Source organism: Xenopus laevis, chromosome 3L, assembly GCF_017654675.1.
Source record: "Xenopus laevis strain J_2021 chromosome 3L, Xenopus_laevis_v10.1, whole genome shotgun sequence".
NCBI classification, from domain to species: Eukaryota; Metazoa; Chordata; class Amphibia; order Anura; family Pipidae; genus Xenopus; species Xenopus laevis.
The window spans coordinates 65,658,161-65,718,827 of record NC_054375.1 but is presented as its reverse complement, the minus strand read 5'-3'; the positions used below and the strand labels follow the sequence as shown (position 1 = coordinate 65,718,827).

Here is a 60,667-nt window from a genome sequence, read left to right as displayed (position 1 = left end):
AAAAATGTGGTCTGTTTTAACATCCTCACACCATATTGGAGTTATGTGACCGTTTCCCTTTCCACCAGCCGTATGGTTGTTAATCCATATCATTTCATTGGTTTCATGATTCGTAACTATCCTGCTATAGCCAATTTTTTATGTACATAAATGTGATGTGAGGGGAAAGGGTACAAAAATGTGTTTTACAAATTAATAGCCATGGTCCTTTACCTTCAAGACTGCTAACCTTGCAATTGTAGTATGAACAACTATTGTAAATAACCTATTGCATTACCAGGTAAGTAGTGTCTCCTCAACTGTCAGCTGATTTTGATAGAATAAAATCTGCCCAGTGTTTTTGCTTAGCACCGGGGAACTGTATTGTTAATGTATATAAAATTTGGTTTTGTAATAAACATCTGTAAAAATGATCCCAATTGGTTGTGGCCAATACATACAGCCCAACATTCTCATCCCTTACAATAATCTCATTTAATGCATGATCATACTCCAGTTCTGCATAGAGAAATATAGACCGTTGCGTTCCTTCCTGCAGAATTTTATTTGCCAATATTAGCAAGCCTCTGCAGACAGAGCACCATTCGGTTGTGGCCAGAATACAAACTTTTTAAAACTAGTTGTACAAAAACAAAATCACTACATCTGTCTCCTGTGTAAATATTGCCTGCATGTGGGCAGATTCCACACATTACTATTTTTCCATACATGTAAATGTTAATTTGGTACCCTATTACTTATTGTGTGACCTGTAATGTGTAGTGTTCGAGTGTTGTTTTTAAATGCTTAGCTTGTTTGCTAGCTGTAACTTGTGAACCATTTTTTTTATAGGTAAGTCTTTGGGTGTTTGCAATGAAACTTTTTAAATGCTTGTTTTCCTAATTGTTCATCCTTCATTGAGCTGTTAATGTTTCTAAATAATAAAAACGTTTGCTAAAAACTATGAAAACATTTCTTGAGTTGGTTTTGCAGGCCAGACTGAACTACTTTTGCCCTTTTCATTTTATTGCACTGGCATTCAGGACTGTTTACAGAGCAACATTACAACATTCTCATAACTGGTGATTACTACTTTTCTCTTTTTAATCAAATGCCCACATTTATTTCTTTATAAAGTTATGTGAAGTAGTTCGTTATGATAGGGGGTTTGAAATCTACATTTATTTATTGTGCTGTGTAAAACATTGGAGAAAAACATCACTGGTGATGTTGCCCATAGCAACCAATCAGGGTTTTGGTTTCTGTTAGGTGACTGTTGAAATCTAATTGCTGATTGGTTGCTATGGGGAACATCACCGTTGGCATTTTCTCCAATCTTTACACAGCATGATAAATAGGCCCTTAAGTATCACCGCATGTGTTTTCAGAGATAAATGACAGACTTTATGGCCCTTTATCAGGCACATTTACTGTATGAGTGAAGAGTTTATCTTAGCATTATTGAAATTGTAAGCACTTAGCTAAGGTAGACCAAACCAGCAAACAAAATATTTCAATTAGGTTTACTAGGGGCACTGTTAGTCACTTTGGGAACAGATTGAACAGGTATATTAGGTTGGTATTTTAATTAACAAGTACATGGGATCCATTATCTGGAAACCCATTATCTAGAAAACTCGGAATTGAAGAAAGGCCATCTCCCATAGACTTCCGTTTTATCCAAATAATGCAAAATGATTTCATTTTCTTTGTCATAATAAAACATGGCCTTGTTTTTGAGCCAATCTTAATGTATATAGATTTTGCAGAAATATCCCTTATCCAGAAAGCCATAGGTCCTGAGCATTTTGTACAGTAGGTCCCATACCTGTATTTATAAAGGTTTGGTTTACAATGGTAGCAATTTACAATGGAATGTGGTCTCTTTAAAATAGTATCTTCATACCTTAAATTTACAAGGAGATTATTTAAACATTAAATAAACCCACTAGGCTGCTTTTGCTTCCAATAAGGATTAATTATATCTTAGTTTGGATCAAGTACAAGGTACTGTTTTATTATTACAGAGAAAAAGGAAATCATTTTTTGAAAATTGGGATAAAAATAGAGGGTATGTCCATAATTTGGAGCTCTCTGAATATCTGGTTTACGAATAACTGATTCCATACTTGTATTTATATTCATTTATATTGTATTCGAATTGGCTACCAGCTAGCTAAAGGGGCAATAAGAGACTTTCTATATATAATCACTTAACATTTGGTACTGTTTTTGAAATGCATTCCTCTTCTCCGCCCCCCTCTCAAAATTCCCTTCTTTCTTCATGAAAGAGTCTGATTTTGATTGACAATCTAATACATGCTTTGGTGAAGTTGCCCTCTTTGCTAGAAGATGTATTAGGGTGCACTCACTTTTAAAATATTTAGAAATCACTGTTTGCAGGATTTGTGCCAAAGGCAGTTATTTTCTTAAATTTAGTTAACTCTAATAGGTCTAATACATATTTTCAAAAGGTTCTTATTCTTAGCAGACTGAGATACTGACACCAGAACATAAACTTTTTTAATGTCTATCATAACATTATCTTTGAATGCTATTTATAATTTTGCCATAAAAGTATTTGCAGATTTGTTTACATTACCCATCAGATCCCCCATGTTCCTCTATGAGGGGGCTGCAATATCTGTGCAGCAGTTGTCTGTTCGCATTAGAAACTGTAACTGACAAGTTGAGAAGGGACAGTCAGGTTGGCAAAACTCAGGTTTAAGAACTTCAAGTAACAATTCCTTACAAAAGCAGAACTATCGGCGAAAAACGATCAACGTGAGCTATAGGTAACTTTTCATGTAGATTAATATTTTAACATAAAATGTTTAGTGTCAGTATCACTACCTCAGTCAAAATCTGGCCACCAACTTCTACCTGAATGGAGGGAGATAACAAAATAACTTGAATATTTCAGTAATGGTACAGAAATGTATTATACTTAGAAAGTTTCTTATTTCAGTGAGATGAAGCTTATGCTATAATTCCTCTTTAAAACTAAAACTATACCCCCAAAATAAATGCTTAAGCAACAGTTTATATCATATTAAGTGACATATCAAAGAATCTTACCAAACTGGTATATATACTTTAGTAAATATTGTCCTTTTACATCTCTTGCCTTGAGCCACCATTTTGTGATGGTCTGTGTGCTGCCTCAGAGATCACCTGACCAGAAATACTACAATTCTAACTGTAACAGGAAGAAGTGTGGAAAAGACAGAGATCTCTCTGTTAACTGGCTCATGTGACCTAACAAGTATAGTTTGTTTGTGTGCACAGTAAATCCTATGATCTCAGGGGGCTGCCCTTATTTTTCAAAATGGCAATTTTCTATTTATGATTACCCAATGGCACATACTACTAAAAAAGTATATTATTATGAAAATGGTTTATTTACATGAAGCAGGGTTTTATATATGAACTGTTTTATGCAATATCTTTTTATAGAGACCTACATTGTTTGAGTATAGTTTTCCTTTAAGGTTTACAATACTGCTGTTTTGGCATATGCATTGATATACGCGGATAGGCCCATGTCCACCATGAAATAAGCACACAGTATATCATTAATCTTATTTCAATTCTGTAAAAGCTGTAAAGTGCCTGCTAGTTGCTTCCATAAGAAGAACCAAGGGTATGCTGTATCATAAAAAGGTATTAATCACCAGTAAAGTGACTTGCATTGCTGTTAATCCTTGCTTATTTATTCATTCAGTCTACATTGTTACAGTACGCATGTGATTTACTGCCTCAAAAAATGAGTATACTTATTCTGGTTCTATTGTGTGCCACAATTTTTTTTTTTTTTTAAATTATTAGTGATAGTTCTAGATGATGACAGAATGCCTTTCATAGAAGTGCTGCTTTCTGTTGCTGCCCCGTACCTCTTGTTTGCAGCAGTAGCAAAGCAGAGACATAGGACATCTCTGCCATGTACTTGGCAATGTGAGAGTTATTTGATGTGCCATTAAATGGTTTATATGCCTTTTTTGGGCAGATTTGCAAATTTTTAATGTGGGCACAAATCTGTGCGTGTGATTTCCCTTAAAGTTTTGTATCTGCTGATCTGGAAACCCAATATCCAGTAACTAATATTTACAAGGTATGATCTAAATGACAGAAAAGCCCCTTATTCAGAAAACCAGTTTTGGATTGTAGATCCCATACCTGTACCATATTTAGAACAGTATAGATGTGTTCATTTAGACACTCGCCTTTTTGCATCTCCAAAAAAAACGTGAACATGTGACTGACCTGGGACAGGGATTTTTTTTTGTACAGTATGAAAGTTTTAGAGACTTAGGCTTGTCATGGATATATTTGTGTTCTATGCTCATTCAAAGTAAAAGAGATCAAAAACGAATAGGCACATAACAAAGAACTGTTGACCCAATTATGTAATGTTACCAGATAAAAGCGGATTTCTATTACTACCTACTCTTGTTTTTTTTTTATGTATATGCCTTTTGATGGTAACTGTTTATGCTTTTCAAATGCAAAATGAGAGCCTGTCGACTTGCTTACTTTGTAACGAATGATCTGACTGCAGGTAAATGGAGGTATATTTTTGGTTTGTCTACAGTTTTTGTGAAATAGATTTACTTTTGGCCTATTTCTATATTTAAACATTTTGTATAAAATGTTTGCAACCAGTTTATTTCAAATGCAGCCAACTTTTTTTTTTTAAATAAAATGCTGTTCTTTAAATTATCTCTTGTAGTGGTTTTCTCTTGAATATAAAAAAAGGGGTTGTGGGTGCACTCCTAAAGCGAAGTAAAAATGTATTAAAGTGCAATGGAAGTGCTACCGACTTGGCCAATTAATCAGTGCACATTCCCTGATCCCCTGTCTAAGTAATTCAGTATATATGCCTTTAAACTACTGCAAGAACGACACGTGGTAAGAACCTCTAAGAGCAAGTTGACCCCAGAAAACCATATATATTTAGAAAGTACGCATTCTGATGACTATACAAAAAGGGGGGTTGTGGGAGCACTCAAAAGGCGAGGTAAAAGTGTATTAAAGTACAATGGAAGTGCTACTGATTTGGCCAGTTAATCAATGCACATTCCCTGGTCCCCTGTCTAAGTAATTCAGTATGAATGCAAGTGCATGTGTTTACAAAAACAGGGGTTTTTAGTTAGAAAGTTATGATCATAAAGTTGATAAGCCTCCATATCAAGGTAAACCCCAGTCAGTGGTCCCTAACTTGTTTACCTCTGGTCATAGTGTAAAAAGTCTTTTACTTCTCTGCATAGTAGCATTACTTGTAACCCGTGTCTCCTGAACCTTGGTATCCGTCTGAGGGCTAGATCCTCCCCCGCCGCTATGTGGCTTTTAAGAGAAAGATTGCCCAAACCAACGCCCATTTTTTAAAAACATAGGACCAGCATTAGTTTAAAGCAGTGATCCCCAACCAGTAGCTCGTGAGCAACATGTTGCTCTCCAACCTCTTGGATGTTGCTCTCCATGTCCTCAAACCAGATGCTTATTTTTGAATTCTAGACTTGAAGGCAAGTTTTGGTTGTATAAAAACCAGGAGTACTACCAAACAGAGCCTCAATGTATGTTGATAATCCAAATAGGGGCTACTAAATGGCCAATCACAGCCCTTATTTGGCATCCCAGGAACATTTTTCATGCTAGTGTTGCTCCCCAACTCCTTTTACTTCTGAATGTTGCTCACAGGTTCTAAAGGTTGGAGATCCCTGGTTTAAAGGATGGGTATGGGGTGCTACAAACCACATGAAGCTCAGCCATAGCTTCTGTCTACAGCACAATATACAAAGGGGGGGCACTTAAAAGGCTAAGTTAAAGTGTATTTAAGTATAATGGAAGTGCTACTTGACGGGGTATGGTGGCTTATCAACTTTATGATCATAACTTAGTAACTAAAAACCCCAAGGGAACACGGAATGTGCATTGATTAATTGGCCAAATCAGTAGTAGCACTTCTATTATACTAAAAAACACTTTAACTTAGCCTTTTGATTGCTCTCACAACCCCTCTTTTTGTATTTCACATTCCGATGAACTAAAAATTAGTAAATACTGTATATGGCCAAAACTAACCACACTCCAGCCTGTCCAACGACCCATTACCAAAACACTTCCTTTGTTGCAGTAACAGGTTCTTCTCTTCTGAGGACACTTCCAACTCGATTTTGGAAATTGATTGATGTCATTTGTTTTCATTCAGCCACAAAATTGTTAGTAAGTTGGGCATGGACATTGGGCATAAGGACTAGTTTTATAGTTGCTGTTCCAATTCATCCCAATGTTCAGTTGGGTTGAAGGTAGGGCAGTCTGCAGTGGTGTAACTTCCTATTGGTAGATCCTGCTAGTGCATGGGGCTGAAATAGGACCTGCATTCCCCACAACCCTCTCTACAATCATGTTGTCAGATCAATTCACTTGTGAACACAGGAGGTAGGGGATCCTTAAATATTTTCTTACAGGAAGGTCAAGAAGCAATGCCAGCCAGGTTCTTCCACTCCCATATCCGCAAACCTATTTAGTATGGAACTTGCTTTGTCCATGGTGGCAACTCTTGTGCTTAGACAGGAAAGCACCTTTCCAAAAGTGTGTACAAGTTTCATTGATTCAGCAGAATCAGGGGCCCTAACCCAAACCATGGAAAACAATTATTAGTCATGCACCAAGTTTTACAGTTGGCATTATCCATTTAAGCAGGGAGTGGAGAAAAGTATTCAAGTTTTCTTTGATGTAATAACACAAATGTTACAAATGTGCGGTTCCTTTGATTCGGCCGAAAACGGACCTATTCCACCAAAAAACAAAAACTTTGACTTAATTTCAGTTGGTCTTTTTGAATTTCGAAGTTTTTTTAAATTCAACCCTTGATAAGTATGCCCCTTAGTGTGCTTAGATACACCCTTGTTCATGAACAGCTATGGGTACATTTTTTCTTGGCAAAACATGAATTGCCTTAAAGGGATACGGTCATGGGAAAAAAAAAAATTCAAAATGATTCCGTTAATAGTGCTGCTCCAGCAGAATTCTGCACTGAAATCCATTTCTCAAAAGAGCAAACAGGTTTTTTTTTTATATTCAATTTTGAAATCCGACATGGGGTAAAGGTGGCCATACACGGGACGATAAAAGTTGCCGACAGACCGAGTCGGCAGCTTATTGGCCCGTGTATGGGGGCCCCCGACGGGCTTCCCCGATCGAGATCTGGCCGAAAGTCGGCCAGATCTCGATCGGATGGGGTTAAAAATCCCGTCGGATCGCGGCCGCATCTGTTCGTTGATGCGGTCCCGCGATCCGACCGCCCGTTTGCGAACGTGAAGGATCCGATCGTTGGGCCCTAGGGCCCACGATCGGATCAGCCCGATGTTGCCCACCTCAAGGTGGGCATATCGGAGGGAGATCCGCTCGTTTGGATCTATCCGTGTATGGCCAGCTTTAGACAGTCAATTTCCCAGCTGCCCCAAGTCATGTGACTTGTGCTCTGAGTAACTTCAATCACTCATTACTGCAAGTTGGAGTGATATCACCCCCTCCCTTCCCCCCCAGCAGCCAAACAAAAGAACAATGGGAAGGTAACCAGATAACAGCTCCCTAACACAAGATAACAGCTGCCTGGTAGATCTAAGAACAACACTCAATAGTAAAAACCCATGTCCCACTGGGACACATTCAGTTACATTGAGAAGGAAAAACAGCAGCCTGCCAGAAAGCATTTCTCTCCTAAAGTGCAGGCACAAGTCACATGACCAGGGGCAGCTGGGAAACTGACAAAATGTCTAGCCCCATGTCAGATTTCAAAATTGAATATAAAAAAAATCTGTTTGCTCTTTTGAGAAATAGATTTCAGTGCAGAATTCTACTGGAGCAGCACTATTAACTGATGTGTTTTGAAAAAAAAAAAACATGTTTTCTGATGACAGGATCCCTTTAATCATGACTTTTAGCCACACAGAATCAAAGCAAATGTTGAAACAACCAGTCTTTATTTCTGTTGGGCTTTGCTTGGTGACGTTTTAAGGTTTTCCTACTGGTCAATTTACACCATAGCAACTGCCCCATACTAAATAAAAACAAGTGCTGAGGGCAAAATGTATTTATATACTAGAGCACAGCAACATTTATAAAGATATATACATATATTTACAGGACAAAATGGAGGAAACAGTACAAAGATAATACTATACAGAAAATCTAACAGCTAGGAAAAGAAAGACGCAGAGGTTGTCAAATGTCTTTAGTCGGATCATCTTCTTCAAGTTTCTTAATTTCATTTTTTAAACAGTTTATAGTTTCCCGGCTTGCTTTTAACCTCTCCTTCAAATCAGAGATTTCAAAGCTGGTTTTCTTCTTTGCGCCTTCCATCTTCTCTTTGGTCTTTGATTCGAACTCTGAAACTAATACAGGCAAGTATGAAAATCTCGCAATGAACACAACGTAATGATAAATCCAGTTTCTGTAGCTGCACCTGCCATACAAATCTAGTTGTTTTTTTTTGAGACCATGCACTTTCAGGTTTGTGTTGTTTTTGCAAAGGAGACATGGCTATTACTTACACTCTGTTTCATGCTTATATGCACCAAGTGTCAACTGCCGTGATGTTGTTAAAAGCTGCTGCATCATAGCTGTAGGATCCTGGAATATCTAGATGGGATGATAATAAATATATTAAAGCTGTGCTAACAGGGGAATTGATCAATTTGCTTATACTATGCCATTGTTGGAAAGCAATCAGACTTTGGCCAATATCATTGCACTGTTTACTTACAATATTCTTCACTACTTGCCGAGTGACCTCCCTTTGTTAAAAACACCCTGGGCTGGTTTATGAACACAGTTTTTAACGGCACCAGTGCAGTAACCCATATGAACTTATAAACTGTGTCTTTAAAGTTTCTACCTTCCAGTAGATTGTTCAAAGGTAACTTCTGTTTGGATGTTACTGGTAACTACTCTTGAGCAATTTTGCACTTATGTTAACAAATGAGTAGTCCCATATACATTCAGCTTTAATCTTTGGCTCTCCAACGATTGCTGCACCACTGACTGTACTGCTCAACTGTCTCCAAACTTGTTAGTAAATGAGGGCCTGGTTTACACACCGAGGTACAGTTTTCTTACCATTTCATCATAAAACTCAGACACCACGGTCTTCTTTCCTAACATTGCATTTGTATCAGACTGAAACAACTTTAACAAATGGTAGAGTGTAACCTGAAAGCAAAAAGAAAGATACAACATTCAGACCAAGTATGGAAACATAAAACAACACTATTGGACTACAAGTAGAAGTAGGGATTAACCAGACACTGATATGGGGATGGTGGGGTTGAAAAAGTAATTTTGCTACTAATCTACTAATTTAGGGAGTAATAGGGTTTTATGTTGAACTGCAAGGTCTGTAAATTCTCTCAACTGTCACAAAACAGCTGTATCCTCTAGGATATGAATTGGAGCATAACTCAGCAAAAAGCCATTAATTATATTCAGAATCCGGATATCCATTATGATTCTGATAAATAGTCAGCCATTTTGGATTAAAATAACTGTTTTCAAAATTAAAAAAACAGAGGGAGGAAATACTTACTGGTCTTTCATTTGGATCAATAAAAAATATTTTTATGATGATCTCAAATTCACCCCATCCTGTCTCCGTAATTTCATAAGGTGGCTTGGTAACAACTGAAAAGCAATCGGAACATACAAAGTGAGATCCAGAGCAAAGAGCTCGTATATAGCAATGTACACAAAAACCAGTGAAAGTTACCTCTTAAAGGATTTCCATAACTTTCATGCAACTTGAATTGGATTTTCTTCACATATGCAGACATGTCCTAAAAATGAAAAAAAAAAAATTCACACAGTACATCAACATATTTACATTGCTTAATTCACAAGCTGGGCTTATGAACACCTGTGAAAAAGCTACAACAGTCCTTTATAAAGGGAAAGCATTTTACTATATGATGGAGACTACAGAGCTCACAGACGACAGCTAGGTATCCACCAATACAAAACTCTGCCTCCAGTATCTATTGCAAAACTTGCAGAAGCTTACTAGAATTTTTGGAAAGAATGTTGCATTTCAGGAATAACTAATGGGCTGTGTTTTAGTAAAGATCTTGCTGGCTCGGATTGCTGCAGACTGCAGTGCTTAAAGGAACAGTTCAGTATAAAAATAAAAACTGGGTAAATAGGCTGTGCAAAATAAAAGATGTTTCTAATGTAGTTAGTTAAAAATGTACTGTATAAAGGCTGGATTGGGGAGATGTCTATCAGAAAAGAACACAACTTCCTGCTTTTCAGCTCTATAACTCCGAGTTAGTCAGCGACTTGAAGGGGGGCCACATGGTACATTTCTGTTCAGTGAGTTTGTAATTGATCCTCAGCATTCAGCTCAGATTCAAAAGCAACAGATATGACCCATGTGGCCTAGTAAGAGTTAGAAGGCTGCAAAGCAGGAAGTAGTGTTCTGGCTATTATGTTACACATCCAGTCACTCCAGCCTCCATTACATTTTGGCTAACTTAACTACATTAGATTTTTTTTATTTTGCACAGCCTATTTACCCAGTTTTTATACTTAATTCCTTTAATAAAGCTAAATCTCTATGTCCTTCTCCAGAAAAGACTTGCCTACCTAGTCTCCGTCAAGGTATAAGTAGTCTGCAAAGTTAAGCTGCAAATACACAAGCTCGTGTTTATCTGCACAGAAACTGTACCTCATTACGATATGGCTTCACGTAAACTGTCCACTGGTGGGTATGGCCGTCTTCTTCCCTCTTCTTGCCAAAGTAACGGGCCACATTTCCATACACTATCGGCTTCACAATAGTAACGCCCTTTAAAGATGAAAAAAAATGCTTAGCTGAGACACTACATCATACACGGATTGTAGAGGGAAAAAAAATATAGAAGAAAATAGACTGGAAAGACCAAGGCCATCAGCTATCTACTAGTGACCCCTCCCCTAACAACAAAATAGCATTTTCAATGGCCGGAGCCAGAATTGGACATTCCAGAACCATTAAAAAAAAAATGAAAACCAATTTTAAAAAAACAGGACATTTTATATAACTTGATTAAAGTGAACTTTTTGGGGCAGCAATGTGCAAATAAATAAATGCATAGCTAACTTCCAGTTACCTGAATGGGGACAGCGTCTCCCACTATATGTTAGTGCAGTTTTCACAAGAAATTGGGAGTCCTAATATAACAATCTAATGTTTATTTTGAAATAAGTTATCAAAGTATAGATAACTGATAAGTTATTGGATCCACTTTTTTTTTTTCAATTATGTTAAACGGACATTAATGTGATTACATTATAAAAAATAACTAACAAAGTGGTATAAAGGTGAAACCTTTACTGGCTAACTAATATAATTATAGCAAGCTTTCATGCTAGGATTACATTAGTTAGCCAATAAAGGTTTCACCTTTATACCACTTTGTTAGTTTAGTTTTTTATTGCCCTGTAACATTTTTCCTGGCTAACACGGTACAAGTAACTTTACCTGCAAGAACATGAAGCAAAAACACCGTAGTGTCAAAGCACATTGGTTCTATGTAAAGAGGTGCCTAATACCACGGAAATGACTTGATGATATGCTTCAACATGGAGAGAATTGCAGATTAGCTCCCTCCCACTTAAATGATCAAATTCTTTTGATAGAAATTCTCTCTAGTGAAGGGATCCCCAACCATTGGCTCGTGAGAAACATTTAGGGATGTTGCTCCCCGTGGCCTCAAAGCAGGAGCCGATTTATGAATTCCAGGCTTGCAGTTTTGGTTGTATAACACCAGGTGCACTGCCAAACAGAGACTCCTATAGGCTGCCAGTCCACATAGGGGCCACCAAATAGCCAATCACAACCCTTATTCGGCATAATGCTTGTGTTGCTCCCAAAACTTTTTATATGGGAATGTGCATCACAGATAACAAAAACAATAATAAGAAGCTTGGGCCCCCTGCTCTAATTTATCACGGAAACGCTCCTGTGGTAAAGACATCAATGGGCTCGTCCATACATATCCGGGGGGCGCGCACATAGGAAGTTCCACTGCAGATGATTATGCGGGTATAACCGCCGAACAATAGCTCACACAGCTCCAATAACACACCTGCACAAAGCAGAGCACTAGCCAGAGCCAGACACATAACCAGGACGCTTCCCTAGGCAACACAAAGCCTGCATTTGCTGTTTCCCTCACCTTCACTCTCCCTCCTGAGTCCGGACCGAATTCCGCCATCCTCTTGAACATATTGCTGCCGGAGGCGGCGGGGAGGGGCCGGGAAAGTCCACAGTCAAACACGTACAGTTCAGTGCAGAAAGCTAATAACTCACACTGAGGAGAAAACCCGCAACAATGCAAGACTAACTGCGATTTCACTGAAACAAGCCGTCCCCTAGCTCTCACAACAAACAACCCGCTATTAGCTGTCCCCTCCCGTAAGTTTGTACAAATGGTACAGTCCAAACAAAATACACTCCCCCTTTGTCACTACTGCCGCCTGTTTGCGAGCTCGTAGCGTATGGATGACGAACTTCCTACAAAGAGCTAAAAGGGTTTGTACTTAAAAACACGTCCGCCATTTTTGTAAGTGGTACTCGTTTAAAGCTACAAATACAGAATCAGAATGACATACGAATTATTCTTCCCAGTCTTTAATTTGAAAGCCATGGAGTGTATTGACTTGTCACACGTCCGCCAAGGCTGCATACAAGCAGAGAGTGTGAGAACTTTATTATTACATGATTATGTAGTATATACAGTTTGCTCCAATCTTTACAATATGATTATGAATTACATTTTGTTCAATTGAGTATATAGTGAATAAAGTACCCCCTATTGTAAAATATAAGGATATTATAAGTCATCAAGGAGTTCCATGACCATACAGCTGAAATGACATCAGAACTCACTGTTTATAACTCATGACATCAGAACTCACTGTTTATAAGGATATAATTTACAAGATATTCATTGTGTATTATAAGGATAGTATAAGTCACAGAGGAGTTCCATGACCATACGGCCGAGTGCTTTTACGGTCATGGAACTCCGAGGTTACTTCTAATTAGGGTTGCCACCTTTATTAAATTTTTTTACCAGCCAGTTGGGGGCGGGCACCAAAAGGGGGCGGAGCAGTGTGCTGCTAAAATGGGGCGGAGTCACTGATTACCCTATAAAAGTTTGGGGTATTTACTATACCTTAAGGGGCCAAAACAAGGGAAGGAATAATTAATAGACATTAGAAACCCATATAGCAATGTAAAATTAATGTAATTAGCACACCAGAATATTCCAGTGTTTCTGAAAGCTTTCACAGAATTGTTACATAGTCTCGTGTGTGCAACTGCAATGTTTTCTGTGTTTTTTTTTTTAAATATTTGCTGCCATAGATATTTATAGATATGGAAGCCAGTGCACCTGAGTAATAACATATTATCATCAAGCATTATTTATTTGTTATAATTAATTAATTTAGTACCACAATGTTTATCCAGTGCTTTACAGAGATTCTTGACAAGCCCCTGCACAAGTGAAGCTTACAATCTATGGTCCCCATTGTATTTTTACAATAGAGACAAAAAGGAACACCAAGAGCCCCAATAGTGTAATATGTTTTTACAGGGAGTAATGGTAGAGTAAACAAGTTAATACTCACAAACCAGGGTTACCGATAGGCAACCACTGTATAGGCAGGTGGGGAGATTATCCTGACCTCACTCAGGAATAAAACGTCACTCTCTGTAGAAGAAGAAAAAGGGGATGATACCCCTCCACTCGGGGTGGACTCGATATAGTAGTAAGACAAAACAGAGGCGCCAAAAGGATAAAAAATAGCTAAAAGCACTTAAAAACCCAATGGGTAATTCAGAGGAGGTAGTAATGAACTTACCTCCTCCAAGCAGACACCAATGAAAGTGGTAATTTTCAATAATAGTTTATTCACAAAACAAATTATTTTTCTTTATTTTCCTGCTGAGCTTGCAAAATGTGTCTATATCAAGTAGATGTTTGCTGCCTATCTGGCCACCCTTGACTGAGTTTACAGGTTAATAAGGCCTTGCATGGGCCCAGAACTATGCCAGTGGAGTTGCCATATCTGGGCAGGGATATGACAGTAAGTGATTGGGAAGATTTTTTCATAATGCTTAAACTGAACCAGCAGTGTTGAACCAGACAGTCGATTAAAAAACTCAGGCTGCCAAAACCTGACCCCTGTATCCTGTAGATGGAACCTTAGTTAGTATAAGCAATCTGGAGCTTCCTTTCCATAATTGTATGTATGTATATTTATATAGTGCTACTTGTACATGCAGCTCTGTAGAATAGTAGAATAATGCATTGATCAGTGCAATATATTAATACAAAGACAAAGTACATTTTCATTCTAGATTGTTGTGGGGCTTCCAGTCTAAACGAGTGGGTAATTTACAGACACATATAGGAGGATATTAAGTGCTGCAGTTAGCAGGGGTTGTCACTGCATCACAAACTCATAAGTGCCAGGACTGGGTAAAATGGTATGTAAGTGCTACAAGAGGTAGACTTTGGGTTTATCTGTCCGAGTGAGGGGGGATACTCTGGTGTTCAGGGATACCATGGAAGATTTAAAGGAGAATTTACCCCTCGCTGCAGATTCTTCCAGCGGAGTTCCACGCATCCATCTTCCACGTCCTCTGTAAGATGACTGGGAGATCAGTATTTTTGCGCATGCGCAGTTGGAGCATAATAGTTTGCTGGGACATCATTTTTTTGGAGCAAGTAAATGTAATAAATACCCTTCTTTTACACAAATAGCTGCTACACTGTTTTACAAGACCTTTTAGCAGCCTGGATGTTTTTTAAATCATGCTTTAAAAAAAATTAAGAATGCATAATTTAACTCCATTTGTAACCAAGGATTAAGCTTGATTTATTGTGGTAATGTTCTGTTTTATTTCCTACAAATTGTGGTAGTTATGTACGTGGTAGTTGTGTACTTTTGATCTGATTTAAAATGTAAGATGTAGGACAGCTCTGTTTATTCTATTTAATAAAACCAATTAAAATCATTGTGAACTGTTCACTGAGATTACTGCTCTTGAGGCTGAAATTGATGGGTGCCATTAATTGCTACAGTGCTCTATGACCTGATTTTCTGTCATTAGAATATACTGACCCAAATTCTGCTGTATGGAAATTGCCTGAACAGCACTTTGAAAGTCGCAGGTGCTTTCATAAAACAATGGTTAAATGAACATAAGTTAAGCAGAAGGGAGGTTAACACACATAAATACAAATATTCTGGTAAATAATGGAGGCGGTCCATAATAACCTATGCCAAGTAGTAATAAAAATGGAATTGTACTCTTGCCCCACAGTTAATAAAAAGCAGAAGGAGCAATATATTTAATAGAGTTTCACCATTCTTCAGTAGACCAAGCAGACCCTGCTACTTAATCTCAACAAGAGATAGGATGCCAATAGAAGATAATTCATCACCTGTATATAACTCCAAGCAAGTTACATGCCATGGTAAGGTGACATGACTACTTTTTTCTGGTGCAACACCTCCCCAGCAACCTTCTACCATATGATGCGGTCCTCCAATAACAAGGTTTTGGATCAAACTTCTCAGGGTACTAGCTGAGCATTTATACTTCCCAGCAATTGTCTCTCCTCTTGCATGCCTCCCTGGAGTTCTAGATGATATTGTAATGTCCCAAAATGCTAGAAACAATGGCATATTGTAGTATTTCTAGGTGGTGTTTTGAGATGGGTTTTACTAGGGTTTTGTACCAATCAGCAGGGAGACCATCAGGTGCAGGGGTTTTGTTTGATGGCAGGTCCTTTACTGCCGGTTTTACTTTGTCAGTGGATATTGGGTAGTCAAGTAGTGCTCGGGTATCTGGCAACAGTGTAGGAATAGGTATTGTGTCCAAGTAGCACAATAAGTGACTAGGACTATATGTTGCTTTGGAGCTATACAGTGCACTGTAGCATGCAGCAAACCATTGAGCTATGAGTGCCGGGTCCGTGGTGTAGATACCCATTGGAGTTTGGTTGCGAGCACTGCTATAGAAGTGACTTGTGCTTTAGTTAGGAAAGCCAACAATTTAGAATTGAAGTTTTAATGTAAATCTATGAACAATGTCCTTTGTCAGTGCAACACTTTCTAACAATATGTTCTGGTAAAAGTAGAGTTTAATCACAGAACATTTGCTTATAACAGACAACACCTTTTACACATTTGTTGTGGGCAGAACCAGTCAGTCAGTTGGAGCTCCTGAAACAGGGAATTACAGTCAGACAATCATAAGACCAATTTGCAAAGAGAAGGAACATGATTTTATTTGGGTCTGTGTATAAGCAGAGTTCAGACTTAAGAATGAATGAGAGAAAATAGAAAACATAATGCTAAGTAGTCTGTGCTGAGTTTGTTGATAAAATACCCCTGTGGAACATTAAACAGTAGTCAAAGAAAGGCCCAATATGAAATTTTAGGTCTTCATCTTTCAGTATATTTTCTGGACAAAAAAAAGCAAGAGATAAGAGAAACAGTAAGTGACTTTTAATGCACAAGGTGAAAACACAGCGCTTGCAGAGAAATCTCTCCCCAGTCTCAGATCTAACTCTAATGTTTAATAGTTCTTACCAAAATCTTCTGGATCTGCTACATCTAAATCTCATAAAAAAAACTGATGTGCATGTAAAACGTACAAAACATTTGATATCGTGAATAAGTTTAGAGCTGCCACCTTTATAGGTACAGAATCCCAGCCAGAGGGGGGCGGTGATGTTACGTGGGAAGAAAGGTGATGCCATGGGCTGGGGACTGGGAGATGGACAGGCTTAAAAGAATAGATTTGTGTTAACTGCTCAGTGAGGGGAAGGCAATTACAAATGTACTGGCCTTGGCCTTAGCTGATGATTTACTAACTGGGCTTGTGAAATCCTGGCTGGGTGGGAACCCTACACGTGCTCCAAGATTGACTGGCACTAAAGCATGAGGAAACTGGCCTGTAGTAAACCATAGATAGAAGGTTCATTAGACATTTTCAACTGTGAGACAGCACTATCTGGAAAATCAAAAATGAACTTCATTTCATGGAAATAAACGTTTAAATATAATCAATTGAAAATGCTGTACGTTTTCTTAAATAATGAAGTTACTTCTTTGTGTCCCCCTTTAAGCAATCTGTCTCTCTTCAGTCTCAGTTCATGCTAAATCAGTCAAGAGTTTGACTGGCAGCTCTAACACATAATTGGTGCCTAGATAATGTCAATCAAAATCTGATTTGACTCCTGCATGAAGAGAGACAGAGGGTATATTTAAGATTACCTTGATTGTTTCAGAGACAATACAGAGTTTTTGATTATATTTAGAAAGTTCCTAATTTCCATGAGATGAAGCTGAAATTAAATTTTTAGGGAAAGATAACTCATAGAAGAATGGAACTTGATAACATTAGCATAAAACAAATTCTAGAGCTCAGCCAATCTGATGCCTTCCTAAAGATTTATTTTGACATGTTTAAATGAATGACTAGGCATTGGCAATCACTTATGTAGGAGTTGATACAATATTTTTTTTAGCGGAGACCTGCGGCTCCCTGCAGTAGTAGAACTCAGTCCTAAAATGTTATGGCCCCTTTATGTTGCTCAGATCAACATTTAAGGGAATGTAAAAAGACTAAATAGAAAATTAACTGTAAAAAGGCAAACAGATTTCGTTTTCGGTGGTTACTGACTTCAACTGTAAATGACTCCTTTACTAGAATGGAAAATATTTTTTAGAACAGTTTATCTTTGATTCATTTCCCATGAAACCCTCAAATGCACATAAATCTTATGCTAGAAGTGATAATGAAAATTTGGTCATGTCATTTGCACATGCCCAACAAATTACCACTGCCTTTTTAAAGTGCGAATAAAGAAGCGTGGGACTCCTCCGCATAGCTAAGCAGTTCAACAGACCAACAATTAGTGCCGACTTTAAAGCGTGTACATTCCTTTTCTGCATACATGGATTTGTACATTTAAGTAGAACAAAATAATCAGAAATGGAATGTTCTGTTGAACTAAACTGTCCATGTAAGAAAAATCAACTCATCTCTACTTATGAAACGGGGCGTAATATCCAAGCAACTATTGTTATTGGCACACATATAGGGGTCTCTTCAAATCAACATACTAGTCATAGAGGAACCAATAGTGGTAGTTGAGAACTGCAAGTGCAAACCTTAATGCATGTGCCCAAATAAAGTCTACCAAGAGCTTTTAAAATACTAGGCAAAGTTTTATAATGGAAGTTAATTATAATGCGAGCACTCGCATGACAATCCAAATTTATTGAACTGATGCTACATTATACAAAATTGCACCACTTTATTTAAGGCTTTTAAAGTTTACATTTGGCCACCTCCAAGCAGTTGTAGCATTAGGTTGGTCAGCTGAATTTCTGTGGTTCCCTGTTGGATATATACACAATCTTTACACCCAAACATTAATGCATACAAAGCAACAAGGCATTGATAAATAAATGAGCAGAAAGGTTAATTACCGCAACTCAGGTATGGTGACCAATTAACACGTGATTTAAAATTACTTCCCACATTCACATTCACTGAACGCTTCCACCATTTAACATCTCAACCAAAACAATACACGAGAAACAAGCACTGACAGGAAAATGTACTAAATCTGTATATTTGGTATTGCAAACACATGTATGCATCAGCAAGCAAAGAGAAGGCTAGGGGGACACAGTGAGAATCTACAGCTGCAGAAGCCTGAAAATGATTTACAAAATAATCATAAATCATTAAAAAAAAAAGCATCTTAAAATATACACTTCTTGTTGTAGACCCCCACTGTATACATATCTATAAACATTATTCCCTATGTAAACAAACCGTCGAGCGGGGGAAATCAAATCTGTAATTAATTAAAGAGCAGAAACCGAGGAGTGTCCTTTTGAAAGGATAATGAAAGGCAAAGTGTTGACAAAGACAAGGAACAAAAATGAATGAATGACCCCATTCAGTGCCAGAAGGGGACAACACTACTCTCCACTGGACTCCCTAAAAACTAATAAAGGAAAAGAAATCATTGTTATATTTATGAGAAGCATTGTGTACAATACAATGGATGTTGCTCTTGTACTTCTTTAAAAGAAAGGAAAAATAGTTACAAGGAGCTACAAATACCAAAGATGCAAGATCATCAGGAGTAGTCTTTACAGAAGCTCTTTGGACATTCTCGTTTAGTAAGCTAAAATAGTGGTGCTTTTCATTGTACACTCCTGTAGAGAGGAGGGGCTCGTGAAAGAACACAGTGCACGTTTTCAGACGTGCAAAAAACATTGCTGGGTGAACAATGTCTCTGTTAGCAGTAATACTGGATGCTGGCTCTGCTGTTCCCGGTTGCATACGTGAAGAACATTTCGAAGCAGGCATCTTTCTTGTGATTTTGGGCAGGGTTTTTGATGGTGCACAATCTGAGCTTGCAACTTTCATCCATTTCGTAAAGGGTACCACCACAGGAAAGTCCATTGAAATCGTTGACAGGGTTAATAGAGTTGGAATGCTGGCACTGTTGTCAGACAACAGTTCTTCAGACCTATAAATATTCAGATTAAAAAGAAAAAAAAGACAAATATGAAATGTAATAATGCTGGAAAGTCTACACATAGTTCCACTTAACCATGCAAGAGGTAGTGTGCCATACTGGAGAAACATATAACTGAGGCTTTCTGGGTGTCTAAGTAGAACAGATGAAATTCTTGTCAGCCATGATGTTTTAAACCAAACAGATTTTTGAAACAATGGCCAATTAATCTGAATGGCCTGATCACGTGTCTACGACCTGCATTCTGAAGCAGTGCTGTGCAAAAGGATTCAGACCTTCAACCAATTCTCTAATTGTACTAAATACATTGAATACTGGCAATGTTCTGTTTCAACCCACTGTCCTTAGTGATAGTTCCCTTATATCTGGGCCAGGACCTTTACAGGACACAAATCACTGTTATTAGCAGATCTCCACCGACAGCTGAACTCAACTGGACTGACACAAGTATTTAGATCTTGCTGAATTTTATTGCAAAACTGATGAAAATCTCCAAACATAGATCAGACCAGTAGGTCAGAGAATATTTTCTAACCAGGGTTGAATAGTCGGTTAAAGAGAACCTAAAATGGCTGCTAACTGTAACTGGGAACAGTTTAAGAGGGCAGGAGGTTAAAGGTCACAGCATCTTCCTGGACTAGAGGGGGAAGTGAAGGACAAGTAGAGAAAGATGCAGCACACAACAATAACAATAATAAAAAGACAAGTTGTGTTTAACATAACAGGCAATGATATTTTCTTTTCAGAATACTAAAAATCTAATAATTTTTTTTAAAATAGGTATTCAGTTCCTTCCCAGTAATATTTTCTAAAGCCACCTTTTCAACAACTACAGCTTTAAGCCTTCTGGAGTAAGTATGTCCCAGTTTTGCAGACTGTTTGGATTTGATCTTGGCTCTTATTTAAGGCAGATGTTCTTGATTTTTTTTTTTAGGTTAGTTGGAAGAAGCATGTGCAGCTCAGTTTTCATTTCATGCCACAGACTCTGATAAGCTTTGAGACCAGGGCTTTGGCTCAATTTAAAAGAGGAATATTATCCTCCTGTCACTGCTCACACAGAGTGGATTTCGGCCCAAAAATGCCCCACATGAATAATGTTTTTCTAATAATGTTTTTCTACACTTATTTTCCCACACAGCAGAGACATTAACCTTTGACTAGGCAGGGCATGGGTCCAGATTCAGGCATCAGAGTTCCATGCAGCCATCTTCCGGGTCTTCGGTAAGCTGAGGCTGAGACGGAGACTTTTGAAGCAGCGCATGTGCAGGTGTGGGCTAATAGAGCCCGCATTCCGGTTGGGGATAACAGTAGGTTTTTTTAAAAAAAATTCCCCCCGCCAGCACTAGGCTACCCGCACCGGAAGGGAGCTCCCGGTGCGAGCAGCCATGTCCGGTCACTCGCATGTGCATAATGAAAAGCTGCCCCGAATTGCAAATGTGCGTGACACAACAAGGCTGCTTGCACCTGGAGCTACCTCCTGGTGTGGGTAGCCTAGTGCAAGCGGGGGGGCATTTTTTTAAAAAAAAAACTATTGTAATCCCCAACTGGAATGCGGGCTCTATTAGCCCGCACCTTTGGTTGGGGATAACATTTTTACCCAACAAGTGCCCTTTAAGCCACCATGATGTTTATATTGGAATTGTGTTTGGAATCATTATCCTGCTAGAAGATGAACTTTTGACAAAGCATCAGATTTTAAGCAGACTGATACAGACTGGGCAGATGCCTAGTTACTGCTGATGAAGAATGACCCTCTACAGGGTGTTTATCACCAACATACTTCACTAAATCGGTCCCTCTGTAGAACAATGCCATTTATAGCAGCAAAAAGGAAGCATTTCCTTGAGTTTGCCACAAAAACTAAATTCAAATCAATATTTCTATGAAGGTTTTCATACACCCATTATGATAAACTATATTTAGTAGTGCTCAGCATAAAGCAGCCATTCAAGTTATAAAAAGAAAACACACAGGTTACATAGCAGATAAACTCTGTAGAATACTATGGGTTTAGACTCCTGTGTAATAACTAACCCACTGTATTCCTGCTGTCATTTAGCCATATTACAACTTCAATGTCTACACAGCAGCTTATTTATATAAACTTTCTTTTTGTTGACATTCATTTTTAGTATGGCGTTGCAAATATGCTTCTAGTTTGATTGATATTTATTTATTGGTTTTGATATTTAGCAAAATGGTAATTTTAAAAGGGTTAGCTATATTTTAAACACTAGTGCTCCTAACAGAATGAATGCCTAATGGATGCCACCTAGTTAAATGGTAATAGCAAATAATGAGAAATCGTCCTTTCATTATTATTAATGCACCGAATCCAGAACAGATTCCAAATTTGAAATTTGCATATACAAATTAGGGGCGAGGAGGGAAATCAGAAAACAAGGAAATCAAAATGTTTTCCCCTTCCCACCCCTAATTTGCATATGCAAATTTAGATTTGGTATTCCGCCGAATCTCTCGAGAAGGATTCTGGGATTTGGCCGAATCCAAAATAGTGGATTTGGTGCTTTCCTAATTATTACTATGCAGCCCAAGTTTAAACAAATCACTTCCCCCTCCCCCCACAAGGAGAAACAGATGACATGGTACTACACACAAATGTGAACCTGTACAGAAACAAAGAGGTTGTTACCTGGCTCAGAGCTACAGCACATCTGTGTATTAAAGCAGATGACATGTTGACTTTTTGCGTGCCTTGCCTGGTACAGGAGTTTTTCTGTTAATCTGTCGCACAAGGTCATAAAATATCTGTAGATACAATCAAATGAAAAAATTGAAGGAAAAATTAAAGAAGACACCCCCAGACTATACAATAGAAATGTAGGTGCTATTTATAATACAATCTGTGGCTGACAGTTCTAAAGGTATTGAAGGCAAATTAAGCAATGGGGTCTTAATTCAAGAAAGAATTTAACGCTTTTTCCAGTCAAGCGCAGATCCTACAACGTTGACAAGGAGGTTAGTAAACTACCAACACAGAATCTAGGTTTTTGCATTTTATTCTGGGCTGTTTTTGTAGGCAAGACTAGTCTGATATAGAATTAACATAAATGACAGAATTTTAATATTTAATTAGTGGAAGAGCACTAGAATTTATCAGTAAAATAAAAAATAACAACAATAATATGACCTTTTAATAATGACTGGTGTCTCCAGTGTAACAAAGACCAATAGCTTGTAGGTTGAACAGTTAAATTCATTTTTTTGTGTCCCCCCAGGGTCTCTACCACAGACAAAGCTGATGATCCAGAACACATTTCATAGTTTCGTATACATTCTACATTGCCAACAAGGTGGTCATAGAGCAAAGTATAATTGTAATTACTTCATTTAAATTCTGCACTAAGCAAATGGCTGGAGAAAAGGCAGAATTTGTCACCGCAGTGGTAACATTTTACATTTTTAAAGAACCCACTAGCTAAAATATCTGCCTCTCAATGAAACATATTCCTACAGGAGATCGTTATAGGAGTCCTTTGGTCCTCCTTAGTTATTAATGTACACAGAGGGGAAATAAATGACAACACAAAAGAAACCATACCTCATTGACATTTATCTTCGATTTAGCTGAAGACTCCAAAAACGCACAGTTATTCCACTGTCTTGCTAGATTCTGACCTTGTTCTTTTCCCACCACTCTTTCATCTTCCAAGTCACACTTGTTGCCAACCAGAATCATTGGCACCTTCACAATTTAATGGGAGGAAAAAACAAACATCATAAAAGCAAAAAATATTACCAGCTACCACAAACGTCTATTGTTTTCATACCCCGTCTAATGACAAAAACATTTATAAATTACAGGTATAGGATCCGTTATCCAGAAACCCGTTATCTAGAAAGCTCCAAATTACGGAAATGCCATCTCCCATAGTCTCCTTTTTATCCAAATCTAAATTTTTTAAAAATAATTTCATTTTTCTCTGTAATAATAAAACAGTACCTTGTTCTTTATCCCAACTAAGATATAATTAATCCTTATTGGAAGCAGAACCAGCCTATTGGGTTTATTTAATGTTTACATGATTTTCTAGTAGACTTAAGGTATAAAGATCCAAATTACGGAAAACCCCAGGTCCCAAGCATTCTGGATAACAGGTCCCATACCTGTATAACCGTTATACAATGTATTTTTTATAGAAAAGAAAAAGCCAAATATTATTAGCAGCCACAAGGGCTATACAGTAACAGATATATGATAAAAAAGGATGAATTAATAACATTTAAGCAGCAATGCAGTTTATAGAAAACGCAAAGCCAAATTAACCAAAAAATGAATTTAGTTGCCCTGTGAGCAGGATACTGAGTTTGTACTTGGAATATGGACAGTAGTGATGGGCAAATTTGTCCTGCTTCGCTTTGCCGAAAAGTCAGCAAATTTCCCGCAAAATTTGCGAAACAGCGGAAAAATTTGCAAAACACATTGAAGTCAATGGGCGTCAATTATTTTGAAGCGCGTCAATTTAGGCACCCGCGACAATTTTTATACGCGTGCCTATTGTGTACAAGTGCATTAAAGCCAATGGGCGTCCAAATAATTTTGATACACAACTTTTTTTTATGTGAGCGACTATTCTGGCAAATTTTTTTGACGAGGTGGATTTTTCGCCAGCAAATTTTCTCTGCAGTTTCCTAAATGTATTCGTCGTCGGAAGTTCGCAGCGAATTCGCTCCTGGGGAATTCATTTGCCCAACACTATTGGACAGCGTAAGATTACACATACACTGGTAGGTCATAACTATGCATAATTCACTATGAATCTAGAGTGAGCAAAAAGAGGACATGGATAATGAAAAGAAGCAGCTTTCCTGGATCTCAGCCATATATTCCCTCTCACATGACCATAAAGAGGAAATAATGTGCAACGACACAGAGGAAAGTTTCTGCCTGACCTAACTGTCATTTTATTTATATATATATTTTTTTTTTAAACAACTGCTCATGCTTAAAAATTGTTCATGCAACACTTAGGGCAGGGGCACACGGGCAGATTCGGGGAGATTTAGTCGCCTGGCGACTAATCGCCTCATCTGTGGGGCGACTTATCTCCCCGAACTGCCTTCCCCCTGCCATAATGAGAAAACGCCTGCGCCAATGAACATGCGGCGCTTCGATTTCTGAAGTCGCCCAAAGTTTCCTCGTGAGGCGACTTCAGAAATCGAAGCACTGCAAGTGCCATTGCACTGGCGTTTTCTTATTATAGCAGGTGGAAGGCAGTTCGGGGAGATTGTCGCCCTGCAGAAGAGGCGATTAGTCGCCAGGCTGCTAAATCTCCCCAAATCTGCCCGTGTGCCCCTGCCCTTAAAAGAAGTAGTAGTAGTAAAGCAAGCCACAAAACAAAGAGATTTGTTTGAACAAGCCGTTCATTTCTGATGATTTATGTGATTACTGTTCTACATGTAGGTTGTAAAACGAGTGGACTGGCTGAATGAGATTTGTTTTTACTGGACCAGCAATGGTAAAAACAGAAAAGCAACACCACAATGACCAACCTCTGCTTGTGTGTAGAGTTCACAGGCCGACTATAAACAGTCTACCAATCACTGACTTGCTTTTACTATCCTGCCTGTTGTCCATTGTTGACAGATCAAAGTACGTAATTATAATTTACAGAAACATGCCAGTTCTGTCTGAAACATGTTGCAACCATGTTTCTGGCAGGTCAGGATTCCAGGTGAACTGTTACAATTTTGCAACATTTAGTTGATACATTTCTCAGCAGCATCTCTGGAGTATTAGCAACTATTAACTCAATTCTAACAGCTGCCTTTAAAGGGGCGTTCACCTTTAAGTAAAATTTTAGTATGTTATAGAATGGCCAATTCTAAGTAACTAGTCAATTGGTTTTCATTATTTATTTTTGATAAAAAATGTAGTTTTTATAATTATTTGCCTTTTTTCTTCTGACTCTTTCCAGCTTTCGGATTGGGGTCACTGACCCCATCTAAAAAGTAAATGCTCTGTAAGGCTACACACATCATTATTGCTACTTTTTATTGCTCATCTTTCTAGTAAGGCCCTGTCCTATTAATATTGCAGTCTCTTATTCAAATCAATGCATGGTCGCTAGGGTAATTTGGACCCTAGTAACCAGATTGTTTATAACGCAAATTGAAGAGCTGCCCCCATTGCTACACAGCACCATATTTATATAAACATCCATTTTACCAGTGCAGGGCAACAGTGCTAACTTTGGTTTTTACTTTAAAAAAAAATTTTTTTCATGTTACTGTTCCATTAAGTGGTCTACCCCAACACCAAATGATACAGTTACATTGCTACATTGGCTGAGGGGCTGGTGCATCTGGACCACACTTTTCATTTGGGGAGTTTCAACTTTGTGAATATACTTGTGTGCTTAACATATGCTCTTGATTTATCTGTTCATTCGGCCCAAGGGGCAGTCCGTTGTATACCCTACCTTTGCATGGCCACCTTAAAGTGGTTGTTTACCTTTAACTTTTAGTATGACAGACATTGATAATTTGAGACAATTTGCAACTGGTTTCCTTTTTTGTGGTTTTTCAGTTATTTAGCTTTTTCTTCAGCAGGTTTTCAGTTTGGAATTTCAGCATATATCTGTTGCTAGGGTCTCATTTACCTCAGCAACCAGGTAGTGGTTTTAATGAGAGACTGGATTAATAAGAGATGAGTGATTAGACCGAGAAGTAATAAAAAGTAATAAACAATACAATTGTTAGCCTCACAGAACAACCTTTTTTTGGCTGTGGGGTCAGTGACCCCCATTTGAAAGCTGGAAAGATGCAAAAGAGGAAGCAAATAATTCAACAACTATAAAACATAATAATGAGCAATCTTTTAATATACTCCATGAAATACTTACATCATCAGTGTCTTTTACTCTGAGAATCTGTTCTCTGAGGTCCTGCAAGTCATTGAAAGTGGACTGTGCTGTTATAGAGTACACTAATGCAAAGCCCTGTCCATTTTTCATATACAGATCCCGCATTGCTGTGAATTGTTCCTGTAATAAGAAATCAAAAACAGAACAGTATAAATGCCTCATCTGTTAGGAAATGTATGCTACCTGCAGAGCAAAACTGTCTCCATAACAAAGTGTGCTTTGATTTAGTAAGTTGCTCACATGGTGATGCAGCTAAATTCAGTCATCTCCAAGGCAAAACTACAGTTGTGTCCAAATAGTTTTAAGATAAAGCTGGCAAGATGCACATCAAGCCAACATTGGGTCTCTTGAAGCATTGAAACCTTTAAATGAATGTTCTTACGCTCTGCTTGTGATTTCCAGTGTAAAGTGCATCAATCCTCATTCAGGGCACCGCTTCGCCTTAGGCAAATCTTTAAACAGTTGGTTCAAGGAGAGCACTTCAATGCAAGATGCTGTGAAAAAGTATTTATTCGCTGACTACCATTACATTCCCAGGGATCCCATGATTTTTTATGAATCTCCAGTATTCGTTAATAAAGCAGAAATATAGGACATTGAGTGTATATGATCCACTCTGGATTTCACTTGGGTCATTGACAGAGTTGGTGATAACCAATTGAAAGCCACTGTCCGTCTGGTTAGAATATATGTGAAAGAAGCTTTTTCTGAAGCTTAGGGAGTTTCATAGAGGGAAGAAAAAGTAAGGCCATTTCTGGGTCTGGAGATTGTTGAATATCTGAAAGGCTAATTGAAACGTTTCTGTCCAGATTTTTGTCACAATCGGCCAACTCCACCAAGAATAGATGTTAGAGCAGCTTCTGAAGCATGTGGAAGGGAGGTATATACTTTTGTTTTTGTACTGGACTAGTGTACCATCTCATGACTAGTTTATATGTGGTTTCCTTAATGCTGACGTTAGGCGATATAGATAGGATTGCTCTCCAAATCTTTTTCCATTGCTCAGGTGTTATCCGACAAGGGAGGTCTTTGTCCCATAATTGTGTGTAAGGAGGATTACACACAATTCGGTTATTTGAGAATATATTTAAGAAATTGCTTTGGTTTTAAATTCCAGACTTTTACATCTTGTGGATGGCCTATGTGTTTCTTGTTGGTTGTAGAACGCACTTATTGGTTATAACGGTAAAATTCCGAGGTTGGGACATTACAGAATTCTTGCAGAAGTATTTGTGATATTATATCTCTGGGGGGTTATCAAGCCAACATTTTTAACCAATTACCTGCCATAGATAAGCAAAACATGTATTTATACCGTGGCTGTGAAGCCAAATGCAATAAAATCGTCTGTTAAGGATCAGGATTCATATTAGCGAGGTTTCTAGAAAATTTGAGGACGGGTCAAAATGTCCCTTGTATACCAAACCTGTTGTCCCAGTTTCATAAAGACAGGCAATGCTGAGTGAAAAAACACTGCTACTTTAAGCACAATGGCTACATAAATGTTCACTACAACATACCGTTCCTGCTGTGTCCAAGATCTCCAACATGCATTGTTGCCCATCAACTTCAACTTGCTGCACAAAGTCAAAGAGAGAATGTTAAACGATTCTAAGAAAACAGGAACCCTTACGGCTATAGATAATTTGGTTGTTCGTTTAATATTCTTGAACGTTCACATTTTACTGCTCTAAAAATACAGGTATGGGGACCTGCTATCCAGACTGCTTGGGACATGGGGTTTCCAGATAATGGACCTTTCTGTAGTTTGGATCACAATAATATAAGTCTACTAGAAAATCATTTTAACATTTCATAAACCCAACAGGCTATATAATGGATAAGATATATCTTAGTTTGGATCTAGTACAAGGTACTGTTTCATTATTACAGAGAAAAAGGAAATCAGTTTTAAAATGTGGATTATTTGGATAAAACGGAGTCTATGGAAGGTAGCCTTTCCATAATAAGCAGCTTTCTGGATAATGAATCCCACACCTGTACAACATGCAACCTAAATGTCCAGCACGACCAAATACTGATGTTTATTCAGAGACCTTTTAGAAATGTCACTTTTAATCAGCCAGATGTGCAGGCAATGTCCTGTTTTATAGAGCTTATTACAGCTTTATACCATTCTAGAACTTGAAACAGAACCGCTAATTGTGAAGTTTGCTATTTATATATTTCCTCTGAAATGAGTCCAATGGTACTACAATAATATACAAAAAATTTCAATTTGCAGATGCGTTAATTGCAAATGAAAAAGAGGTGTGTCCACTGGAAAAAACCACAACTACCAGGAATACAGATGTTAATCACAAAAGTGAAATGGATCAGAGCAATGGAGTCAGAGACCACCTACTGGAGCGGAGCTATGAAGGAGAGCTGGAGTGGCTTCCATGGACCCATTATTTGGAAAACACTCAGCAGAGACCTATTAACCTCCCTTAGGGCGACCAGTATAACGAATCTATTTCTCTCAGTTTTAGTAGTCATTATGGAACCTGTAGTAAAACTCATACCCCAACCCTTATCTCTCCTTTCTTCCTAAACTCACCCGCTTCCCCTACTGGTTTGACGAAAGAGCTACACTGTAGCACACTATGTTGCCATTGTGCGCATTACTGAATCATATACTGTACATCTCAATGTCTAAATGCACACCAATGTTTAATTGGGACAGACAAAGTGACATTGTGCTACTTTTATTTGTACTGTGTTTTCAGTATTATGACTGTTTAACCTATCATTCTTTGAAAATCAATAAAACGTTCAAATGAAAAAAAAAAAAGAAAAAGTGGTGTGTCCACAATTTGACTATGTGGAACATACAAAACTAATCCTTTGCATCACTATACGACTTACTCAGCAACTGGCAATACTGACTGAAATGAACACCAAGCCAAGTGTCACAATTGCTATTCATTCTTGTGGTCACCAGAATAGGTTTATCAGAACATGCTCTATACATGCACCGAGAAGAAGCATCAGCAGAATGGATTTTCTGTCTGGGCAGGTGATTGTGCTCCAGCAAGCCAGCACCACTGTCTATACATTCTGCCTCCCAAGAAGTTTGGGCAATAAGAAGAAAAGTTTGGGCAATAAGAAGAAAATCAAATAAATTTGCCTGACGATATCAGTACATATCTGCTACTTTTAATGTCTCCTCTAAAATGAGAATTTACATTTTACGTCCTGAAATTGCTATAAATGGCAGACGATTCTGCCTATTCCTGCATAATCAGCAGGAATCACCAGGTAACAATTTTGGGTTGCTTCAATCGAAGGATTTAATTAGAATGATAAACTTGTTTAATAAGGACAGTAAGGATTAACTAAAAGTCAAAACTCATTACAGAACACAAACCTTTCTGTATGAATCTTCTATTGTTGGGTCATATTTTTCAACAAAAATTCCTTGGACAAACTGGACTGTCTGCAAAGAAGAAGATAAAAAGGTGATGAAACTAGAATACGTAAATTCAGATATACTTACTGCCTTTAAGACTCCAAGGTATGAAAATGAAATGTTCATTTGAGACACCCACCTGCAGCACTTTTTAGTCCAGCTGTTTAGAACTGATCAAACTGTGCCATGCCCAAGACCAGGTTGAAACTATCCATCTAGGGGTTTTTTACAGTGAGAGCTGTGAAGATTCTCTCCCTGAATCAGTCGTACAGGCTGATACATTAGATAGCTTTTAGAAGGGGTTTAGAAGGGGTTGGATGGCTATTTAGCAAGTGAGGGAATACAGGGTTATGGGAGATAGCTCATAGTACAAGTTGATCCAGGGACTAATCCGATTTAGGAGTCAGGAAGGAATTTTTTTCCCCCTCTGAGGCCAACTGGAGAGGCTTCAGATGTTTTTTTTTTTTTTTTGCCTTCCTCTGGATCAACTGATCAACTGGCAGTAAAGCTGGCCATAGACGCAAAGATCCGATCGTACGAATCGTGGATTCGTACGATTTTCGGACCACGTGTGGAGAGTCCCGACATTTTTCGTCCGTCGGAGATAGGTCGTTTGGTCGATCGGACAGGTTAGAAAATTTCTGTCGCCTGCCGATAATATCTCTGCGTGTATTGCCGATCGTACGATTTTCAGAGGGAGACTGTCACTAGTGTTGTCAGACATAAGTATCGTACGATTGCTGTCAGGGGCGGAACATTGGCTGATCTGTTCTTTTTGATCGGAATGGTAAAGACTTTGATCTGAATGGTTAGTGGAGGGTCGGGAGATGGGAAAGTCCGATCGTACGTTGATTCGTACGATCGGATCTTTGCGTCTATGGCCAGCTTTAGGCAGGTTATATACATAGACTTAAAGGGATCCTGTCATGGGAAAACATGTTTTTTTCAAAACACATCAGTTAATAGTGCTACTCCAGCAGAATTCTGCACTGAAATCCATTTCTCAAAAGAGCAAACAGATTTTTTTATATGCAATTTTGAAATCTGACATGGGGCTAGACATTTTGTCAATCTCCCAGCTGCCCCAGATCATGTGACTTGTGCCTGCACTTTAGGGGAGAAATGCTTTCTGGCAGGCTGCTGTTTTTCCTTCTCAATGTAACTGAATGTGTCAGTGAGACATGGGTTTTTACTATTGAGTGTTGTTCTTAGATCTACCAGGCAGCTGTTATCTTGTGTTAGGGAGCTGCTATCTGGTTACCTTCCCATTGTTCTTTTGTTTGGCTGCTGGGGGGAAAAGGGAGGGGGTGATATCACTCCATCTTGCAGTACAGCAGTAAAGAGTGAATGAAGTTTATCAGAGCACAAGTCACATGACTTGGGGCAGCTGGGAAATTGACAATATGTCTAGCCCCATGTCAGATTTCAAAATTAAATATAAAAAAAGGTTAAAGCATCCCTTTAAAAGGTTGAACTTGATGGACGTGTGTCCTTTTTCAATCAAACTTACTATGTTACTAAAGAGCACACTGCACCAGGTTATGGTGGTTGGCAATTCGCAGAGACAGTACTTAAATCTTTTATTCATGCAAGTAAATGTGTTTCACAGACAAAGCATCATTCTGGTTAGATATTACTCTTTCCACATAAGAGGAACACAAGATACTGTGCAAGTTCTCGTGACAGACTGCAATATGGGAAAGATGGGAATTGACTGTCACAGGGTTCCTACATAGGGAGCAAAGGCACACAACTGACATAGCTAATTGGCCAATATTCATCTAGTCAGTAACCTACTACTCTCAGAAATGCTTCTGTATCTCTCCGTGGGAAGCAGTGACAGGCATACTGGTTTTTTTAAGGGCTAATGTTTTCCACTTCACCTTTAAACCGACATCTGAAAATTGTTTATGCAGGGTCCCTCTTGCAAATTAGGTTTACTGGCATTTAAACCTTGCAAAGCCTCGTGTCACTTTTTATATTACGAAGAATAGCAACTTCACTAAGCACACAACAGCTCTATGTGCTGCATAGTGTTCCTCGTATACACAAAGTGTACTGCAGGGAAAAAAAACCTTCTGCAGCATCTGTCCAATTACATTAGTAGAACAGAGGTTAATGACAGCTGATATCTTTATTGACTTACCTGGGCAAACAGGCTCATGAAAGGACAGAGATATTATTCAGAGTCCAGCTACTGTTAGTGTGCTGAAAGCAATCACAGCTAGATATAGATTTTAAATTAATAACTAATAGTAATAAGTAGGACAAGAAGCTATTATTACTATGAGGCAAGTGTTATGTATAACATTCTTCTGTGGAGAACAACGCAATAAAAATGTGTCGCTTCTACAACACATGACAGCCAATGTCACGTCCAAAGACGGAACTAAGCCAAGTCTAAGGTAACTGGGTTCCTGTCTGTTCTCCAACCTTCAGCCACTAATAGCAGTTCTGCATCCCCGGGGGAGTGGAAGCATACAGTCTTTTAAACTCTGCTATTATGAGAACCAGAATGAACAGCTGCGACCTCTTGCTGTAGCTCATCATTTTGCCGTATTTATAATATTATTAAAGTGAATTTTAAAACAATACACACATCAGGGGAGACCATGATTAAATTATTAGATATAGTGAAAGTTGCTTGGGTGTTTACAAATATTTGGTAAGGTATAAGCAAGTGAGGAGGGGGCGTCCCCCAAGGTGTATGTGTTCAATCAACCTCTTTGCAAGAGCATTCGACTGGAACTCGCAATGCAGCAATAAATATTAAACAAAAAAACAAGTGCATTTAATAGCATGTATCATACAATATATCTGTATATATTGTATGATACATACTGATTGGTGGGTTTGTAGTATTTGTTTGTATGTGCTGACCAATTCTGTGTTTATCCTGACAATGGTTCAAAAGGAACCGAAACGCGTTGATGTGGGGGAATATGTGATAAACTTAATAAATTCATCAATATTTAGAGTGCCTCCACTTTATACAAATATTGAAATACATTTGGAGATGCACCTGGGACTCGGCTGGATTTTGGGTGAGTGCAGATACTAGGAATTTATTCAAGTTTTCACAAATGATGTGGGGGATTTTGTGAAAACTTGAAAGTCATTTGAAGCTATATCCATGAGTGCTCCTAAATACAGCTATAGTCAGGTGATCCCACTGGTGTCTAATAAAAGGGCAGCCAAGTTTGGGAGTTTTACTTTGAAAGCAGCAAGTAAGTTGCAGGTAAAACTTAGTCCCTTTGTAAAATGTATAATGAAACAATAGAATTCTTAATGAATCAGATGAAAATTGAGCGTAGGACTGGCCAGATATGGGATGACTTTGACGTAGTTGGCCAGCTTAAATATATTGCAATATATGGACAAACAATCCCTGTGTTGTTTAAAGGGTAAGGCATTTTTTAGTAGCAGTATGCACAAAATGTCTCGGTCTTAAATATATTGATAATGGGTTGAGTGCAGAGGAATCTTGTATTTGACTATATGTATTTTGTGGTCACAACCTCATTGCACCCCCCGCCTAATGGTTTTAAAAATTAGTGGTGAGCACAACTTTCCCTTGTTTTCCACAAAACCCTGTGTATTTATAGTTATTTATTATAATTCTTGACCTCCAAGTTGGTAATTTTCTATTTAGTAAAATTGTACTACAATCCCAGTAGCAGTATATTAAGTCAAACATACATTATTAATACAATTGATCTATCACTGACAGATATTAAACATCATTTACAGCAGTTTAAAAATTCCTTATAAGTAGGGATCAGCAGAGCAATTTCATGTGGAGTGAACCCCTGCTTGGTTTATTTAGCAAAAAGCAAAATTTTCAGGGGGAAACCCCTTCATCAGGCATACAAGAACAAACTCCTTGCCCGGCTGGAATCAAACCAAGGGCTCTAAGAGCTACAATGCTAACCACTGCACCGCCCCCTATATGAGGTTATGATATGCTAAAACAAGTTTGCAGGTACTGTACCTGAAACAAGTAGAAACAAAATTTATAAAAAAATCTACAATTGATGTTTAATATCTGTCAGTGATATTTCCCCTTCCCACCCCTAATTTGCATATGCAAATAAGGATCCTGAGTCAGTTCAGTATTCGGACAAATGCAAATTAGGATTCGGTTTGGTATGCGGCCGAATCTTTCGACAAGGATTCAGGGGTTCGGCCGAATCCAAAATAGTGGATTCTGTGCATCCTTATAAGATTCTTTAATATGCCATTTAATTTGATATAAACTATCTGTGCTCAAGTATTCATTTTGGGGGATTAGTTTTCCTTTAACACTGGAAATCAAATTCTTACTCTCCTAATGTTTACAATTGTGCTTTATGTCCTGGCCCTTTAAATGCCCCCATCATCCCCTTTTGACCCTAGATGTCAGATCTGCCTGCACAGTTTAACCAAATGCCCAACAAGAGTGCAGATAGTCCATGTGATTCACATAGCCCAGTCAAGACTGGTGGGCAAACATATGGCACTATGGTCAATGAGACTGAAAGGACAAAGTCACTATATACAAATGAGGTAGCGACACACTGTTTCTGCATTACCACTTCAAAAGAAACTACTGAACAGCAGGTAAGTGCAGCTGAAAGCCAAAGCATATAGATACCTGGCACGAATTCAAGGAAGCAGAAACATAATAAACAGAAGTCTTTATAGCTATTAACCTGAAGTCACACAGATAAAGCTTTCATTGGAAAGATTGATTCTAGAAAAAAAAAAATAGCTCATGGAATTTTCATACTGCCCCAGCTTAGATGGTCAGTTTTAGAATTTTCTGAAAGCCGATTAAACCCGATTACAGAAACTGTAAATCCAATAAATATAACTACAGACAGGTAAGCAAGCCTCACACCAAACTGATTCAACTCCCGGCCGCCACGCAGTTCATATGGTGGTGTTATATGGGGATATATATATCAGTGTCTTTATAAAAGCACTTAGCATGTGGAATTGTTGTCACAGAACTCCAAAGTAAAATTACAGAAGGCCATAGGAAAATTATCGAAAATAAATATACACACACTCCTGCAGCCGTGACAATTTAACATGATGGAATAAAGCTACTACTTTTAACCTCAATTGTCACGGCTGCAGGAGTGCGTGTATATTTATTTTCGAGGATTGGTTTCGCCTAAAGCTACGGGTTCGGGGCACGGCACCCGGGCCACTTGACAAATCTGGTGAGTGACAAGCATTGCTGAATTTCTACCGTTTTTGAAATAGAATTGTTCCTCTTCAAGTGAAGGGCCTGGGGTTTGGACACCCAGGTCACCCCTTTCCACTCGGTGAGAATTACCTAGTGGTTGCCTGCTTTTTTGTTGGTGTTTTTTTGTTTATTAGCTTTATGCCCGTTTTATTTGAAGTGTTTAAATATCCAACAATTTAAAAGCAAGTTTATAAGGGAGGTCGTTAATTACTTGGTCCATTTAGAGATTGGAGCCAGCTATCCATTTTTGTGTATGCATAGGAAAATTATACATTAAACAACAAAAGCTAAAAATTAGGCTAAACATGTTACACTTTAAAGGGATTCTGTCATGATTTTAATGGTGTAGTTTTTATTCCTACATTGCACTGTATACACTGCAAAGAATTCACTCTGCCATATAAATTTCATTCCTAATCCAACAAGTGTATTTTTTTTTTAGTTTTAATATTGGTGTGTAGGCAGCCATTTTAGGTCATTTTGACTAATCGTGCTTTCAGAAAGAGCCAGCACTTTAGGATGGAACTGCTTACTGATAGGACATTATTTCTCCTACTCAATGTAACTGAATGTGTCACAGTGGAACCTGGATTTTTATTATTGAGTGCTGTTCTGATATGTACCAGGGAGCCGTAATCTGGTTACCTTCCCATTGTGCTGTTGTTAGGCTGCTGGGGGGGGGGGGGTAGGGAGGTGAGAAGACTCCAAATTGAAGTTCAGCAGTAAAGAGTGACTGAAGTTTATCAGAGCACAAGTCACATAACTGGGGGCACCCGGGATACTTACAACATGTCAGATTTCAAAATTAAATATAAAAAAATTAGTTTGCTCTTTTGAAAAACGGATTTCAGGGCAGAAGGAGCACTATTAACTGATGCATTTTAAAAAACACATGTTTTCCCATGACACTATCCCTTTAAGTTGTGAATTTTTATACCAGCCTAAGTTCACCAGAACTCTGTATCAGTGAGTATATGTACCTCCAAAGATACCTTCAGTGGCATATCATCTTTGCTGTTGATTCACTGCACATGTTCTGGGCTGCTGCCAGTTACTGAAGATTAGTGACAGACGGAAAACGTACAGTATAAATTTTACATTACAGGGCTCATTAGTAGTTTTCCATATTCAAAATACCCATGGCAAAGAAATCATTGCTTTCTTCATCAGAACTGATTAATAACCAGTCCTGTAGCATCCGCTTCTATAACCCATCAGCTTCTATAAGCCCACTGTCTGCTTATGTATTGATTCCAGACAACTCCTAAGCTTAGCTTTTTAACAGCAGCCCAAGACTACAATATTTGAAGTGTCCCTGACGTTCAAAAATTCAGATGATCCGGTGCTCCAATGGATAACTACAAAGGGACAGATCATTACTATTAAAGGGCCCCATAACCTCTGAGCATGTATATTATCACATATATATATATATATATATATATATATATATATATATATATATATATATATATGTATTTTTAATCAGACTTATTTTTAGGCTTTAGTTTTTCTAAAAGTACAAAAGAAAACCCAAAGGTTTTACTTTTAATATGGGTATGGCTTTAAGACAAAGGCAATACACCCATCCTTTAAACAGCCAGTAGTCTGAACTCCTCAGATAGCAACCTCTGCTTTAACGTTTTAATGTTCCAGTGTTAAAGGGACCCTTAGTATCAAGTTTTCTAGGCGGCAGGTGTCCCAGCAGACAGACACTACACAGAGAGCTATTTAGTTAAAGCTCATAAATAGCTTTTATCAGTTTTAGCTCATACAAACATTTTACATTTAATGGTATTTCATCAAGCAAAGTAAACCGGTACCTGTCTTGTAATATTTTTGCTTGCCAGTGTATGCTGGATTATAACATATTATAAGTAGACTTCCACTAACACAATAAAGCTTGTAAGAAGTTACAGTAGAAAACACTTACCAGGGCAGATTTTCCAACACCACCCGACCCAAGGACTACTAGCTTGTATTCACGCATGATGCAGCCTTTTACTTAACACCTCCAAACCTAAAAGGTACAATTGAATATTCGTTAACAAAGCAATCATGAATACAATTTACATAAATTATAACCGCCTACATTGCACTATGGTCTGTCAACTGCCCCCATACCCGGATGTGACATATATGCTCAGATATCAGGAAGCATGGACTAAACCAGCCAAAGCAAAGTTTACTTAAAGCTTGGACAACTTGGACAATTTTGAACCTGGGCAGTCACCCAGAGCAACCAATAAGTGATTAGCTTTATTAAGCCAACTGCAGGTAAAACAATGCAAGCCAACATCTGATTGGTTGAAACCAGTGTCGATGCATGAATCCCGACCCCCCCGGGGTGTCAAAATCACCAGGCACTGCCAACAATGAGAATCACTTTAAATCACCTATGCTTGTGAGATTTATTTGCCTAGAAGCGAGATGTATCAGGGAGAAATGTTTCCTGCATTTGCTTGTGTATTCAAATGTGCCCACAGTTCTCTCGTGGAGCCTTTTAAATTCCTCAGAACACGTTGTTGCAGTGATACTACATCTTTAAAATCCAAAGGTGCGTTTGCCATAAGCAGGCTCATTGCACAGAGATAAAAAAAAGTGACTGTTCAGCAAGTCGGTGGCGCAAGGTGATATGAAGGGATGGCTTTGAGCCTGCATGATGACTCAGCTCATCAGTACTTCATATATTCTCCTACAACTGATTTCAACACCCCACCTCTCTCTCTCTCTCTCTCTCTCATGATAGCAGCACTTGCATGCAGGACAGGATTCCTCAGAAAACTTTAAAATCATAATTACAAAAGGGATGCATACTGAATAATGGCAACCATCAGCCACATCACAATTTACCAAATAATAAATCAACAGCCCTAAAATAAATAAAACATGAGATGCAAGAAAAGTCACACTTAACTACAAGAATGGCAAATATGAATAAATGCACCGCTTTTCCTAGTTTTTTTTAATAAGAAATGAAAAGATACTCCAGTCAAGCACAGCCTACCTGCCTCGGGGGCCTCCAAAGGGCTTCATCTCACCCGATCAACAATTGTGTCAGTCAGTCAAAAAACCCCACACAGTGCAATATAAAAGCTGCAACCCTGCAATAAAATCATTCACTAAAGCTTACTGTTCAATTTATATGTCCCTTGTATGAGCTCTTAGGTTAAAAAAAAGTTTTTATTCTGTTCCGTGTGAAAAGTATGAAATAATTGCTTTCCTTTAAATATTAAAGATTTCAGGTTCAGGTGACTGACTCGTTCCAAAAACTAACCCAAAACAGATGTCTTACAAAGTTTCCACTACAAAGCTGTATAAAAGTGGCAGTGTGACTGAGGCCTTTGTGTTTTTGTTTTATATTTTACAGCAGGGATCCCCAATCTTTTTTTTACCCGTGAGCCACATTCAAATGTAAAAAGAGTTGGGGAGCAACACAAGCATGAAAATGCCCCTTGGGGTGCCAAATAAGCACTGTGATTGGCTAGTGGTAGCCCCATGTGGACTCACAGCCTACAGGAGGTTCTGTTTGGCAGTACATCTGTTTTTTATGCACTTAAAACTTGCCTCCAAGCCTGGAATTCAGAACTCGGTGGCCAGCTTTGAGGCCACCGAGAGCAACATCCAAGGGGTTATACAGGTTTGGAAATTGCAAAAAGGATCTGAGGCATGTACAAGTCCTTTCATCATACATCTACTGAGTTAACCAAATGTGAGAAAACCCACTGAACAGAAGGAAAACCACATATATGAGAAAGTGCCCTAGACCTCAAATAAAAGTAGTAACATTTCTATTTAAACTGCTATAAACAACCAAAAACAATACTTTTTAGGGTCTGGCCACACAAGCAGATTCAGGGAGATTAGTTGTCCGAGCGACAAATCTCCTCTTCTTCAGGTAGATAATCTCCCCAAACTGCCTTCCACCGGGTAAAATGAAAATCGCCTGCGACAATGCACACGCGGGGCTTCGATTTCTGAAGTCGCCTCATGAGGAAACCGGAAATTAAAGCTCTGCAAATGCATTGCCGCAGGCAATTTTCATTTTAGCCAGCGGAGGGCAGGAGGAAGTCAATTCGGGGAGATTGTCAACACGTAGAAGAGATTTGTTGATGGGGCGACTAATCTCCCCTTATCTGCACGTGTGGCCAGACCCTTATGAGAATAAAACAAAACAATACAGACGTACAATATAAAGTTTTAGCTTGATTAGTGAGAGCTCACTTTTGGAAATGTGGGGTTCAGGTAAACATGCAATAGATTTACTAAACTAACTAACCATATATACAGTGCACATGCAGATTGATTGTATTCAAATCAATGGAGCCGGGGCAGGGAGCAGATCCGCTTCTCTCAGCCGGCAAAAATACATAAGAGCCTTGAGCTTGTATGCCCATAACCTTATAGTTGTATATGGCATGGCATCTGTTATCCAGAATTTTATCTCTATACTTTAACTGTATTACAGGTAAGAGTAAATACCTGTACTATAATATATCCATTTTTATGGCTGCAGAACACCATTTAATAAGTCAGTAACAAAAAACTATTTTGTGTTTATAAGTGCCCTGTGTTTATTCCAAGTATGTAAAATCTACATGGAAGGGAAAAGGGCATTTCATAAGCAGCAATGATTGCTGATAGAATTGTGAGTAAATTGTAGGCATCTGGTAGCAAACACTCACTTTCCCCTGACCCAATCACAAGTCTCATGATAATGCTCTACGGATGTAATGCAAGGGATTCCTTACTGCAGAATTTCCTTGTAAATAATGGCTTGCTGTACATGCTAAAGAAATACCGAGAGATCAAAATATAATTTACACTCCGGCTATTAAAATTGATGTTATGTGAAATTCTGAAAATTCACATCTGTTTATGGCAATTTATACATTAACTAACAAAATGGTGCTCTGAACAGATCCAAACAAATCAAGCATGAATATATGCTTGCCTGATTTCATCCCAATCACAGATGATCACAAAATTGAGGACCTAAGCATAATATAATTGTTGAAACTAAGATGGACTTACTGTACTAAGCATGCTTAGTATATTTATTATTTAAAGGAACAGTAACATAAAAAATTTAATTGTTTTAAAGTAATAAAAATACAACACAGTGTTGCCCTGCACTAGTAAAACTGTTGTGTTTGCTTCAGAAACACTACTATTATTTATATAAATAAGCTGTTGTGTAGCCATTGGGGCAGCTATTCAAAGGCTCAGGTTACACAGCAGATAAGCTCTGTAGAACATAATGTTATCTGTTATCCACTATTTATCCTGTGCCGTATAGCCTTTTTTCAATTTCCGCCATTGCTACACAGCAGCTTGTTTATATTAAAGGGAAACATATTTTTTTCAAAATGAATCAGTTAGTGCTGCTCCAGCAGAATTCTGCACTGATACCCATTTTTCAAAAGAGCAAACAGATTTTGTTATATTCAATTTTGAAATCGAACATCAGGCTAGACAAATTTCCCAGCTGCCTCCAGTCATGTGACTTGTGCTCGGATAAACTTCAATCACACTTTACTGCTGTACTGAAAGTTGGAGTGATATAACCCCCTCCCTTTCCAACCCCCCCCCCCCAGCAGCCAAACAACAGAACAATGGGAAGGTAACGAGATAGCAGTTCCCTAACACAAGATAACAGCTCACAGGAAGATCTAAGAATAGCATTAAGGGCTAGTCCACACGGGGAGATCGGCAGGCGTTTGCGGTCGCGGCGACAAAGCGCCGCGCCAGTCGCCGCGACCGGCGCAGGCGACAGTTTTGTATGGGCGCCTATGTAAAAACGCCTGTGCTAACCACACCAGGCGATGCGCTTTTCAAAAGTCGCCTGAAAAAGCCTGGCGAGGCATTTTCAGGCGACTGTTGAAAAGCGCATCGCCTCGTGTGGTTAGCACAGGCGTTTTTACATAGGCGCCCATACAAAACTGTCGCCTGCGCCGGTCGCGGCGACTGGCGCTGCGCTTTGTCGCCGCGACCGCAAACGCCTGCCGATCTCCCCGTGTGGAATAGCCCTAAAGGGACCCTGTCAACGGAAAACATGTTTTTTTCAAAATGAATCAGTTAATAGTGCTACACCAGCAGAATTCTGCACTGAAATCCATTTCTCAAAAGAGTAAACAGATTTTTTTATATTCAATTTTGAAATCTGACAGTGCAGGCACAAGTCACATGACTGGGGCAGCTTGGAAACTGACAAAATGTCTAGCCCCATGTCAGATTTCAAAATTGAATATAAAAAAAATCTGTTTGCTCTTTTGAGAAATGGATTTCAGTGCTGAATTCTGCTGGAGCATCACTATTAACTGATGGGTTTTGGGAAAATACATGTTTTTCCATGACAGTATCCCTTTAACTATAGTAGTGTTTCTGAAGCAAACAGATCACTTTTACCAGTTAAGGGCAACAGAACATTATATTTTCATTAAAACACTTTCATTTTTAGGTGTTACTGTTACTTTATGCAACTGAGATTTTTATGGCTGTAAACCAATGAAAGGCCATCTGCAAATTCTATGTAAGGAATGCTAGCAGTTTATTTATCAGAACACATCTGGACAGTTGCATACAGTGCATGTTGGACAGCATCATATTTGAGGTGGAAAGAACTTATGTCACACACAGCAGATCCTCCAATACCGCTTTTCAGAATTGCCTGAGAATTAGTCCTTGTTATTTACCATTCACTCTATGGCAACCACCTAACCATGCGTACAAGGGACTATTGAGTAATATCCAATCAATCATACACTGAGAAAAATGTAACCAATATAAACTTCTGCATAAAGGACCAAATGAAAGCTATCCAATCCATCAGACGATGGTGTATTACTTAGATATGTTGGCAGAAGAAGGCACTACAATTTCTTTAATAGAGTCACTGGTTAGTCCTGAACACCCCAAAACAAATTGTGTATTTCTGCTACATACAAAAATATAACTTAAGTGCAAATGAATGGATATGCAGTTTTTTTTTTAATCAGAATCTACAGCGGTTTTTCAATCTGTAACGGTCTCAATTACCAACCAGTTTGGCCAGATGAACATGTTAACAAATAACACCGTCGAACTGTACAAAGATAACAAGCAAAAGCTGTGTAAAGAGCAAGAAGAAATCAATATACCAGAAGCTGAATTTATTTTGAAGCACATCAAAATTTTACCATAAAATCACCCATAAACAAACCCCTTAAATTGAACAGATAACTCACAAGTCTGGCTTTTTTATACAACACTCATTACAACAAACCAATATCCTTACTTTACAATTGTTTATGTGGGATTGCAATTTAAGGAATCTTTTGATTGATGCAGTTCATATTTGTAATTTCTTGTCATGGACAAATGGCTATGTTCCCAGAATAGAGCAAGGCTCAGGCTCAGAAGTGCCTAAAATGTTTGCTATAAATACAGTACAGGTATGGGATCCATTATCCGGAATGCGGTTATCCTGAAAGTACCAAATTACGGAAAGGCCGTTTCCCATAGACTCCATTACAATCAAATAATCCAAATTTTTCTAAGTAATAATAAAACAGTACCTTGTACTTGATGCAAACTAAGATATAATTAATCCTTGTTGGAAGCAAAACTAGCCTATTGGGTTTATTTAATGTTTATATGATTTTATAAAAGTGAAGATCCAAAATTATGGTATCCGGAAAGCCTCAGGTCCCAAGCATTTTGTATAATAGGTCCCATACCTGTACAACATTGCTTGATATTAACTAAAGCAAGATATTACTGTAGTGAATACAAGCACATTAATAATTTAAATACTAATGAATATGCAAAAACTACATTTGGCCTCAAACCACCGCACGGTGCACGGTGCACAGACCCAGTACTGCAGGAAATAGCTTAAGATTAAGAAAAAAGAATCTATATTTATACATGGTTCATACCTATACTTCTGTTTTTTGAGAAACTATAATATGGACACTGTGCATCATCCACAGTTATAATTATTGGAGGGGGGGGAGAAAAAAAAACTAATTAAGCTGAGAAATAAGTTTTATGAACCAAAAAATTGGTTTACAATTATAAATGCTCTTGGTTTCAATAACAATTTTCCATTGAGGCATCACGGCATCATAGGTGCCACCCCAACCCCATAATTACACATAATTCACATAATTCACATAATTCACATAATTCACATACTCTGATGTAAAATACAGAATACAAAAAAATGCTTCTTTTCTTTAAAAAGGTTTAATTTACAAAAATTTAACTAAGTTGCAAAAAGACTCAGGGGAGCCATTTCCTCATACTTTTTATTTAATTCCCCTTTAATATACATTGCAATATTTGTTCTTATGGATTGCTACTTAGAAGCCAAGAGCTATTATCAACTATAATAAGCAGAATCCTAACACTGATGACTAAGGAGGCCAGGAGATGTAATTCACAACAGCTGGAGAATACAAGTTTGACATCTCTGCTATAAAAACATGAATAATTTCTTTTTCTGCATTCGGTTTCCTACTGTGCTGTAAACGCCCTTTTTTCATGCATTCCTTCCCCCCCCCCCCCCCCCATGTATTTTAACTTGAAGTGGTAAGGATACCACAAGCCAAAACCTTGAATAGATTCTGTAACTCTTGGGAACTAACTTGGAGAGATGTTACTCTTTTTCTGTGAGAATTTCCATCAGTTTAATTAAAAGAATAAAGCATAAGCATTTGCCCAGGATCTCATATCTGAAGTTCTGTGAACACGTGTCCTGAGGACGTAATTGCTCATGATACTTCTGCTCCCATGTGACATCTATTTCTCCTTTGTTACACAATTATAAGCAGTTTGTCTCTGTTTAAGTGGGATTTCCTGACTCAATCTTTTTCCTAAATAATTATGTTCTCAAAATCTATAGGATTACTTACTTGCAAATTGGAAAGCATCTAGCATCCTAATTGGCACAATTTCGTTCCAATGAGACACACTTGCGTTCCATACGTTATCTCTCATGATACTTCCACTCCACGTGTAAAATGGGAAGCGGATATGACGTCACGCCACCGATTTACAGAGGACCCGCATACTTGACCCTTGTAATGTAGGTATATAAACATGCACTAAAATCTTTGTATTCTAAAAGTGCGTCCTATTCTCCTATCTCATGTCCAATGGCTGCCCCTTGACGAAACAGCGGTTCATGCTTGATTTTGGTGCTTAAATATAATTTATATAAATGAAGTTTGCAACATCAAAAGTCAAACTTAAATTATACGTAAATGCATAAAAAAAAAGAAATTGTCTCAGAATGGAATGGCCAATTGCAAGCAACTCCTCAGTTTTTGAATTATTTGCATTCTTCTTCTGTCTCTTTCCAGTTTTCAAATGGGGTCACTGACCCCATCTAAAAAACATATGCTCTGTAAGGCTACACATTTATTGTTATTGCTACTCATCTTTCTATTCAGGCCTCCCCTATTCATATTCCAGTCTGTTATTCAAATGAATGCATGGTTGATAGGATATAAAGCTATTTCAAAAACTGCAGCACAGCCGGGCACAGCCTTTAGGCCCGGTACAGTTGTACCCAGTGTGCCCCACTGATGGCGGCCCTGCATATAACACTTACACACGCAATGGGCAACTTTATCAGAAGCCAATCAACCTTTATTATAAATGGGACATATTTAACTTTGCAGGGTGCTTAAATAATTCAGTTTTAACATTTACTCCATACCCACACATTTTCAGACTTCAAGTGGTAAGTTACCACACAAAAAATGTTGTCTTCATTAAAGACCAATTATGAATAAAAATGTATATCTGCCTTAGGCTTCTGATTATGCATTGAAGTGGGACCAAACTGAAGATGAATATGCATTGTGCCTACGAGTCACTTTCCACTTAGGAGCCATGGCAGTGCACAGATAATCCCCTTAAAAGGGATACGGTCATGGGAAAACTTGTTTTTTATCAAAATTCATCAGTTAATAGTGCTGTACAACAATTCCAGCAGAATTCTGCACTGAAATCAATTTTTCAAAAGAGCAAACAGATTTTTTTTTATATTCAATTTTGAAATCTGACATGGGGCTAGACATTTTGTCAGTTTCCCAGCTGCCTCCAGTCATGTGACTTGTGCTCTGATAAACTTCAGTCATCACCCCCCTCCCTTCCACCCCCCAGTAGCCTAACAAAAGAACAATGGGAAGGTAACCAGATAACAGCTCCCTAACACAAGATAACAGCTGCCTGGTAGATATAAAAACAACACTCAATAGTAAAAACCAAGTCCCACTGAGACTGATTCAGTTACATTAAGCCTGCCAGAAAGTAGTTCCATCCTAAAGTGCAGGCACAAGTCACATGACTGGGGCAGCTGGGAAACTGACAATATGTCTAGCCCCATGTCAGATTTCAAAATTGAATATAAAAAAATCAGTTTGCTCTTTTGAGAAATGGATTTCAGTGCAGAAGTCTGCTGGAGCAGCACTATTAACGGATGCGTTTTGAAAAAGAAAAAAAAAACATGTTTTCCCATGACAATATCCCTTTAAATAACGGACTTATGCTCACAAAACAGTCACAACCAAAGGAGAAGAGAAGGAGTTGTTTACCGGTAATCTAATTATCTACCTCACACGTACCAAACATGGAATAGTTTCAGTTTCCCTGTTTAGCTCAGGAAATAACACACACCATAGCTTTTCTTGATTAACACAATAGGCAATAAGTGTCCCCCTTTAATGTTATGCACAGCCTGAAAAGTAACACTATTGAAAACTATTTATTAGCATTAACGCCAGTAGAAGAGATTCTACTACAGGCAGGTGCCTCAGCTAGAAATAAAAGTTCATAAAATGTTAAATGTTGCTCCAGCTCTCAGAAGGTTAAGGAGCAGCGTGAATTTGGAATGATTCTGCCTTATTTGGTCATGCACTGCAAACTTCTGAGTTCCTACTCTATAGAGACCTCACAAGCACACGTATTAGCAAGCTAAATTTGTACGAGTTTCAAAACAACAGTAGACTTTTATCATTTTTACAACTTTCAGTTTTGCTGTTAAAACGAATATCTATCAGCGAGAAAAACATAAAAATCCAATGCAAATCGGGCCACAAAGCTAGAATGGTTCTAAACTGTATGCTTTTTCAAAGATGAACAAAGAAGCAGTAAAACGTTCAGAGCTAAAAATGAAACTATCCCTATAATGGGACTAACAGGCCAAATTTAATTGCAGCACTGAGTTTTGTTAGCACCTGTACATGTTGTCTGACTTCTTACTCAAGGCTGGAGTATTTCAGCCAGCAGAGAAGTGCCGAAATGACCACAGCCACCGCCCATTTACTTAAATAGAAAACCACCCCTGCGGCCACCAATCCACTTGATGAGGATATGACATAAAGCGCCAGTACATTCACTTTTCAGTCAAAAGATGCTAATGTGAACAAGATTTTCTACAAGATCAACAGCTCTAACCAACATTTTGCCTTTCCTAACTAGCAGTTGGTTGAATGCAGAGATCTTTAAAGGTCTAGATATTATAGAATAATTGCATAGACACTAGAAGAATTATAAACAAAGATGTTAAAATGCCCATTAAAAATAGTAGCATATATATTGAAGAGCAAACAAAAGGAATTAGTTGTCATGGAGAAAAGCAAAACTGCAGGAGAAACAAAGTGCTGTGCTGAATCCAACCAGAGGTTGAGGTCCGTCTCAAACATAAGCAAATGACTCAGTTCTAGAAAATCAACTAAATACTAATACTTATTGTCTTCAAATGATACACAAGTAATTACATTTTTCAGATGCTTGCTATATTCTCTAAAATATCAGTTTTAAATGTAGGTTTTAAGAATTAATTGGCATCATTTTCCACCTTCTCATATAAAGAATAAACTAGTTTGCTCACTTTTTCCAAAATTGTAATCATTTGTTGATATGTTTCTCATCAACCTAAATACAGAATTCTAGCCAGGGCATTGACAAAGACCTCTGCCCTTTAGTTTTTTCAAGTTATTACCATTGAGTTAGGAGCTGCAAATCTAGTAAGCCTGGAGAGAAAAATGCTTAGCTACAGATCTCTCTTTATTTTGCCTACACTTCCAGAGCCACCTTTGTGTATATAGCCAATGAAAACCTCTTGAAAGATATACATTCAATTTCATCGGTTCAAATAAATTGTTACACCCTTATAAATGCAACCCTTTTTACAAGGAAACTACAGTAAAGTAGCTCTCTTGCATGAAACTATTTGATAAAATCTAAAATGCTATTTCCACTTCAACCACAAACCATTGGCTTTGTATGTGACTGTTTTCTTTAAAAACACTTGATATTACTATCTCCAGATGCTCAGATTCCATCTCAAGCTGCTCACTCCTTGAAACAGTCAGGCTGTAGGTTACACAGTAGTGATGTACGGGGTCAGCCCAAAACCTGCGGTTGGGATGGTCCAATATTTCACCAATTCATTGCGGTTCATGGGGCAGGATCAGGCTTAACAGTTCCTTCTGCCCTTGTAAAAAGAGTTGTCTGTATTTATGGGAGTGTGCCAGCTTCATCCAACCCCTTTAGTGATGTCAGAGATGAGTGGGTCTTACAAAGGTCTATAAATACCATTTAATCGCTGGGTCTGGAGTGTGCAGTTTAGAGCCTTTTTGTCTACCCACACATCACAATTACACAACTACTCTGAATGCCACACGCACCTATAGAGTGTCTATCTCCATTAAAACCATGGTTGTAACAGTCACAGCTCTAGGGCTATGCAAAATTATAGCTGCAAATCTTACTCTGATTGGACTTCAGGCTGACTACCCATTAAATGCTTTGGGACTAAAGTGGACAGGTGATCTACACACCTAGTAAGGGAAAAAATATTAATGCCTGATGGTCAAGGTGGCCAGAACTCCTGTGTAATGTTAGCCTCACGCCAATTGGTTTTAGGGCTGTTTATAGAAAGAATAAATAAATTAATAGCTCCAAGTATCTGTGTTGACAAGCATGAATCCATGTTAGTTACGTGGGGGGGGACCTTATTATAGAGTTTTCAATATGGAGTAATGCCAAAATGACTTAGCTTCTGATATCCAGCAGACAGGGATGACTGGAGTCATTTGTGTTATTTAGCAACAATACACATATATAGATTCTCTGACTTTTTAATAATTGTTATTAAGAATTGTTCCCCTTTTAAAGGCAAATAAAGACAGACCATACCAACAAACATATTTTTCTTTAAGGCTACTGTAAACTACCCACAAGTGGTTGAAGTGACATCTACACCTTTTTAAAGTTTCCATTATAAAGCAGGTCTAAAATATTGCTGTAAAAACATTTCTCTAATCTCTTTAAAATGTCTCTAAATCATTAGTGTTCGATATAAAACTCAACATCCTTTGTCAAATGAACAACAAACAAAAAAATGACTACATCATGCAGTAGTAGCAAAAAAAGAAAAAAAAACCCCCTTGAATTACAAACGACATAATGAGTAGTGGGTATGTAAACATTGTAAGGAGGCCTGGAATTTTTCAAGTTTCACTCTGGGTATTTAAATACTGTAAGAAAGCCAAGGTGTGGATAGAAAAGATATACTCAGCATAGAATGAAATGGCTGTACCAACAAACTGAAACAGAAGACAAAGTTAAAACAGGCGGGTTCTAGCTACTTCCCATAAAAACAAGGCAGTGAAAGTGCAGTCTGTCAACCATGAAATAAAAAACATGGAGCTGTAAGGGCTCTTACGCGCGTTTTTACCTGCGCTCCCCTGCGTTCCGTTTTTCGGTGTTCAGTCGCAGGGGAGCGCAGAAATAGACGCATTTCATTTTTTCAAATGGGGCTGTAGTCACACAGGCGCATAACACAGGAAAAATGCAGCATGTTGCGTCTCAAGCTGCGTTCAGCGCCTACATGCGCCTGTGTGAGTACAGCCAGAAAGCAAGAAAGTTTATTTTTTTTGTGGGCTACCACCTTACATTTATCCAATAATGTTATCTTCAATAAATGTTGTAGGGCAGTAGCCCACAAAAAGAACTGCATGAGCCCTTTCCTTTATTCATGGTTCTCATGTTGGCTTGGGGAAGCATGGGATGATGAGTACAGTCACGCGGCATTCTCAAGTTCTGCTTTATTTTTTTAACATTAGTGTCAATTTAAATTATTTTAGAAGTGCTTGCCACTAGGTAAAAGAAGAAGCAAAAACATTATGTCGTGGCAACCTTTACAGAGATGCGAGTGTTGGAAACTCACATCACAACTTCAAGGCTTTATGAACTGGTAGTGCACAACAGGAAGCACCATAACGCTAATCTAATGCTCCTCTCTTTACTTCTCAGGCAAGAGAGCTAAATCAATTAAGCCAGTTTATTACACACACTCCCTTTCACAAATCATGATTCAGCTTGCTTCTACATAAACGGAACCTGGGAGGAAAAGCATGGTTATAGCTCATATGAGTTGATCACTCTTTGAGCACAAGTGAAAATTAAATGATGCTCAGTTTGCACATGCTGTTCTTTCTGCATAGATTTCTTTACTCAGGCTCTGAAAAACACAGTCTAGGCTAAAAAGCAATTCAAAAGGTCAGTTTGGACTAATCTAAAAGGGTGTAATGCAGTGACTCATATCATTATATCAGCATTAATAAGGGATAGGACAAAACACACAATGAACAGCTGAAGGACTATACTTGCTAATGTATATAACGTCAGTTAGAGTTATAGTAAAGGTGTTGTTCACCTTTAAACTACCTTTTAGTATGATGTAGAGAGTGATATTCTGAGACAAGCAATCTTGTTGCTAGGGTCCAAATTACCCTAGCAACCATGCATTCATTTGAATAAGAGATTGGAATTTGAACAGGAGAGGGGCCTGAATAGAAAGATGAGCAATAAAAAGTAGCAATAACAATACATTTGTAGCCTTACAGGGCATTTGTTTTGTAGATGGGGGTCCGTGACCCCCATTTGAAAACTGGAAAGAGTCAGAAGAAGAAGCCAAATCATTCAAAAACTATAAAAAAAAATCAATAATAAAGACCAATTGAAAAGTTGCTAAGAATCGGCCATTCTATAACATAATAAAAGTTACCTTGAAAGTGAACCACCCGTTTATGTCCACGAATATTCTTTTAAACTTAAACATGACAAGTGAGATACTACTTGCTGGCACCAACTAGTTGCCCAACTCTTTGTTGCAACCCTGTCCTATAGAGCTAGCCAGTCAGCGTAACCCTTTCCTTGCTAAGAGTTAACAGTAATACAAAGCCACGCCCCAAGGCCCATTTTGTTTCATTTGCAGGAACATTTAGAGATGGATCAGTCTCAGTATAAGAAATATTACACAACATGCTTAGTGGCCAGTTTATAGGAACAGACAGCAGCATTTTTTTGCTTCCCCTTACTGACCACAAAAGGGCTGTTCTGATGCGACTACTCCTTTCTTTCCTTACGAAAGCTTAGGTGGGGGGGTTTAATCCTGTTTAGCACATTCAGCAAGGGGTTTAGCCTAAACGCAGCGTATTAACTCAAGGCTATTTACAAAAGTAATTTCAAAAGCAGGCATGTTCAATAAGTAACCCACATCTCTGACTGAACTACAAGAGCCAAAAAGTCTTCAGCTGCTCAAGAACGCAGCAAGTTGCAGTTGAACAACTACAGTAGGTTCAATAGTTGAACACAACTGTCATATCTACTGATGGATGAGGTTAAAAAATCTTTGTCACCACCCTGCCACCCCCCACACCCAAAAGAGCACACACACACACACACACACACACACACACACACTGAAACACAACTTGTGTGTGGGATCTGAACAGGATGTTAAGATGTGGCAGAGCCATTATATTAGCCAATCCCTTATTATGGTCGCCCAAAAACCTACATCCACCTTTAAATGCATAGCCACACTGTCAGTGCTAGTTGCAACTCACACAGTGGACAAAGCAAAGTTTGGCAAGCAGCCTACAATCCGCAGCCCCGTTGTGTACTAAAGAAACACATTGAAGCTATACTATGAGGGCGATGTGCTATGGATTAGTTAGGGATCGTGGGGCTCGTAGTTCTGTGCCATACAAGGCATTTTCTGATATTCACGTAGAGTAACAAGGCATGCATATCAATGAGCAATCTCTGTGACACACCAACACAAGTTCTTTCTGCCCGCGGCTATTACTAAACGCCTTCATCTAGCCAATGACAATTATCCGCCATTATCCCGGAATATCTCACACCCAGCCGGCCTCGGAAGAACTGAAGCTTGGGCCGAGCCCTGACTCCTTGCCCCTCTTCCGGTCGGTTGCCCAAACCTCCGGTTACACAGCCCTCAGTGCCTTGTTTAATTTCCCAGCATTACTGACCCGCTGTCCGCCTCCTGGATGGGCCCCGGCTCTGCCTGGGATCCCGTTCCGCCCGCTTATCCTCCTCTGCTTGGGACACACAGCGCCACCAACCCTGCCTGGGTGAGGCTCCCAGCTCGTCCGTGACGTCACTGCGCCGGTCTCGCTCTCCGCCGTACACGTTCCCGACGCTTTCCACAGCTAAACGCTGACCTGGCCCTTCCCAGTGGCGCGCACGCGCATGATGGCTTCTCATACTAAAGAGCCCTTTGACTGGAAGATGCGGCTATTCTACAGCCTGTTTTGTTGTAAAGGAAAATGATTGTCAAAGTGTCCAAAGGAAGCTATAAACAGTTACATTTAAATACCGAATTGTGCCATGTTTAGTAAGGGGAAGCCATATCCTATCTCTAAACACTAAAACATATTTAGTACAATAAATATATGATAATTAGGCAAACGGTTTTCAGACATAAATGTAGCCGGCATTTATAAATAATTGGCAGAGACGCTTTGCTGCTGGTTTATCAATGCGATACGAGTGGGCTAACAGTGTATCATATGCCACACCCACCGTGTATCAATAGCAACTTTCAGCCTTATTTCAGCGTGAGGTTGTGATAGTCTGCTTTGTATAACCAACCAGGGCTGTAACTACAGGGGAAATGGACACTGACATTGCTGGGGTACTTACTGATGAGTTTGTTCTAGTTATGATAATATAAAATAGCTGGTTTAGGGGTCCCTGATAAGATTTTTTGGGGGCTTACATATATCAAGTCACGCTGATTTCTATAGCTATAGGTTTCAGGGTGATAGAAGATTGTGAAATTTGAGTTTGGTTTATTGAAATAATTGAAACCATACTCCTCAACTCCCCTGTGAGTTGCATGGTTTGCCCCACTCCCATCCATATGTACCATTCCTCTGGTTTTAACAATTTGTGCCTTAGAACAACATGTACACTGAGGGTTCAGTTACTTGAGAAGGGCCCTCCAAATGAACTATGCCCCACGGCCACACCAAATAGGCCTTGTCTGCTTTTTTTCAAGAATCCGCCAGGAACAATGTTGTTGGGTTTGGCGAATTTGTGGAACAATGCTGGGCACTTGGATTTAGATACCAGGAACTGTTACTGGTATAAGGACTCAAATCAAGACTGTGGGTTGCTATTAAACAGGAAGATTATATGTAAAGAAAAAAAGAAAAAATCCCGGAGACAATTCGGTAACAGTGTTACTATTAGGGTTGCCACCCGGCCAGTATTTTACCGGCCTGGCCGCATTGCCAGATTTACATAGTGGGCACCCCTAGGTCGCCCCTGTCCCCTCCCCTTTATTTGTGCATATTTTTATCATCTGGACCGGAGCAATGGGGATTGGCGCATGGGAAATTTAAAAATTAATTGTATCTCCAGCGCATCACCTGTGTTTTTGAACCAATGTGGGTGTGGTTGGGCGGCATGCTGCCCCCTTAAAATCCTGCCACCCTAGGCCCGGGACTTTCCACAAATCTGGGCCTGCTTGGCAGGTAAAAATTATGGTTGATCCCAATGTTATTAATAGAGAAAAAAGATAAATATACAGTATAGGAAGCCCTGCGTTTTTTTTTCCAGAAAAAGTGGCAACCCTAGTTATAATGCAGTAGAAAGATCATTTACTTTTAAATATTGTCCTGCTACAGTAGAACCCCATTTTACATTTTTCAGGGGACCAGAAAAAAATGGTGTAACATTCATTCCTCTACATGTACAGAGTGTCCTATGCCGCACAACCCAAGTCAAAAATAGATCCACTGCCATGTTTATTATTTGGCAAGTTGACTTTTTATTTAAATGCTGCTTATTGATGATCACAGCCAAAGAGTTTAATTTTTACTTGATCAGTCCACAAGACTTGTTTCCAAAAGGCCCCAGTCTTGTCTAAATGCTGTTTTATCTCTGATGTAGATGTTTTTGATGTTGTTGTATGTAAGGTATTCTGTTAAGTTCTGAAACTCCTAATAACTTTTAAAGCCTAATGATGGAATAAGTACAAGGGACCTTGAAAATGCAGTGTTTTTCTCTGGTCAGATGGATGTCCAAACGTTTGCACATGCCACAGTTACTGATTTCTTTGTTCATTTTTTTTTTATTTTTTAACTTAGTAGTAGTAATTTCCTGAGTCACGACTTATGTGTGGGCACATGAGGCCACAATTTAGAGGAAACATCGCACCAGCCTACATCTTCGTCTGCATGCACAACCCTACCATTTTGTGTCTGTGCTTTCTCCTCTTAACTCTACCATGACTGAAACCATCTTAAATGAGAAGTGTCAGTTTAGTTTCACTTCAAGTTTTTTAGTCAGGGAGAAGAGCAAGTACAAACTGTGTGAGCACAGTACAGTAATGTTACTTCTAAAATTGTAAAAATAAAACTGTAGCTGCTTGACAGTATTTATAGATTGCTATTATATTTTTGTACAGAGTAAATGTGATAATCTGTGTCTGTCACGTTCCATTACCATAAAGTTGTATTACACAGAAAAAAGAAGCATGGCTTTTTATTAATCTTGCTCTGCCCTATTTTCAGCAACCAGTAGAGCCAAGTCTATTTAAACATCTTATCTCTGCAGCATGGGTTTAAAGGTTCTAGTATTTTAATCATTTTAGAAAAAGAGGTACCATGTTGTTTCTATCATTAACAACTATCATTATGAACTAATGATTACATCTTAAACTTGTAAGTGAATGATTACACCCAAAACTATTTTAGGATTCAAATTAAATTAATTCCCGAAATCTCATGATTGCCAGTGTTAATGATATATCACTTAACCTTTAGGCCACTTGTTTGTTTGTTTGAAAAAATGGTTCTATAATCAGATTAGTGCCAGGCAGCATTTAGCAGCTGCATACAGAGACAACACTGGCAGCTGGTTATTTAATGGTACATACATCAGGTTGTTCTAATACATATATTGTATTGCCAAACCTACAAAAAGGTTAACTGGTTCCTGCTAAAATTGAACGCATGAATGTGATATGAGTCCTGGTGGTATGAATGTGATATGAGTCCTAAACTTGTAAGATCCACTGGGGCAGGGACAGATGTGAATAATGTATAATCTCTGTAAATAACTGCAGAATATATCAGAGCTACATAAATAAAAGATTATGCTAATGAATGATTACAATGTTTCATAGTTTATTTATATTCTCTATACTAATACAAAAATATTATACTATACAATATGTTAACTAAGAGTTAACTAAGTTACGACTATAGTATTACCAACTATGTTTGATCAGTAGGCATTAGCCCATCTCCTGAGGGGAATTATTTGACATTTGTATATTTTTGGCAGATAAATGGAAGTAAGTAAATTGGCAATTCATTTTTCTCACTTCCCCATTGAGAAAAGCATTTGTTTACCCCATGGGAGAGTAATTATATTTTATTCCTTAAGTTTATTGGTAATAAAACAAATCTCTAGCTGCTTGATAGTAGTTATAGAGTGCTACTTTGTATTTGTACAGAGTAAATGCGATTATTCTGTTATGTTCAATTTCTATAAAGTTGTATTTCACACAGAAAGACAGATTTTTTGTCCATCTGATCCTGCCTTTTTGTTAGCACTAGGTAGAGCTACATTTTTTCAAACATCTTATCTCAACAATATATAAAGGAAAGGCATAATCACTGTAGTGAATAAAGTACCCGTTCTTGTAAAATATATAGTGAATAAAGTACCCCCTCTTGTAAAATATAAGGATAAGTTACTGAGGACTTTCATGACCATATAAAGACACGAGGCCGAAGGTAACTCCGAGGTAACTTCTAATATCCTCATATTTTGCAACTGGGGGTACTTTATTTATTATAATACACAAGTTTCAATGAGTCATGTGACAGAAATTACATCAGAACTCACCATTTCTAAGGATATAATTTACAAGATATTCATGGCTTTTGTGTTTTATAAGGATATTATACATTACAAAGGAGTTCCATGAAAAACTCAGAGGTGACTTCTAATAACCTCATATTTTGCAACAGGGGGTATTTTATTTATAATAATATACAAGTTTCAGTGAGTCATGTGACAGAAATAACATCACTAAGCTCCGATTATAACAGATGACATCACTAAGCACAGTTTATAAGGATATAATTTACAGGATATTCATGGCTCTTGTGTATTATAATGACATACTTGATACACCAGGCCAATGCTCTTGTTCACTTAACAATGCACCAGCCTGGGGTATTTCTGTGGGAGTTAATTTCCCACAATCTTCTTCCACTTTTTTTTTGGGACCGAGCAGTTGCACACTTAGCAGAGTAAGAAAAAACCAGCTTTTTGATTCTAATTTCAGCTTGTTACTCTACTGCACATGCTCATGCGCCTATTGGAACACGAGCACCGGCCTGTGGTATCATGTAAGCACATGTTGGCAGTAACCTCCCTAATATAGAACCATGGAGAGATCCACTGTCTACATGTGTGTAAGAAGCATTTAAAGGAAAAGGCAACTGCCTCAAAACCGATTAGTTGGCATTTCCCAAACGCTTGGATTGTTTTGCTCAATGGGTCTTACTTTATTGAAAATATGTTGAGTAAAATTTCTGCCTGCTTCCTTTATAGTTAATAAATTTAATCAAAAAGCAAGAGCAAATGGCAGAGGTTTTGCCGGAAAACTCAAATAATTCGAGCGATTCAAGTTTTTATTAATTTGAGTTTTCGGGTTTTGCAACTCAAAGAATCAGGTTTTTTTCCATTCAAGTTTTTTCTTAAATAAAATACCATTCGCGTGATGAGTTAATTCGAGTTCATAAAAGCATATAAAAAACATTTGACGTTTGCTAAATAACCCCCATGGTCAAGGTCTCAAAACAGTTAAGTATATATTTTTTTTATTTCTTAAAGTGGACCTGTCACCCAGACACAAAAATCTGTATAATAAAAGTCCTTTTCAAATTAAACATGAAATCCAATTTCTATTTTTTATTTAAGCATTCATAGCTGTTGTGAGCTCATTTAAAAATCTCAGCTGTCAATCAAATATTGTCTGCCCCTCCTCTATGCCCGTGGCATAGAGGCGGGGCAGACAATTACTTTCACTTTCAATTCAGCACTTCTTAGATGTCACTGCTCTCCCCACATTCCCCCGTTCTCTTTACCATATAATTGTGTGGTCAGGACATGAGGGTGGACATCGGGTCCCCCATTCTGGTGCACAAACAAGATTCTGAGATGATACAAGACTTGTCTTAATAACAGTGTCCACAAAATGGCTCCTGCCTGCTTTCTATCATTTTGAAATCCCAGACTGAAGGAAACAAGATTCAAATAATTTATATAGTGTAGTTAAAGTTCATTTTCCTTGACTAATCTAATAAAATAGGATTTTGAATAATTTTTTTGGGTGACGGGTCCCCTTTAATTAATTTTTTATTTTATATTTTTTATTTTCAACATTCCCATAATAAAAAATGCAAAAAAATGCAAAAAAATATAAAACAAATATAAAATAAAAAACATAAAATGAAACATATTTTCATCATTTTGTAATTAATTGCTGTGGTGATTTTGCACAAATAAATGTCTGAAGAGTGTTACTGTGCATGTTTTGTTGATTATTTGCTACATGCTTTTGGATCCTTGCATAGTGCTTACCTATAGATGGCATATATCCGTAATGTAATAGATTATAATTGGCATTTTCAAACCAATTATGTTATTTCCTTTCACACATTATAACCACACTTCCTGCAGAGTTTTATATAAAATGAGCTGAAAAGCAAGGTCACCTATGGCAGTAGTTAAAAGAAATAGAAGTATCACTTCTCTAGCATATGATTTATTTATTGGGATGGTTTTAAGTTAATTGCTTATATAAGCATGTGGATGGCATTCAGTTCACTTATGTAGCACTTTTTAAGAATGCTTTAGTGTGCTAAATTTTTCTTTGACAAGAGACAATTCAACCAACTAACCTGCTAAATCATGATCCAATAATTATAATGTACCCTTAGTTGGCATTCATTTAGTATGACATTTCATCGTATGCACATGAGGGATATTTTAAAATATTTGGTGGCTTGTCAGAGAAAGGGCACCAGACAACCTAATACTTCCACATGCAATTTGTATAAAATACTTTTAATGGAGGACTGTGTTCTTATTATTTATTCTAATTAATTATGTGTAGTGTCTAAAGAAATCTGGGACACACTCTTGTTTTAAGTTTCATATGTTGCTGTACTGTAAATATGTACCACCATTTACATAAATGTGAGACAACTCTTGGCAAGTCAATACAATAAGGGTAATGTAATCATCGACTCAAAATTTGGTCCTTTTCTAGTCCCCCTTAGCAACCAGTCAACAGTTGCATTTAATGGTCTGCTGTTACAACATGTGATTGGTTGGTTTGGGTTACTTACTGTTGTGCAGATAGCTGTTTGTTTAAACTGCATTGTGCACTTTTGAAGAAGTTCTATCAGCTTGTGTACATAAGATACTTGCTACTTCTTCCCCACTGTGATTGAGAAATCTTTGAATTATAAAATCCATAACCCATATTTAGCGCAATTGCTGACATAATTTACTGGAAAAAGCTATGCCAAAAAAGCTGGCCTGCTCTGGCATTCTGTATATTTTGACAAATTCGAGCGAGGCTGCACTATGACAAAGAAAGTCACTATTTATTGGTTTTGTTTGGGCTTCACTGTACTTGTACTGAAATGCCAGGGACCTGTTTTGAATCTCAGTCTGGACATGCCATTATTGAACACTCATGAATGCTCACATAAAAATGACTTGGATAAAGAGCAAAGGGTAGAATAAAACACAGCTTTAGTGATGAACAGGATATACAGTGGTTTGGTGACAGGGGAGGTCATATACTAAATGCAGTTTGCTGCACACTCAGCATGCATTCCAAATGGCATATGACAAAGAAAAATATGATTCTGCTATCTTGGAATAGGGTTGGGGTTTCTAGCAATGTAAAAGATAATCCAAGCAGAAGGTAGCGGGGTTGGGACATAGGTTCAGGGAAGTGGATCCTGCAACAAAGTTAGCAGAAGAATGTGAAAGTTGTGACTTGGAATTGTTTGATCAACTCCCTAATAACTAGCCCTTCCCTAAATACCAAGTGGGAAGGGGGCTCAAAGTATGTTTTCCCCATTGGGGACTGGGGCCAGGCTAGGAGATTGTGGCCTGTTCCCAAACAGCTGTTAGATTCACTATAGAGAAATGAACCAAAGTTGTAAATATACCGGATGTAATATGAGGGGAATATTTATTAGAATTAAAATTTTGGGTGGAAAAACTTCATACACCCTTGGACCTTAATAAACACTAAATATATATATATGTTTTACCGTGATTGCCTTGAATCATGGCAACCTCAAACTCCAGTGTCAGACTGGGGGGTCTGGGCCCACAGGGGCTGCCACATCAGGAGCTCACACACCCAGGCCCCCATCCTCCTCCTCGCCCCCTGTGCCAGGATATACTGTACCTACTTATCTATTATGCGGCCACAATCGGTGCATGGTGGAGGTCAGGGAGTAGCTCACTGTGGGAGTCAGATGGATTTGGGGAGAGAGTCTGGGCTGAAGCCCATTGGGTTTTCTTCCAGTGTCCATTTCAACCCTGTCAAACTCAGATATTAATGAAGCAGTCCCTTAAAGTAAATGACATGTAACAAGTTATACCATATGTGGAAAGGGCCAGCAATACCAAAAAATAAAGGGTTTTGAATGCATTAACTGTTACCCTGCACCCTGCACTTGTATGAATTGTGTGTTTGCTTCAGAAATACTGCTACAGTGTATATACATTAAAATGGAGAAGCCATAGTGCTATAGGGGAACAACACAAATAACAGCAATTTAGAATACAGCGGCTTAGTTCTTACACAGGGAGATAAACAGGAGTTGAATGCTGTTCATATCTTTCTACAGAACCACATGTTTACCTCTTCACATACTTGCATTCAAGACTTTGCTGTACCCTTTCTGGAATTTCTTCCCACATTTTATCTGACTTTCTTCCAATATCTCTCCCTCTTCTACCCTAATTTAGCTTTAATATTCCTATAATCTGAGAAACTCAGTGCTCAGTGCCACATACCTCACCTTGCTGACTACTGATCTTACCTATTCCTACACCATATGTCTCATCCCCCTTTACCTTTTAGACTGCAAGCTCTCGATTGTTGTTGTTTTTGTATGTAATCTGTAATATTATAATATTTTAATCTTTAATACTGAATGTATACACCTGTTATTGTACAGTGCTGTGAAATATATTGGCACTTTATACTGATGTATTATTATTATTATTATTATTAATAATAATAATACGATTAAATAGGACACTTGTGCCAATTAGTAGTAGGTACTGGAGGAACAGATACAAACCTTAAAAAAAACATGTTCTTTTTTTTGGCATTACTGGTATTTTCATTTGTTATAGAGTTGTAGATATTGTTTTATTCTTTCCTTTATTTTGTATATACAGTCGATATGTGTTTCATAATTGCTGCGATAGTTTTATTTTATTATACGTATTTTATTTTTAGTCTTTCACTTACTTCACCTAGTTTAAAGAATTTAGCCACTGTAAACTGTAATACCAATGGAAAAGTGGACAGTGATTGTTATGCAATATTACAATATACAATTTTACCCTTTTATGTTTAACATAATGAAGCGTGCACATAATTGTTTTCAGTTTTTAAACTGTGTGCACTTCTATATTTCATGTTTTGTGTTTGTATTCTCCTTATTGTTTTCTTGACTACTGAGATGCCTTCGGATAATGAATAGGTACATTTTTTTCCATCTAAGGTTTATGGCACACATGACAATTTGACTAGTGCTGCTTTCTGGTTGTCTTCCCTTCAGGCTGTACTTACTGCAGCTCTTGTATTCGTTAAAAATATATTCTCAGCACCCTCCAATGCACACAACAGTTGCATAGCTGCAACTTGCAAGATATATATTGGATTACCGTGTACAGTGTTCTCTGTGTGACAAAATAAACCTAGCAAAAGTGCCTACTGTCTCCTACTGTTTTGCTTTAAGCTTGACCTTTATTTAAAGTCTTGCAGAAAGGCTCTAAATTATAAAGACATACAGTATTTATCAGGCAAAACAATTAACCTAAGGCTTTTTTGATGAGAAATGCAGTTGTGCATTGTATAAGCTGTACAAAAATTCTG

The 60,667-nt window shown here is 38.1% G+C and overlaps 2 protein-coding genes across 2 annotated transcripts; both read right to left on the bottom strand.

Moving 5' to 3' along the window:
- Positions 1-7,947: 7,947 nt before the first annotated feature.
- yeats4.L (YEATS domain containing 4 L homeolog) lies at positions 7,948-12,496 on the bottom strand. The gene is made up of 7 exons (XM_018252445.2): positions 12,192-12,496; positions 10,700-10,819; positions 9,746-9,812; positions 9,566-9,660; positions 9,100-9,192; positions 8,535-8,622; positions 7,948-8,375 (listed from the first exon to the last, which is right to left on the bottom strand). Exons 1-7 carry the CDS (start codon positions 12,240-12,242, stop codon positions 8,206-8,208), a joined length of 684 nt encoding a protein of 227 aa, XP_018107934.1. The 5' UTR covers positions 12,243-12,496; the 3' UTR covers positions 7,948-8,205.
- Positions 12,497-18,269: 5,773 nt separating this feature from the next.
- rap1b.L (RAP1B, member of RAS oncogene family L homeolog) lies at positions 18,270-51,539 on the bottom strand. Its single transcript, NM_001086722.1, is given in 8 exon segments — positions 18,270-19,592; positions 22,255-22,370; positions 23,164-23,307; positions 26,468-26,608; positions 28,009-28,065; positions 29,859-29,927; positions 37,067-37,153; positions 51,471-51,539. Coding segments are annotated over 6 exon segments (555 nt in total). The 5' UTR covers positions 37,124-37,153; positions 51,471-51,539; the 3' UTR covers positions 18,270-19,592; positions 22,255-22,283.
- Positions 51,540-60,667: the final 9,128 nt, after the last annotated feature.

Excerpts from the sequence above, each read along its gene's own strand:
- yeats4.L (XM_018252445.2), bottom strand. The coding sequence starts at position 12,242 with ATGTTCAAGAGGATGGCGGAATTCGGTCCGGACTCAGGAGGGAGAGTG. Across the intron at positions 9,193-9,565 it reads TTGATCCAAATGAAAGACCA|GTTACACTCTACCATTTGTT; the intron begins GTAAGTATTTCC and ends TTTTGCTTTCAG. Across the intron at positions 8,376-8,534 it reads ATATAAGCATGAAACAGAGT|TTTCAGAGTTCGAATCAAAG; the intron begins GTAAGTAATAGC and ends TGCCTGTATTAG.